The following is a 72,089-nucleotide window of genomic DNA, read 5'->3' on the forward strand; positions in this document are numbered from 1 at the left end:
AATGAAATCATGAAAGGGAATCATTTTTTTCATCCGAATAAGAAAAGAGGAATCGATGTTCGGTCGAGCTAAGTGAATCAAACCTTTCACAGCTACTGCTATATTTATTTCGGTAAGTATTCTCTTAAATTTTTAAGTCCAGTGTCTTGGAACTTTCCGCCGCATGTGAATTATTGAGGCAACTTGTAGGGTGGAACACGGACGCAGATGCGTATAGTATTCAATACAATTCGTATGCTATTCAAAGCATTACCCACATTATTTGCTAGATATGAACCCTACTTGCTGAACAATGTTAATAAATTTCAAAGGATAAATGATATAGAATTGAGATGAACCACTTTAGGACATGAATCCGGTAGTTCAGTAAGCCAACACATTGATCTGATGCCTTTATTACCGAACGTCGTACGGTTAACGGCCGCACACATATTTTATCTCTAATAGTTAAGATTATGTGAAATGCTAGAGTTTAATAAACATTATCATGCCGCAGTGAATGAATTCATTGTTACCCATGCAAACATAAATCTATTTGAAGGTTTTATATTGTGTCACAGTATTCAACAGATTTGAGAATAGTATGCGCGTACCTAGGCACCTCTTTCCTGCAAATCTCACTTGTAGCAAAGAGTCTCTAAGAAACTAATCATCTCGCTGTGGTCTAAAAGAGAATATGGATAAAAGCATCTATTTATTATGACCATGTGTGGTCGGCTTCCACTTCAGAGGGAAGTTGAGAAAAAAATCTCTAGGATGGGATTCCAGCTCTACCAACCGCAAGCCTCCACGGCAATCCGTATCCTCAATCATGGAGAGAGTCGTATTAACGTGGGCTTTATGGCTTTGGACACTTGCTCCTGCCATTGGGGGTGGGTGGGTCCACCCCAAGACGACAAGGGGTTTCCCAAGGGGGAGGAGCGAGGGGTGGCGAATGGGAAGAGAGACACGCAGCTGAGCCCCCTCTTCCAATTCCTCATCCATTTTAACCTCCATTCAACACCCTTCTCTCCTGCACGCATCCAATTTTCCCGCCGTTCTTCCAGTTGCTTCGGCAAACGACACCTTGCATCGCAATCAACCCGTTGGCCCAAGGTTATTAGGAAATTCTTGGGCAGGAAATAAAAAATAGGTTTTGGTCCGAGAAACGATGCATACACATATACCCCATAATACCCCATTAGTTGCCTCAATAGGCGTGTGGCGGGGGTGTTAGGATACCAGCCGAAGTCCCGCTTAGCATTCACCTTTATTTTTCGGGGAAAAACGAATTCCTATATCTATTCCTAAGGAATAATATACTGTGATATCCATGAAAACTTTCATACCTTCTCTTTTAATTGCATTCCATCTACAAACAGCAAGACCTATTTGGATATCCATGTTTAATTTGTTGGAAATTGCGAAAGAATATATACAAATACTTTTAAAGGATTCTGTCGCAGTACCTCTTATAAGCATAGAAAATAGATAAATAAATGATAAAATGTGTGAGCCATTGTGACAAAAGTGAAATTACGATCTTTAAACGAAATGGTTGCTGGCGTAGCGACAAAGCCGGTAACCATTTCGCTTAGTGCCTTAATTAAAGCCGCTATTAACGCCTTCCCCAATGCCCAATATTTTCGTTATTCTATCCTTAATTCATCAGAGAATGGTTTTAGGGAAAATATATTTTTGCTAAAATCTATTTTTGTACCTACCTTCAAAGTTGATTGGCAAGGAGTGAAATTTTCTAAGGATGCAAAGGACGCAATGTGGAGCATTTGGTTGCGATTATTGTGGTAGATCAGAGACAAGAGTGGAAAAGTCGTCGGCCGTAGGCCGTTAAAACCGAAAGACGTGGATATTAAAAATGCATAGAGTGAAGCTTGATTACTTGGATTCTTACGAGGATGCAAATCTTCCGATCGAGCGATCTTTTTTGATGACGTAATAATCGCTTTGGTTTGCGAATTATCAGGCAAAGATATTAAGCCATTCGGCGAAAGGGTTGCACGCACTGGTGGATGCGTTAGGTAAACGGTGCGATGAATGTGTAGCGAGGGTTAATCACAAGATGACCAAGTTATGCGGACTTGTGTATCACAAGCTAGGAATGTGAGGGTAGAGATAAAAGTTGGTGATCACAAACTTGAAGAGGGAAAGCTGTTCAAAAATTTGGGAAGTACTTTGGAGGAAAACGAATGCGTCTAGTACGAAACGAATAAGGAAGGGCATCAGAAAGATAATTCAGTTGGCTAAGGAGGGATTCATGAATTGGAAAGAGCTGATCAGAGGGTCGTTACGTTGGAGTTTAAAAAAAAAGGCATGTGAAGAGTTTGATATTGAGTTTAGAGTTTGAGGAGCGGAATCGTGGGCACTAAGGAAGAAGGATGAGAAAAGAATGGAGGCCTAGGATATTGTTGCACAAATGAATGGAGCGGATGAAATGGACAGAGAAAGAGGCGAGGCACGACGAAGTGCTGAATATAGAGGGTGGGGAGAGCAGCTTCTAGAAGAGATACGGAAGAGGCGGAAGGTAATACTGAGCGGGGAGGGGATGTTGAAAAGTTTCAGAGAGAACAGTGCTAGGTAAGCGAGGGAGAGTAGGAAAGACAACAGGAGTTTAAAATTGACTGTCATGTAATACGCCTGAGGTGTGTGAGGTAAGGAGAGAGGTCCAATGTAAAACCCTCCGCACCATCTCCGGTAGAATACTTTGATAAAAATATTCGCTTAACACTCGTGCTATGGCTTTGAAATTTTTAAGATTGTAATCATATAGGAGGTACAGTAGTTCAAAAACGCAATGCAATATTACCACTGAATTTGTTTTAGCACGACGCATTTCGTGCTTCCCACAACATTCTCATTGTTGTGACAACGAAACGCGCCATATGAAAATAAATGCATTGGAAGTACTGCAATGTCTTATTGAACCAATATTAATGGCGTCATCACATCGAGCCATCTATCATATACTATATTTTATTTGGCCCGTCTAAGATTTTCCCGTATCTCAAATTTGAAAATTTCACCTAATTTTTTTCTCAGACGTAAATTTTCCGTCTTTAAGATGCATGTGAATGTTTACAATAGTCTATTGCATTCACCAAAATACTTAAATATTATGTAGCTTATTTTAATAGAGTTGTCCGTTACCAAAATAGGCCCAGTGGAATGCAATCTGTTAGGGGCAACTTCAGAAGAATGTGTAAAATTAATTCCAGTGGCGCGGACTTAAAATATATCTTTAAGGTGTTACATGATTATACAGATAGCGAAACCTAATTCATCAATAAGTAGGTATTACTCCCATGTGATACAACAATCTCTTTTTCACATTCTTCACATTAATCCTCATAAATCCAAGTAATCCAGGTTTACAGCGAATACTAGAAAAGGTGAGGAGTTTGGGGTAAATTATCGACCGCAGCATACTTCCATCTTCGCATCGCTAAGGTAATTCGATGTGGGAATAAGCGGGGTGGGGGGATGACAGAGGGTTGGGGGAGTTGATCGAGGTGTGCGATGAGCTGTAGAGGGATGATGGATGGTGGTCGCAATCACGTGACGGAGGGGAGGGGCGGAGAGGGGGTAATACAGCCAGATGGGACACGGATAGACACTATGACTTCATGGAGGAAAGCCCATGAAATTAGATGAAAAGCAATTCAAGTCTCACAAATTCTGACATGCCGCATTACATACTGAGATTCAAAGGAAACGATAGAAATAGTAAAATGAAGAGTACCTACTGGTCACATATTTCATATTAATATCACTCATTACCTTAAGATTCACGTATTTGACTTCCAAGAAAATCATTTGAGGAAAGAATGCGTTTGCATCTCACATACTCATATTAAGAAAGCAATCGATGTAAATGATGTAATAATACTTAAATGCATCACATATACAATGTTAGCTAAAGTAATAGATAGGAGTGAATTATGGATTTGTTTATTTCATCTATTTCAATTCATCTCATCTATTTCAATTAAAAAAGTAATATATTTAGTCTCTGAGAAAATATTTTTGATCTCTATTCACCAAAATGGTGATTCATCCTAGCGTGCAACAAGTAAGTTTTAGTTTACGTTTTCGTATTGACCCTGAATTTTCATTCAAAGTCGGTTACGCAAGATATCGCTCAATCAGTAATCGACAGGTGCAGAATAGTTTTAACTATTGAAAAATAAATTGAAGGAAAGGTCTAAAGAATATTAGCATATCGTATGAAATTTTCAATTTAAAATGAATTGATTGGTCTAATTAAGGTAAGTGAATATGAATTTAATGCAATAAAATATTTTTTCCATGATAGAAAATATGTTGAGGCACTAACAATTTCGAATTTTCCAAGTCTCTTACTGCCACTTTTATGTCAAGGTTGAATGTCTATTGGAACCACTCGATCACTCAAACTTTCAATATCTAGAATGAGTAAAATATTTCCTATTCCGAGTCTATCATTTCCAATTTCCTTCGACATCTTTTAGCTTTAATCCGAAAATGCTTTTTTCACGTTAGATCTGCTTTCGAAGCGACGCGAACGGCGAATTTCAAATCGATTTTCCCATCAGAGCCTCGGATCTTTTTAGCGGGGGAAGTGTTGGTTCTTTTATGACGCGAATGAGGGCAGGGGGAGGAATGAGTGTGGGGGGAATGGGGGAATGAGAGGAATGAATGAATGAATGAAGGGAGGAGGAGGAAAAGAGTGGAGCGTGAGAAGTAAGTGAGACGGATGAGACAGAGAAAGAAATGTCGGCGGAGCGCATGGAATGCAAATGCGATGGCTGAGATATGAAACGTCGCAACTCGAAAAAGCTAGGGGAGTTCCAACGGCTTGCGCGCTTATCCGAGCCCCGGACAAGTGTTTAAAAAATTATTGCAACTTTCGGCGTGGTAAGCAAATTTTTGAAATTTCTATGGCCTTTAAAAACTAAACCTAATCCCTAATATCAACAAAATGGTGTGCAAAATTTTATAGACTCGATTAATCTTTCGTTTCATGTCAAAAAACACGTAAAATTATTGCCCGCTGCTTTGTAACTTTTGTATGATGTCCTCTTTTTGAGTGAAGCTGGGACCAGCGGCTATCCTCGAGAATTTTCAGGATTTAGCGTTACGCTAATTGCTATAAATGATGACTTATAGCTATTGTGACCACAATGGGGCACCAACTCATGCAATGCCATTTACGATGCCCAATGAAACCTTCGTGAAATAAATTAATAGACGTCGAGGGTATTCATTGCCTTGATACTCTGAGAATATATGACTCTGAGATTATTATTATTATTATTATTATTATTATTAAATGAGCGTTTTTTTTAAACGGTTTAAAAATGTTTCATCGGCACCTTCTTTTATTCCTCAAAAAATCATTATTTTCTTCATTTTCATTCATTCAGTCATTATTTTTTCGTTTAATGTCTCTTTCACCGCCTTTGCACTCTCCGAGGGGGAGGGCCGCGCACAGGGGAGGTCCGCCGAAGGGGCTGGTTACCGCAACCTTGGACCCCATCCCTCCGCGCATGTGGCCCCCCCTCCGAGTGGTGATATTCCCGTAAGGTTCCGCCCTTATTATTACATTCTTCTTATTTTTTATGGCTCTGAGATACCTGATTAGTCAACACCAGCTAAAAAGTGTCTACAACATCATCAAGATTTACGTAAAAAAGTGATCTCTTCTAGTAGAGAATCCAGGAATTTGGGAGACTAGGAAGCTGTACAACAGGGGATGTACTTAAAAATTTGAAAATGAAATTATTCAATGCTTAAAATCTGTCAACAGATAAATTTTGGAGACATTATGCTAATGAAACTTGCACCGATGCTTACTTCGCTGGTACCCACAAATATAATGACCCAAACTTGATAATAACTTCAACAGCTGTACTTCAGAGAGTAATTTCATCGGCGTTACTTCAGTCGACGATACCTCCTTAGCTATAAGACCAGAATCATGCATAAGATCAACGAAGTATGACAGATACTACCTATAATTTTGTTCAAGTACTTTTTTGTTAAGAAAGGAAACAAATTCGGCTGTGACGTTAAATGATTGTATGAACTTCAAAAAAAAATTGATACATTTGCCGCGATCACATTGCGATGAATACTTTTTTGTTTCGCACGAGATGGACTCAACCCAGAATTTAATATGAATAGGCGAGGGTAGATCTCTCCCCAGAATGAGACAGAGGCTTGTGAAACAATGAATAATACACGTTCAAAGAAGCCAGTTCCTTTCCTAGTGTCGGTGAAGGTTACTCGGGATTTCCACCGGGTTTGGTCCGCCATCACTGCCGACGTTTCGATGAACGAGTCGTCAGTCGTGAAGGAGAACCAGATCCGAGTAACCTTCCACGACAGAACACGCCGGGAAAGCCCGCGGTCTTTCTTCCTTTCCCGGTGGTTCAATACGAGGATATTGTCCCGTGGCATCGCTCAAGATTTGAACCTAGGACCCTCCAATCCTTGATTTTCTAGCCCACCACGATCCACTACTTGTGAGAATATAATGAAGGTGGTGATTTCAATTTAAAATAAGAGATTCAAACACATATTTTATCAATTATTTTGATTAAAGCTTTACTGTATTGATCCCCATTCGATCACAAATAAAGGAAATAAGCACGGGGTGGTGCCATCGAGTTGATTGCATGGCAATAGTCATTGCGGGGATGGCGATAAACCTTGAAACCCAAAGCAAATTTTAAATTTCTTTCCCCTGGATTTCGCCCCGGAAACTTTTTAGGCGCGCGCAAAGGCTTTAAGGTTTAATTTCCGCATTTCGCAGCAGCGGTGGGATCTCCCCCTCCTCCTCAGAGAGATAAAATACGGATTTCGTTTTGTTTTTCATCGGAGCACCCTTAATGGCTCCGCAGGTCGCTGAAGTATTAAAAGGGAACTTTAGCGCGGCGACGTTGAGTCATTGCGCCATCAGTTTTACACTCGCCAAGATTACTTAGCGCAGCGCCGACCGACCCGCGGAGGCAAGGTGAAAACTAGCATCCCCCGTGCGCCACACATTTATATTTATTTATTTATTTTTGCTTTCGGGAGCAAAGGGATTACTTTAGCCGCAATGCGTTCGCCGAGCGCTTAAATCCCAAGAAATGGGTAAGGGAAGCCAACGCAGGAAGTCCAGGTACTGCTTTTCCGTTAAGCCATTAGCCTATCTCATCAATTTTGAAACGTCAAAAAATTTTGAATTTTTTTTCGTTTTGAAATTTTTATTTTTTATTTTTATTTAGGATTGGAATAATTACTACGTAGCAATAATTTAACCATCTCGAGCATATTCTAATCCATGGGGCTAATTTGAGATTCGTTAAAAGATGCTTTTTCTTTTAATCCGTTGTGTGCCAACCGATTTCCGAGGTACTGCGCTAAAAGTGCCGATGCATTTTTGCTGATTTTGCAGTAGGTTAGGGAAAAAATAGGTCTCAAAAACAACTAAAGGCATATATTCAAAAACTTAATGAAATCTTTATTGCATGTGGTTTCACCTTTTCAGTGCATTATTTGACGAATTTTTGGTAATATTAGTTAATTTTTGTAATTTAAAGAAAAAGTAAATGGTAAATTAAAATGAATATTGACTGTTGAATGATTAGTGAACTATATATAAGCATATAAGAGTGACAACGCAAGAGGACCGCGAAAGTGCTCCGGCACTTTAAGGGTTAAATATGCAATTAATTCTATCGATTCAGGCGCAATAAAGTGGGAGTTGAACAAAAACTATAATTGCACATTTCCGCAGTCATTTTCATGCGCACGATTCTTTTCCGCTCGCAGGTCCATCATCAAGACATCACAATAAATGAGGACATGGCATTTGTATATTTGAGGAAGAGGTGGGGGAGGATATGAACATCCTGAAACTCGTTAGATTTGATATCGAAGTGATAATGATATCCCAAAAAAATCAATAAATCGCCTAAAATAAAATAAAAGAATAACGAAATAAAGATGAAATACCAATTAAATGAATAGATGGTGACGATAGATGGTAAAAGATATCCTAATGTAATGCTTAACTTTGTTTTTATTTTTTACGGAAGAAGTTATTGAGCTTCCTTTGGTCAATAAGTTTTACTCACTGTGTGACGTCAACGGAAGAATATTAAAATATATATCTCAAAACCATTGAACACAATAAAATTAGACATCACAATTTAAAATTTGATTCATAGTTGAGAGAATTTGATTCATTTGTTTAAATAGCAAACAATTATCAGGTCCTAATGATGAGTAACATTTGCGCAAAAGTTTGGAAAGAAGAATGATTTTTAGATATGACCTGATTACAACAACTGCAGAGCTATAACATTAAGTAAAATATTTAACTCAGCAGTGGGAGCAAAATTTATAATAAGCTCATCTCTGGGTACTGGCTTCCTACGTGTTCAAGGAGCCAATCAAGCACAAGGTAATTCCCATTTGACGGGCGGAAAACCGCCGCATTAAACTTTGGCTCGTAATCCTAAGGTGAAATCTTCTCGTAAGCTCCTCGGTTACTTGATACTGCTCTTTGGGTGTAGTTAAATATCCGACCCAAACGGCTGATTAATAAATTTTAAGGGCGGCCGAATTGATCCTAACCTAAAAATGCTTTGAACTAATTTCTTTGAGGCTTCACTCAAACAGATCAAACCTTAGATGCTGTGGAAACGATTATATACCTATTGCAGAGTGTAGATTCGCTAGTCATAAACATCCACTCTTTGGTTAACTGCAAATTATAGGCCAAAATCATATAGTGGCTCGTCATCTTAAGGTGAAAATCCTCATTCCTTGACATTCCTTGGTATATGCAGTTAAAAATCAGAGCGGTGGTTGAGAGAGACTTTTGTGCTGCATATTGCCGCAATTAAAATTTACAACTTAAGCTGAAAATAGTAATCAATTGAGACTGATTGCCGTTTTAAGGTATAGAGTGTTCTTATTTATTAATTTTGCATCATTTAATTAAGCTCTTTAAATAAAGACGAATGGCGAAAAAACATTAATCAATGTTTGGAATGTGAGCTGCATGAGAACATATGCAGCTCTTTCGGTAATTTACAACGCTGATACATCTGATGTTCATTCTGAAATATGGATGAGGAGAAAATTAATTTTAATGCACGAAAACTTTAATGAAAGATAATGAACAATGGGTAAAGCGTGAAGAAAATCGAAGAGACCGTGTGATGATATTAAACGGTTGATTTGGTGTGCATAAAGAATAGGAAAATAAGTGACGATACAAGAAAAACAGTAAAAAAGAGAAAAATTAAGAAGCCAGGAATTAAAAGGTAAAAAATGAGACTGGAGAAGTGCGAGTTTTCTAATGGTTCAAGAGGATAATAATTTGGATGACGAACGCTGCCTTTGAACCAAACTTAAGCCATGCGAGAAGGCAGGGAGAGAGAAAAAGTAGGATGCGAAGATGGAGGTTAATATTGGGAGCCAATAGAGAGTAGAATAAAAATGCCCTTTTATGGAAAAAATTTATAGAACAGTATTGCCAACTAATCGCGACACTCAAAATCATGAAAAAAAACGATGTCATGTTTTATTCTCTAATAGGGTAGTTTCCTTCATCAAAGAAAACGAAAGGCATTGCTTGCGACTCGTTACCCACCATTAGTGCATTCATATTATATACAAATTATTTGGTTTTACAAATCCCAATTTAAAGAAATGGCAATGGTCAATTTTAACCTCATTTGAAAAAGGCCGGATTGGTGCCCATACGATTCCACTCCACGTGACGTCACAGGAACCTAGCTTCTATACGAGCAGATAGGAGTTTTACATCGTCTGAGATTACCAATGCATGCATGAGGCATAGAGCTCAGGGAAACTTCTCTTAATAATCACCTATTATTATCGGAAAGTTTCCCTCGTTTAATAGGGTATCAATAATCCTTATTTAAGCCAAGCGCCACCTGCTAGCAAGGTACTCTGCTTCCTGCTAGCAGCCTGCGTCGTAGTGGCGCTCATATCCTCGCCCCAAGGTCACCTCACACGGCGGAATCGGGAGCCAGAATGACGTCACAGGGGATTTTCCCAGCATTCATACTTAGCCGTCGCGTTGTCGCGCACTTGAAAATTTTCACTTTTCATTTGATCGCGAAAAATATATATCGTCATTTAAAAATCTAAAAGCGTGAAATGCGTACTCGAGGAGTAATAATCTTTCTATTTAGGCAATAAAAAAATAATAGGAAACCACCCTATTACAACTAATTTAATATAAAATTGTCTGATTTTTTTCTTGTATGCATACCTACTTCCTATAACGGCCTAAAATGATTTTACAGGGGAAAGATTGGAAGTAATTTATTCACACCACTTCACTCCACCTCAAATACTATGTTGATATTAGTTTTTTGAAGACACCGCGAAGATTTCAAACTAAAACTTTTTATGTTCAGCGAAAAAGTTGGGATTGACATGAGGACTCGATGTTTGGCACTTCCTTGTACTCGTATCTGGTCAAATTCGGTTGTTCAGTCTCTTTGCTCTGAATATTTTCAGAATGCATTTCCCATTTTTATACATATTAACGTGAATATTCGTTTTTTCCCCTCTCCGTTGACGTTAAACGCGTAAAAATCGTGTGCAAATAATAGTTGGCTAATTCTGTAAATCACTAGGCTTGGGTTCCTTTCCAGGCCGAGAGGGAAAACTGTGGGTACGACGAGAGGCAGGAGGCAAGGATGAGAGTGAGAGAAAGACAGGGCGAAGCAGCGGGGGGGGTACAAGATGGAGGGGACCGCATTCCTTCTTTCCTGACGCTCTGTTGTGACGGTGGCATTTGCCCAGCAGTTTTTGAGTTTGGATGCGCGGAGCCGTGATGCCTCGAGCATTTAAGGAAGGAGAAGTTTGTAGCCGGAATCTTTTGGCTCGGTCGAAATCGGAGGGAAATGGGGTGGGGTTCTTAAAGACACGGCTGAGAAGAGACGAATACCCCTCCGTCGGAGATTAACCCCCCCCCCTTTGACTAATCCCACCCACCCCTCCTTATCCCTGAAAACCACAACCCCAAATCTCTCCCTCCTTCCCTCTGCCACAGCCCCCTTCACACTTCCTCCCCTCGTCCACACCCCGTTCGCCCCAACAGCTCCTCAACCGTTTCAACATCACGGCGTCGATTACTCGTGTATCCTTGTGAGGAGGGATACGCGTTCAAATCCTTAAATTGTCAGGGTACAGCTTGGTTCCACGCTCGAAATGTGACCATGCGCAAATTTAAACTTCATTAATGCTGCTCGAGTAAACAGATATAGCGAGAAGCCTTCTCTCGCCACCTCCATTCACGTATTCAACTCTAAAATTGAACTCATTGAAGCACCTATTTAACGCATTGCTTGCTATGGGCATGACATTACGCCACGTGAAGCCCTATTTTCGCTACTGGCGTCGTCTTTTAAAAACTCGTGACTTTAAATTTCTTAAACAAAGTTTCGAACCTCTTAATCTAACCTCGCCAGCACCAGAGTAGAGATCTACAGTACTAAAGTCAGCACGGTAAATATTAAATTCTATCTGATATTACCGCCTTTCGGTGAAAGTAGATACAAAGTTTAACTGCCACGGCAAAGATAACCTATATGGCTAACGATAGAGGATAATTACTTTGGCAAAGTACAAACAAAAGAACTAAAATAAAAAAGTAATTCTTGATAATCACATCATGCCCATGACCAACAATTATCCTTATAAATGCTTTAGCTAGCGATTTCAGAATTTATAGCGTTCTGAAAGCGTTTTGCGAAAAATAATTATAACTATAAACATAATTAAAATTTCTGGGGTATTTCCAGGTATCTAATGATGCGAACACATCTTAGAAATGTATGATTGAATTTTTCTGTGTCTTAATATTTAAAAGCTGCCTCATATATTCTTGGAAAAAGTCATCAATAAAAGTTTTAACTTATGCAATTCGGTAGGAATGGCAAATTCATATTTTGATATATTCAAGACAAATTCAGTTAATCTCTGGCGTTTTCAATCTTTAAAACCGTTAGCAAATAAAATTAACGGTTTGAGGCGTAACTTTGTGAAAGCAATTCATTATGAAAATGAAGAAACTTTCTGCTTTCACAGGAAATAAAAGATTGTGATTAAAGTAAAGATTGTGTGAGAACTAATTTTTTAAAAGTAATGAAATTCAGAATCAAAATGCTCTTCTCTATTACGCTTGAAATTGTAGGAAAATAAAGTATTTGCTAGGTGAAGGAGACTCAATAACCCCTCAGATGGGAATGGCTTTAATAAATTATTTGCCAAGGTCTCACACTCCTTCGGAGTATTAAAAGTGCTCACGAGTATGTGACCTCTAGCAGTAATGTACGAATAATGCTCCTAAATAATTATAAAAAATAAGCATATGAAACAAATAAAAAATATCTCTTCCAGGCCTAACGCTAAATAAAGATACCTGTCATTACGTTACACACCCATCCTCTGAGCATTCCTAGAATTAGTCACTGCCTCAACTTCATCATGTTTTGCGTGTTAGCTCATTTACAGCACTCAATAAAATACGAAATATCTTTCAGCTCATGCAACTACTCTCCTAGATTCCTCGGAAGCGGCTTTTTGGAATAGGTAAACACAATGCAGCCCATTTCCAGTTAAAAATGCTCGTGAAGAGTTATTCGAATTGAACGCAGCGTGTTCCGGGAAGAAATACGGCCAACTCGAAAGGCATGTTTCTCTGAATCCGTCTCATAGAGGCTCAAGAAGGAATCTCTGGCATTGTTAGTTACTGGAATGGGGTTTTCTTTGAATTTCAAACATCACTGGCGGTGGAAACTTTCTTAATCTAAAACCTCAATTGAAAATGGGCGAAATAAGCTCTGGAGTGGTATGGGGAAAATTGGGGATATATTTGAGGAAAAACAGAATGACAAATAATTTCCGTTGAATTATTCTCGGCATTGTGGCAAAGAAGCTCTAGAAAGCTAATAAGCATCGTAGCTAGCTAAAAAAATTTAAACTTTATAAATTACACTAAACTTAAGTAACATCAAGTAAACCGCAATGACATTCAACTCACACGTGTCATCCTCAAAGGAATTAAGATTAATTAAGTATGTTTATATTATTTATTTATTAAACTAAAAACTATGCGTAAATGGAAGAGAATGTAGCACTTTAAATACTGCTGATTATACCACACACGTTGAATGTCACTGAGCTACTAATACCCGAGTCGGTCATTATTTAATTAAGTGTGGAGCTTTATAGTGCATTTCTTTTCGGGGATAAATGATTTCCACAAATTATCACCTGAGGGGATTTCTTACATAATTGAAGTCCACATGAAAGGGAAGAACATCCAAGAAAAGCCAAGGATGGGAGGCGTGGAGCAGGTAATGAAGGGCGCAGAGCGGAGGAATTATTGTGCAAGTGTTCAAAGAGATGGGGAATCGATTGAGTGAAAAAGTACGCCAAACCAACCTTAGTATTCCTGTCTCATGATGAAATAAAATATTATTTAAAAATTGATGATCTATAACTGTTTGAGTTTACATGAATAAAAGTCTTTTTATTGAGATTGACATTAAATTTGACAAATTGTCGCGGCTTACCAATCAATGCATTTAATTATTTAACATAATGAATGCATCGATTTTTTTTTCAGCCCCAAGTCAGTCAATGAGAGAAAAAGATAACTCTGAGTGGCGAATCACCTTCACTTCCACTCAAGCCAATACCTTTCTAGATTCGGAAACTTTTCTAATGTCGGCAGTAATCCTTGCGCTTCGACCCTTGACCATTACTTCCCGGCATTCGCTTTGGCATTAGCCCCCCACAATCCACACGGCTAGCTCAAATCCGACGGCGAAACTTCCTAGGCCCCTCCAGCGTCATCCGATGCGAGACAACCTCCGCCACCTCTATCCCTGTCACATCTCTTCTTCTCCACGAAATGTCACCACGAGGTTGGAGCGGCGGAAGGAGGTAGAAGACGATAACAGATTAACCAGCACGTCGAGGGAAGGACTGGTTGATAGTAGTCACAAACACTAGTTCTGTGTACTTCTATTGATAGTGCGGAATACGTCGTTAATTTTAAAATACTAATCGCCATTCACCATTTTGCTTCGACGAAGTTTCGGAACGAACTAGCTAAATTCTGAGTTTAACAGTACCTATATGAAAGTGCAAAGGCACTAAAAAATTTTCCACCGCCTAAGGCCACGGTTCTTATTATATTTAAAACAATTAATTTGCAAATTCAATCTTATTCTCTTCTCCACAACAGTTATCAGCATAAAAACAGAAGCATTGAATATTTATTTAAATTATACAATTAGCATTATCATTAACTAGAATTTTATGGTGGTCATTCGGTGACAATGGGTAATTTTTTCACTAAGAACTAAAGAATGGTTTTTAATAAGAAAGCACGATTCTCAGCACAAAAATTAAGAGGAATACTTGTACTTAATTTTTTGCAAGAAACATTAAAATTATGTTACCATAAAAATCCAATTGATGTGAATTTCTTTTTCATTTCCAGGTAAGTGCATCAGCTCGACCAAGGGTAGGAACTAGTTGCATGAAAATAGCGTAAGTAAAAGTACCACTTCCGCAGTGTGCAATACTTATGGGAGCTCATAAGAAATTTCCCACCAAGTTGAGGAAAAAGAACAATGGATGCCATCCCTTTCATCAGGTGATCTCTACTTTTCATGACGGGATATTTGAAAAGTTTCGGCCACTATTGCCTCCCATAACTCCCTTTTTGATTGAATATTTATGATCCATATATGGATTTTACGACTCTGGAATCTTCTCATTCCGATTGTAACTTTTAATGGAAGCGGCCTTTCTTCTCATCGCATCTGAAGCGATTGCGAACTTCGGAGAAAAACGGGAGCTCCATTGAAAATTGTTCGCGAACATTAGGGGCGTCTTTTAAATGTGCGTCGGGGAAACTTTGTCCGGGATCGCAGTGAACGTCGTAAGCGCGGCCGTTATCTGAAATGAGGAAATTCCTCGATAGCCAGCGAAAGGGTCGAGGTGCTCTCCGCTCACCCGTGAATTCCAAGCGTCAATTCTGCGACTCATCAACGAATTGCCATTGAGAGAGGCTCGACCACCCACTTAATTCACTCGAGCCCTCCACCGCTGCTGCGTACACATTTCGAAACCCACCCATTGGTGGACTTCATATTGACCCCTCCCCTTCCCTTAGGCATTCTTTCGTCACGGAGGATAAGACGGAATCAAAGGAAATGAATGGTATCACTTCAAGGACAGGCGGTGCCTATTCCTTACACACGTGCACGCCATCTTAAAATATCTGCCTTTATCCTCCTTCCACTAGTATACACGTATATATCCAATTTCATGTAGCGCACAGTAGTAGTGGGATCTTGTACTTAAACCATAATATGCCAATTCCACATGCGTGAAGCTTAGCTGAGCTTAAATTTTTCAATGAAATCAATAAAAATCATGATTAGCTGACCGCGCTTGATTTTCATCACATATGACTTTTTACGGCACGCCATAGATCAGATTTTTCATTTAAAAGGCATTTTTTGTGTACACTAAACACTACAATTCCTCCACACACAGTCAATATTCACAATTGGTGCCTCTAAAAAACAAGTATGTGCAGGTAACAGTTCCGGGTGGAGGACTTTCAGCCACCTGCCAATTTGCAGCTGAGCGGGAATGCTGTACCTGTCCTGAATCCTCCTTCGTCTTTTGTAACACATACTTCTACTGAGTTATCATCATGTTCATCCCCTTGCATTCCCATTCCATCCTCTTCACCTCCTGCCCTGACTTCCGATAGATAACACCCAGGATGGCGAATCACGGCAACCCAGTGGTGGATGGAGTATTTGGCCACTGGCAGAGGGGTCGCCGGCGAATGCTTCGGTACACAACAATGCGCTCCTCGAAGTGGATGGTAGCCCAACGAAAGAAACCAGCCACCTATCCTTGAAGCGTGTGGCTCACAACGAATGGCTTACTTTCCCCCTAACTCTACCCTCGCCTATCCAAACCAACCTTGAGGCTGAATCCTGCGTATCTAATGCGAAGTGAAAGGAACTGGTCCTTCAATTTTGAATGCGCGAAACAACGCGAGTGTCTTTCTTCGGGGTGAGCTCTACCCTCACATATTCGAATCAACATTAGGGTAATGTCTCTGGTCTGAGTTTGTGAGCAAAATGCGGAGGGAGAGAAGATGGATCCCCTACACTGAATGAGTGAAATTTACACACACAAGGCTTGCTTCAGGGTGAGCTCAACCTCCCCATATTAAAACTCATCTTGCAGTTGAATCACGTAGTGAGTGATAATGCGGAAGTTAGTCCACGGAAAGGATGTGGGCTCTCTACTCTGAATGTGTGAAACTCACAAGCTAAAGGATTACTTCGAGGTGAGATCTATCCTCGCCTATCCACATCAGACTGGAAATAGCTGGTATAAATGAGGGAGTATAAGAGGTGGACAGGAGACCAAGAAATGATCGAGGCACCCTGAACTGAATGGGAAATTCCCGATGCAGCTGCTTAATTAGGGAAGAGCTCTATCATAATCTATTAAAACCAAAGTGCACTTTTTATGTATGACAAAAGAGATTATGAATGACCGCAGTATAGAGAGAAAGGAATTGAATCATCTACCACCAATGTGCGAAACTGACACGCCAGTGTCTTACTTCGGGTGAGCTCTACCCTCGCCAATTCGAGCCATCTTATACGCTGAGTGAGTGTTTAGGCAGATGGAGATTTCTAAGTCCTGAGCGTTTCAGCGACCACTTTGGTGCACTCTGCAATGAACCGTGCTCCGCAAGGACAAGTCATTGCGAGCATCGAAAACAATCGTCTCGCCAGCTCTAAAGCGGCACTCAAAACGGCAAGAGGGGGACAAGGGTGCCCCTCAGTCCGCCTGCTCCCGTTCCTTATTCTATGTTCCACATTCGTCTTTCGCACACCAATGACCCTCAATGGCAAACGATCTCAAAAATTATCCACCAAATGGAATTCCATCAATTCCCATCGCAAACTGCCTTCGCATCAAATTAGGTCAGAACCAAACTCATGCATTGCCCTTGGCATAAAATATTTCGATCCCACCAAACGAGGGCAATATCGTACTATTCCCCAGTAATTTCCTGATATCGACCATATCTTTCGATTATTCACGTTCCGCTGATAAGTGCATGTTTTGTTGACGTCACCATCACATATTTTTTCTTGTCAGTTATTATTTTCTCTCTTGGCTAAAAGCGCATGGTGATATCATTTCAAATTAAACACCCAGACCAAAAATCTATGCTACTTCAAAAATTTACCAAAGCATTATCCTTTTGAGTAATATTGACTGCAATCGTAACTAAGGCATGTTTGGTGCATAGCAAGGTAAACTAAAGTGAAAATACATTATTTGAATATATCAGTATATCAGACTCAAAATTATAACATTAGTGTTAAATTAACGTGCAGTGTTTGTAGCCTAACGTTTATCTTTAGAGCATAAATTCCCATGTTAGTGTATGAAGTGGTGCATGCAGGTAAATTGCTTCGTAGGTGTATGCTAAGAAGCAATTCGGCAACCCTTAATTCTGGATTCCGCCGTTCATAACAGTCAAAAATTTTAATCTCGCAGTAATCATCAAAATAAAATGACTGAGTGTCATATCTTGATATACAATTTAACAGCGTGACTTTTTTAACAAAAATCTATGCATTCCATAACTAATGTTTCTGTTTCTCCTACATTATACAAATGGTGAAGTACGACTGCAGAAGTACTACACAATTTACACGTTTGTAATTCAATTTTGGCAATTTTAACTAGTTTTTAATTAGTTAAGATTTAATCATGGTGAACATTTAAAGTCAATGAATTATCTGGATTTTGTGTATACCGAGTTTAATTTATAGTACATGGATAACGGAGGTCAATAAAGATGTTCGGTGATTTGCTCTCTACTCAGAATATCACGAGGCATAATTATGTTAAACAATCGGTAGCGGCCAACACATTTGGACCTCAATATATTTCATAATTTACAGTTTAAAAAAATATATAGGTATTAGAAGAACAATATCTGCATTTACATAATTCAGAAATTAGTATTTGCATGCGAGATGAGGTGGAGTTATAGCCTTGATGAACGGTTTTTGTAGCCCCTGCGGGTGCAGGTATTCAGACGTCTCTCTTGAAGGGAGAATTCCACCACGCCGCGATATTCCATTTAGCAGCGGCGGCGGTCCATTGACGAGCATTCCTTCTCGTTCGCCCACGCTGAGCTATTTTTCACGATGCTAACAGCCAGCGGGTCGCTGCTAAATGGCGCCCATCCATTCCCAAACAAACCCTTTCGCTGTCAAAGTCACCGGGCACCCCCCCTCCCACGCACGATACTTCAGCCCAACGAGTAAAGCCCCCCCCCCCCAACCCTTTCTTCCACACTCCCGCTTTGACCAAGTTCCTTCCGCGAAACGAAAAAAAAGGAGTGCTTTCAGCGCACACTTGGAGGCCAGTTCGTGTGTACAAGCGCGTCATCCCTTTGCGAGCTTCGTCGCCGTGTTTTGTTTGCGTGTTTTAGCCGGTAGAGCAACAGGAGGTGTGCTCCACTTCCTCGTCGCAGGCGAGGAAACAGCATCGCTGGAGCAACATCCGGCATTTGATCGGCCCAGTTGCCCAGACTGCGCGGCGCTCTGCGGAACTAGCCGGCCCTTTTCCTGCAGTGGTCAATGTGACCCTCCGTATAGGGCTTGTTAAAGGGAGAGAGGCGAGGACTAATGACCTCTTTGTGCGAACCTTTTTACTTAGTATTGCCTGTTTGCACCACGTACTCGTTTCTCAAAAACACTAGAAGAGAGAAAATTTGTACGAAGAGGAGCATTACACTCGGAGAGCCAGTCGAATTTGTCCTTTTTTGGCAGAGCAATCATTTCTTCAACTACTGTATCATAATACTGTATCATTCCGTTTTTAGGTGAAGGTAGGAGCAAAAAGATGAGTCATTGTAGAATTTAAAGTACTTTACTTATAGAATTTTTTAAATACAACAGTACCTTGTCACTTAAAATTCCCAAGAAGAGTAACTAACTAAGACAAATATTAAAAAATTATGGAGGAATTAAAAACGAAGACATTTATTCAAATAGTGTCTAAATAATCTATCACAAAAACTTCGTAATCGACTTGAAAATTCCAAGACACAGAGAGATCTTGGAGATATATTGGAAATAAGAAAGATTTATCTTGGAGAAAATTTAAATTAATTCTAAATAGAAAGACTTTTATTTGGGAAATGTGGAGATTTAATGTGACCCTCGACTCTGTTGAGAAGGTTTTAATGGAGGAGGATGCGAAGGGCAGAGGCAATTCATTAAAACGATCTCTTTAAGAACAACATGGAGAACATCATATTAGAACCCCAATATTTTTCCAGGTCCGGCAGAAACGTTAAATGAAGAGAGATAATATGCCGGACGAATGGGTACGAGAATTTGTTTTCCACCGAACAGTAAAGGACTTTAATAAATACGGGGCGGAACTCATAGCATTTATTTTTTGGCAATCATTTTATTTAACTTAACGATTTAATTATTAAGCCCTATTTCTCATTTTTTAGGCGTGTGGAGGGGGGTGCCATAACACCCCTCTTCACACGCCAATTGAGCCTGCTTGCTGAGTAGTATGTGGAAGCAGACCGGTTTATCTTTTTTCGAGACTCAACTTTAATTTAAAGCTTACGGGATCAACTTGAAATTTTAGAGTCCACTTACATCTTAGCCAACATTTCCTTATATTTATAACGCAAAGAGTTTAAAATAAATGGAGAAGTATATGCCATATTTGACTTTGCACAGGGTATGTTCTTATTCAGCTTGCATATTGCACGGTGAAAATAGTGACGTAAACATGAAAGAAAGCTTGTTTGTCTGGACGTTGACAGAATTGGAGCCCGTACAGCCCCGCAGAAATATTTTTCAATATAAAGCTCGAACTTCGGGAAAACATATATCTGAAAATAATGGTGGACTATCTTGACCAGGTGTTGTTCCCCTTCCATTATCAGACATTTTGTTGGTTTTTTTAAAACTAAATATTATATTTTCTTCCATTCAAAGAGAAAATTTTCCTACTCAAAATTAATTGCTAGAGTAAACCTTCGAGAAGGAAATGGAGGAACAAATACCATTTATTTATGCAGGTGTAGCCTTATTTACTGCCAACACAACCAAAAAATATTATAAACTAATATATCTACTGAAATGAATGCTACCTTTTTCATGGATTAAAATCACTCAATTGTTTGCATTGTTTGATCAAAAATGAATTCATTCGTACAAAATTATTTACCTCTTAAAACACGTTACAAGTTGGTCGGTGTTCAGTGCCTTTTCTCCGAGCACAATGCAAATATTTCACGCAGGGGATTTTGGTACGCATTTAAACGGATTTAGATCTTTGCTTTATTTATAATTTTTATAGCACCTTTACATATCTCAATATTTTGAGTTTAGATGACAAATAGGTACGATGTCATGTATCAGTTGTATTATTGCTATTCCTTATTCAATTGCAATTTATGAAGTTATCAATCCCTCATGCAGGCCTCAAACGGAGTAGGTATTGATACAACACGATTGTTATCAATAATAATACATAAAATCTGTAAATGAGCGGCATAAATAAATGCTAGGCGGAACTTAGTATGCACATTTTATTTGTGAACAGAAGTAGGCTTGCGGGGTAGTATGTAGATGTAATGCGCAAATGTAAGCAGGGTGTAAGTGGCTAGCCCTCTATGTTCTCCCATTTCGAGAAAGCGTTCATCAGCTCTCGAACTAATGCTTGAAGGCAGCGGAACTGGACAATGGGAAAAAATGGATGAGCTTACGATGTAGTCGGGACTATGCATGACGGGATGTTTAATAGGAACATGGAAATGCTATCTAAAAATGAAAGAAACATTGATTACTGGCAGAATGCGATGGATATCAGGGAGATAACGTGTCTAAAATTGAATAAAAACATTGTCAGCCTTCCAATTTCCTTTCATTAATCAACATTTACGTCATTCCTCATAATCTAGCGACTGAAAAATTGTTTCACTGTTTTATGCACATTTCAGTTTTAATTTCAACTGCCTACCACGAGGAAAACCCTATTTAACTAAACAGTCGTTGAAAGACGTTAACTTCAAGAGGGTATAAGAAACTAGAAAAGGTTTATTTGATGATTCCTCCTTTAAAATTCTGGTTCTTGCATATTTTTTTATAATTTTGCAAGGATCTCTTATAAGTTCTTTATACCCGCCTGAACCTGGGGCCGTATTCTGTATTTCGTCGGTACCGCACCGGTCGGTTTCCCTTCCCAGCCCACCGACAGCACATCATTCCGTACCGACGACGGTTTCCATACCGACGATGGCTAATTCAGCGATTCAGTATGGTCGTCGGTATCAAACCAGTCGGTACGGTTCCCCCTCCTTCTCAAACAGGGAAAATCCGAATGATCCGAATATATCCGAAGTTAGAAGTCATCTAACGTGTCTCCACCAATGAAAGAAGGGTAAAAACAAGTGAAGACTCATTGGCACAGTTTGTTGTCGTCATTCTCAATCTTTTTATTTGCGGAACTTACGACTTATTGCTAGATTAAGATAAACGATATTGCATAAGTTGTTAACAATGCTTATATAATGTGTGGTAGTAATGCTGTACCTACAGAATCGAAGGAAACAGTATTACAACATCACAATAAAGTTTGTATGTGATGGAGATTGTTGTTGCTGGAATGAATTATTGAAATTATCCTTGAGATCGTAGTTTCTTTTTTTAAATATTGGTTCCGTATATTGCTATTTATTCATGATTTGGTAATATAGTTGTCATTAAGTAAGTTCCGTCTAAATGTTATCAACAGAAGGTTATGCCATTGGCACCGTAGCAGACGAAAATAACATACCATGGAACGTGAATGTAGGATTCAAAAGCAAATGTAAATGTCATACTAGAGGAACAAGTAAAATATGGAGCTGGGTGTAATTAAAAGAAGTGTAATGACGAGGAAGTAAATAAATTGTGATTGGGTGAAATACATATGTATAAGTGCGCATTCCAAGTGAGAGAAAATGATAATATTGCGGTAAACCTCATACTTATTAACAAATATCTTCTTTTATCGTCAAGGGAATCAATGGCTGACGATGAAATGAAATATAGTTGCCTGTTACAAATGAAAGAAACTGATACCGTTGTGGCAAACTTCATACTTAAATAAAAAGATCTTATTTCTATGCCGAGAGAAACGCCAAATGATGATTGAGTGAAATAATAGTTGCCTATTCAGAGTGAGATAAAGTGATAACATTGCGGAAAAACTCATATTTAATCAAAATTATCTTTTTTATGTCAAAGGAGCAAATAAATGATGATAGAGTGAAAGAAATCCTATTACAAGCGAGTGAAAGTGGCGAATTTAAGAATACCGGGACTAGCCACGGTGATAACTTTTACGGGAGTCACTCGCAATGCACAATTGTGCGAAAAATCCACAGAGAAAAAAATCATTCGCCTTGACCGGGATTCGAACCCGGATCCCTCGATTTCCCGCCGAGTGCTTTAGCCAGTTAAGCTACCGAGGCGTCATTCATCTCTGTGGAAAGTGGTTTTCGGAGATCGGTTTGGAGTTACAGAATACGGCCCCTGGTTATCGTGAAGCATTGGTTGCATTTACCGCTAACGTCATAAAATATACTGCCTGAAATCACTCTATACTCATTGAAAGGTAACCGCGACGCAATATTATTTCTTCTGGGTAGCTTAATTTCACTGTTTATTTATGCATTTTATTCTAATTGTTTTTGCATAGAAATAAATATATTTACTAACATTATTTAGCAATACAATGCTCTTATACAACAGTGCGGAATTAAAGGTTTCTACCACATTATCTGCTTCTTAAATATTAGAGTCAATGTTAAAATGAGAGAATAAATCTTCCGCAGAACACATTGACTCCGGCATATTGTGACAAAGTATTGGTAAGATATAATATTTTTTTCGAAAACACTGCACCCCTACCAGATGGATTTCTAATAATTTCGTCTCCTTGCCAAAGCGTAAAGTAATTCCACAATATGTTATTTTACGGATAGAAAAATTGTTTAATGCTTAAGGGTAAATAAAAAAAAATATTGGCCGTAAGAAGTCAAAGCCAGACATGAAGATGAGTTTTCTTCATGACCTTTCATTACATTTTTAAAATTTAACTCGGAGAAAGTGTCCCATTCTTTTTAATAAAAAAATGACGCCAACATTCCAGATCCTCATGCTCCATTAAGTATGAATATATGATATAACTAAGTGATATGGAAATCTAATAATGGTTTTTAATCATGTCTCAAAATATTTAGACGTCCAAAAATGATTAAAAACCTATTTACTTATATTTAACAAGTTAGGAAGCTTAACACGTTATTTAACACGGAAGAAGTTATAATGTTAATACATGCCTTTCATCAAATGAGTTTTTGGTGGTTATTAAGCTATATGGACAAATATCATTTTTATAACCATGCATTTAAAACCAAGCCTACAGAATTTATAAATACATTTACGGAATGCTGGGTCGGCCTCACATATTCTTTATTAATAAAATAAAATATGCCTCGAGACATATTTTTAGAGGAGTGACAACAAAAAGCATAGGATAAAAGGCATGGAGATTCAATAAACAAATTAGTATTACGCAAAAGTAGGGTAGGTGAGTATATGCTGCCTTGGGCAAAATACAGTCACAATCAGTGGGCGTCCTGATGGAAACTCTAAGGGTGGTTATATTTATATTTACATGCATATGCATGGAAGGCACAGAGGGTGGGAGGGTAAGAGTGGGAGAAGCTTTTTCAAACGAGAGGCACCTATTTTGTCCGGTGCTCTGCATCGATGATTTACATGGTAATCATCCTCTCTTCGGGCTATTCCGCTGTTTCACGGGTGAGGACGCGGTGGAGCTTATTCTGTCTTCCCTTTTCAGCTGTAGATCTCAATTTCGTGGGCGCAGAGAACACGGGCGAATGAGGAGAAATGGACTCATCTCATTCGTTCTCCGTTCCACCTCTCGCTTTACATTCCTCGCCCTCGCCATCAAATGCATATGCAAATGCATGCGTATTTGTGTGTTATTATTGTTATTGCTATTTTATTTTTCGGTGAAGTCCACAAAGCACTCAGTTTCAAATACATTCTTGCAAATTAATAAATAAATGCATCGCTCTACACTCATCGCTGCACGACGAAAATGTTTGAAAACCGATGAAAACGCTGACAACATTCCGAAGTCTAGCTTCTACCCGGCGGTCTGTGGATATCTCTTCACTTTGGAGTCGAGCTCAAAATAAATGTGAAATATTAAGATAAGTTGAGTTGTGGACCAACTAAACTAAACTGTGTAACTAAGTAAAAGTAGAAGTCAACTTTGAAATCTTCTTTTTCATAATTATTAAGGAAAGCAGAAAAAGTCATCAAATGCGATGCTTGTAAGATTTTTTTTTGATAATTCTCGTTATTCTTGACCATTGAATTAAATAGGAATAATATTTCCAATCGAATCAAAAAACTTGTGAACAAAAGATATCTTCTAGACCCAGCCATTAAAACATGCTCACTTCGTGAGAATATAAACCAAGCTTTTACGGGATGAGCTGGGCCGTCCTCTTACGCTCTCCCCTTGAGAGAACGTGTGTTTTAGGAAAATGCGGGCCTTATGGGAGAGCCCCCTTCCTCCCCATTTGAACCCAAATATATCCCTCCCTCTCCCCTCCACCAACTCACCTTTCGATGCCTTTCCACCCCTCCTCACCCCCTCTCCACTGCGCTAAGCCCCGTGACAGCCATACATAATCCCCTGCCGTACACTCGCAGTCGACTCGGAGAACCAACTTTGGCGTGGAACACGAGAGAGAGAGAGTCCAATTGAATGCAATTTCATCCCCCTCACTCCATCCCACGCTCTCCGCTGGCTAGCTTGTTTGGCGAGTCCGTTTGCCAAAATATGGTCACCCACACACCTCACCCACCCCTTCAACCTCCTCCCCACAATTCCACCCGACTTCCTTCCCGCTATCCAATCTCTTCTTTCTCCATTACATTGCTCGGCTCATACTCACCGTATCACCTTCGGTTCAACATAGGACATGAGAATAAAAAACTTCCACTTCAATATCGATAGGAAGACACCAGATGTGGATTAGAGGGGCTTATCCAAATCGCAAAGAGGTCTAATTTCTCCAACTAAATAGGTTATATTTCATTTTAAGTGTAACATAATACGCTTTATAACTTAGGGAATCATTTTAAAATGATCATCCCTAACAACTTTTCACTGAACCTCGAATGCAAACTAGTACTATCTAAGAAAATGTAGACGACAAATTTCCAAATTATTTACAAAAAAAGAGGTAAATGTTTATATGCGCCACCTTAAGTTGCCTAAAAGATTTCAAATGGTTAGTTTGAGTTTAAATGGGTATTACGTCACAGTATAAGACTACTTAATCGGGAATGATGTGTTTTCTGAAATTGTCAGGCTTGCACATTCCGTTCACTCGGCCATATGACCTTCACCTACACTCCCTGTACACTCCCTTAAACAACTTCTGCTCTCCTGTCCTGCATAGAGGGAGGTAACTCTCTCCATTTAGGGGACGCATCAATCCCGTATGATCAAATTTCGTGACACATTCCCCGTTTTAAGATTGAATTATAAACTTATAACTTTCATGGTATGGATAATGTAGCACAGTGTGCAGCTCCCTGTCAACATTTGCCTCTATCCCAAATTTGAAAGTTGCAGCACTGTGCTATGCTTGAGTCATTTTATTCTTTATATTGGAGTAAGCTATGCAAGTTTAGAGTAGAGGTTTCTATACAATTTAAAAATATCAACTAGATTCGTACGTATAAACATCGATTAAGTGAGAGTGATCTTCTTTAGATGCTAGATGTAGTAGTAAATGTTTGAAAAGCAATTGCAGATATCAGTACCGAACATATATGCACGCGACTGCATTCCTTATTTACGAAACTAAGATTTCAACGGAAACAATTCCACCGTAAATACAAATGTTCATCATCACGAAAGCGTTAAATGCAAAACTGCGGGAGGTTGAGCTTCTACGGTCTTTTTTGTGGAACAAGAATCCTTAGTGGAGGTCCCTACGGCCCTCACAAAGGATCTTGTTTTGTTTTTTCGTTGTAAGTTAATGTGTGGTTTGGGCTTTCCGGTTAAGAGGCTGGTGTTTGGTCCCTGCGGGAAATTTCTCCTCCTTCCCGCACACCAACGCAGTGTCAATTTTTACTTGCAAGGTGGACGAGCCGTGGGAGAATTTTATTCGGTCATTTGAGTAGCTTCCTTCTTTCAGGAAAGCGTTTACACCCTACTCACCAAGAAGCCAAAAATAGTCCGAAAACACGCGAAAATGTTCCAATTAATACAACGGCTTCTTATCAATAAATAATAATGAAGAGAGCAGCAATATGAAAATGAACGAGTCGTTAAATTTAGGCCGCTTCACCGCTACTATTAGGCCCCTTTCCATGACTTCAGGCACACCATAGTATTTCGACCATCTGTGCATTTAAACTTTCGACCAGGGGGAAGCACTGGTTCATTAGTCCCTTCGGTTGAGGCAGAGTGAGATGGGTTGCTACAAAGAGATTTTCACTTTTGTTGTGTTTTGTAAATGTGTTTTTTTAAGTAATTTTTATGAAAACATGTGTTCTGATTGAACAATAACACGTTTAAATGATTTTAATTTAAGCTGTGGAACGAAAAAAAAAATTGTTTCGGCGCTGTATTGGAAACAAATGACGCACGATGTACGATGATGAACGAATCTAATGGGAATGTTTTCGTTCAGCTATAAGTCAATAAGACGAAGAGCATTGCTATCAGAGAGCTTCTCTTAATTCTACCCTGTCAGCTACGTAGCTTATGTCTTTTATCGACATAAATCCACTATTTCCGTCTATTCAAATACATTGCTTTTGCTTTTTCGCTCTGGTTTTACAATAACGCTAGGTAGGTACTAAAATTAAGGGTTTCATGCACTCAAATGAGTATAATTTCGACAAAAACCAATGAAGATGTAAAATAAATCCGTGAGATTACTTATGACGATATCCATTCCATTGGATGCGAGTGCCCTAATTCATACGGCAATATAAAGAAGAAAATTCGTGTGCAAGGTTTGCTCACTCTAAACCTGTAAATATGAAAGAAATCAGCAGCCACAGTCAGTAAAGCGAGAAAAATACGTTAAATAGCAGTATATTTAAGAGAAAAGAAACCCCATTCCACACCAAGTTCGTCGTCTAAAGTGGATGTTTATCGGAGTGTAAATGCAGCGATGTAAAGATTCCCCTGCAACGTAATGAATACATTGAAATAATACTTACGAAATCTTCCCGCTTTCCCAATTAATAAATGAAACTAATCGATGTTGAGGCAAGCAACAAGCAAAAACAAAAGCCATCACATTCCGTCCCGTACTTCATTCTAAATCATCCACCTGGGATCTAAGGGCTTCTCTGATTGGCAGGCTTTTGAAAGGCCAAATTATGCAATTCCCAGGTGCGACAATATCGATTATTTCAGTATTTTATTGATGCATTCATTACATTAAGAGAGAAACCAACTCCGCATGACTGTATTTACATTCTGATTGAAATTTTACTGCAGACACCCGTCTTTGGAATGGGATTTTTATTTGCTTTAAGGTACTATTATGCAACGTATTGTTTTCGATTTACCGACTATGATTACTCTTTTCTTTCATATCCTCAGGTATAGCGTGAATAATCCTTGTACACTGATTTTTTCAAATCTTATATTACCATCAGTATCAATGCACTCACTTCCGATGAAATGGATATCATTGTAAGTACTCTCAAGGATTTATCGTACACCTGCATTGGTTTTTGTACTTGTATATTTTTATGACTGTGCTTCATTCTCTGTCCTTAAAAAATTTTAGATTTTGGTAATTTTCTTTACAAATCTGCAACATTCAAAACGCTTGTTTCGCTATAATTTAAAACATATAAACCCCGTTTTGGCAAAAACAAGTACATATAGAGCCTTATGATACATAGGATATGGCATTTATAAAACCGGATCTATGCCATCACAAAACTTGCTGAATCATCAGCCAATCAGTCCCTAAGGTGAAAATAAAATTGTTCGATGGAAATTGATTGGAAGTATATCTTACGGCAAAAGCAACTGCTTACGTCGAAATATCTATGTTGAAATGCCCAATGTTTCCCAATTTTTCTCATTTATTCGCCTTGTTTGCATGAAATAATGCGTAGGGAAAATTATTATCACTTTAGAAAGGAATTTCACGAAAACATAGTTCCACGTACCTTTTTTTAAAACACTAGCCACGGCGCAGAAAAGTTAAATGTCTAGTAAACTTAGGCTTTACGGAATTGGGTGTAGCTACTGATTGGCTAAAATGAAATTTAGAAGTGGACGACTAATAGATGTAAAGTGCAATTGGCTGGAATGAAATTTGGATTTGAGTCACTCTAGCCACGTCCACGTGAAGACACATTCTCCTCCCCGATTATGTCCGTCCAGCCAACTAAAACCCGCTATTGGAGATACTAAATCCTATTTCAATTAGCTCTAGGAAAATATACTCTTGAATTCATGCAACTCATCCTTCTGAAGAGAGCCTCTTGTGCTCCACCTCTACGCCCCGAAATTTAACTCAATGGCTCAGTTAACTTCACTCACATTACCACCACGGCTCTCATTTGCCTAGGCTCATTGAATGGTTCTCAGTGCAAGAGGGGCTGTCCCGATATCAGCCAGTCCGACTACGGGTCGGCGGTTCATGAAATTATGAACCAGTTCTAGTTTCAGTAAGAGTACTAGTAGATTTACTCTAATAATGCACTTGTTGAATGGATATAATAAGTTTAAAATATCACATAACCAGAGTTTTCCACAGAAACGGTAAAATTGTTGGATCTGTGAAATTAAGTTATTTTTCAACAGCAACAACGTTTTTATAAATATAAGGTTTGTATAAAAATTTTTGTAAAAGCGTTTTTTTCATTAGTGAAGAAGATCGACTCCTGTCCTTTAAAAAAATTGAATTACCCGAGTTAAAAGTGTTGTATTTCGGGAACAACTTAATCGGCAGCAATGGAATGAGCTGTCCATGAAATTTATTCATTTCCGAGTTCCCTTAATGTCATAAGTATCCCATCATTACACTACCAATTTTCATCCAAAAAACTATGGTTTTTGACGCTCGGTAAACTAAACTTTCAAATCTAATTTAAAAAAATTTTTTACACATTACATATGAGCCGATGTGATGAAATAACGAAGTTTTAATATTGCATTTCCCAGAGAAGAAAGTTAAAGCAATCGCATGAGCGTCAAATGTTGTTGCTATAGAATACCCTGATATTCTCACTTCAGCAGTGACACAAAATTTTGACAGTACAGTAGGTACCGCATGCATTGACGAGAAAGTGAGATCTCAATTTCTACTCCACTCGCGGCCACTGACTACTCATGCAAGTCGAGCTTAATAGTTACAAATAGCCGACTGCTATGACCACGATTTCTTCACTAAAGGGTTCTCCAGTCAGCTTCTGAAAGCGTTGTCCTCCCCCTCGCATTTAAATAGGTTTATAAAAGTCAAAGCAAGGTCCCCGGAATTATAAGCTATAATATCGGCTGTTTTCTGAAATTCATGTTCACATTGATGCAATCTTATCTTAAAATCAGGTGCTACATAAATTATACTCCTCGTGATTTCAAATACACTATTCATTGAAATTTTTGACAGTAAATTAATCGCTTGGCATTAATTGCTGCGCGGCGAAATTTTTGATAACCAATGAGAAGGCGACCAAAATGCCAGGTGCCTTCTCTATAGTCTCCTACGCTATGCTGGTCAACTTTAACGTGATCACTAAGCTTTATTGACTCTTCTTCCATGAATCGACATCTTCAAATGTGCCACCCCACCCCCCGAAATTGATTTTTTCTCCCCTTCCTTCTTCCGCCCCCCTTCGACGCAATGATTGCCAATATGCGAGCGCCGCTCATTGCAACTTGAAGAAGTTTTTCTGAAGCTAAGAGGAGTCGCACAAGCGCAGCAAGTGACCCGAGAGGATGAAGGTCATTACGCGAGTCTAACAGCGCACGGCCAAGTAAGGTCAATTGACCTTTGTGTGCGCAAGCTGTGAAAGGAATAAAAAAAACAACATCTTCAATTAAGACCAAAGCTAGAAATTAGGTCACGGACGATTTAACTAATTGCTGCTGACCCATGCATTGGATTTATATTTTTTCTGTAGTACCTACCCTGACTGTGATTAGTAAATATTTTATTCCATCACGGACAAGTTCTTCCGTGATACTTTTTTACTTACAGATTTTGTGAAACCAGAGGGAGTAATTTCACTCTAACCAATTACAAACTCAGGTTTTTAATTAACTTTTTTTTGCACACCATAGAAAAGAAATTTTAAACCGTTATTCTTTGAAATGAGAACGTCTTTAAAGAGAAAAATTGCTCAATTTTACCATGTTTAACATAAAAATGAAATATTTAAATCAATACACAAATACGTCAGCATCCAGTGGAGTATTTTGAGCCTGAACGAATGATAAATCCTAGGTACTTTAAATACATTTATGTCAAATTAAGGGCTTTAAGATGATAATGTGTTTCACACACAGACGCATTTCATATTTCTACGGAGACAATTACCTTAGAATACTCGCACATTTATAGTTCACACAGAAGCGTTAAATCAAGAGAGATATTTTTCCAAACGGATAGCTTTAGGAATTCGTTTTTCCACTGACCAATAAAGGACTTCAATTAATTCCAGGCGTGTCTCATTGTTAGTACTGTAGGTGGAGCTCACAAGTCAGTCAGTAGGTGCTTCATCCTTCCTTTTTTAATTGTAAACGACTGGTGTCCCAAAACCCACCGTCAAACGCATATTGAGGCGACGCAGTGTAGAGTGTAGCTGTAGATACGTAACTTTTAATAAAAAGTCTTTACCCAATTCAATTTTCGTAGGTTTCTTTCTGACCCGCTATTAATTTTTAATGTGGCTATTTCCTTCTTTTACTAACATATATAGGTTCTGTTTAAAGGCAATTTTATGTATTGAATAATTTTGTGATAACAGATTGAACGAGAGGCTGTGTTATTTTCACAACGGCATTTAATTCTATTTTACGCTCAGTCATTTGCACAAGTTGACGCCTCACGATGACAGTTCCCATATTCAAGAGATCAAGGAAGAGTTTGTCCAAAAATGGTGCGTTTCACCTAGCGAGGTAAACTCCTCTATACTTGGCGGAGAGAACCTCAAGCCATGAATTACTAAACAGCACAAGTACTTCCATTCAGCAAGGCTTTAATAAAATCCACTATTTCTCTATATAGTTCGGGTTGCGGGGATTCTATGTATCATAAAAGCTGAGAGATGCGTCAAAACAAAAGATTTTTCAGTCTTAAAATAATCACGTTTTTCATCGGGACAGGCTTTTTTCAGTCCCAAAAAACCTAAATTTGGCCTTAAAGTACTGAGGGCCCTCGGAGCTCCTGTTATTTTAAATTTACATGTTTTAGCACGTGGATATGAACTCCAATTTAGTTGTTTTGAGACAAGCAAAACCTAACTTTTCCAAATTTTTAAAAATTTCTGCCGGCCTGCTGTACACCTCCATTCCTCTGCCAAAGCCATCACGAGGTTATTTCCCCAAAAATGGGTGCGTAGCCATATTTTTTATCCGTTAATATTATTAAAATCGAAGCTACAACAATTGTTGCATGATATAAATTAAAATAAAATTAATTCCAAATTTGACTGGACTTGAGTCGTTTTCGAGTTCATAGCTTCATTCGAGGAAATGCAATTACAGCACTAAACGTACAATAGCTCGTACGCATCTACGTATCATCCACTAAACGTGAATTCTCAGAGAAGAGAATCATCTTTTAATGGAGAGGTGTCGGCTTACCTCGACCTCCGAGAGAATGAACTGCGTTTATGAACTTGTTAAAAAAATGCCTAGTTTTATATTATTTTAAAATGCAAGAAACTGTTGTTGATGAGGAGAGTTAATTGGTTAGATGTGACTACTCTTTCATTTTTTAGTATATGAAGGCCGCAATTAGAGCTTAATTTAATCATTTTTACGAGAAAGACGCCAAGTTTGGCTCATGAAACTCCCAAAAGCATTGTAATTCATACAAAGAGTAATGGATCGCCAACACTATGGCTCTTTAAAGTCGGAGTAATGGATTTCCTATAATTTGTAATATTATTGGGTCTTTCAATGTTAGTAGATGTTCATCCTTGAAAACAATGCAGTTTTTAACGTGGTTTGCAGGAATAGATTGCTTTATTATTCATTCCAGATTCCAGAATATCTCTGTAGATACCATTCAGAATTTGACTGTAAATCAGATCTACCCGCCAACATAGTCCCAACTAAGAATACTATTGCGGAAGAGTAATATTCAGTGCGCCCCTAAATAAGTTTTGACTCACCGCGCGTTTCAATTGGTTGAGAAAGGTCGCCACTCGCGTCGCCGACGGACAACTGATTCGAACATCTGGAGGACAAGATCTATTATTAGCTCTGTTAACCAAAATTATATTTGACATCAAGTGATCTTTAAGATTCATATCTGTTCAATAGTATTCCTCACGAGCGTAAATATCATAAAGTAAATACGAGGCTAGTTTTTTTTAAGTAGGTACCGTTTTAAAACATAAAAAAACTGTAATGAATTTAAAATTTTGTTTCTTTCATCGTCATCACGGCGCTGACCTCTTAGATGTTTCTAGAGACAAAAAAAAATAAGTGGTAGTCACTTGGCAATTTTCTACGACGACGGTATTCAATGGCTTGTCGTTCCAAATGAAAAGTGCCTTCATAGTGACGGAAATCATGTGGAAAAGTATTTAAAAGTGTGGGCTTTTATCTTAAAATAAAATTTTGGTAAACGTTTAATTCTGTACGCTTCAAAACGGTACTTAACATAAAATATGCGCCTCGTATTAGGAATAAATGGGTCGCTCTTCACGCTGCACTTTAGGAAACTGCACGGGAAGGGGCAGCGTAAATGAAGCTTGTATGTAGGGAGCGGGCGGGTGCCTCCTCTCATGAAGGCCCAACAGTTCGGATTTCGGGCGACCACCGCTCTCTCCTCTAAATCATGTCTTAATCGCTCCGGCTCCCCACGTAGAAGCGTGCGTTGCTATTGTACTCTACGACGGCTAAACACACTAAACACGCCAGGTCACGACCTACGGCTGTAGTGTATCTAGCCCACATTCCCACAATTCGGGAGAGTATTTGTTTGGCGTTTGACGGCGCAGACGAGGAAGAGCGGCAATGTGGACTGAATGCAAGCGAGTGGGTGCGCGGAAGGAGACGACGCCGCATCCGACCGAGCGAGAATATAACGGCTGCCACGGTCGCTCGCTGTACTCAAGAGACGCCGCGCCGCGGGGTACATCAAGGGTTTCCTTACTTCCGGTCGGCCATTGGAATCTCCTCATAAGGAACATTCATTGCCCAAACCTCAGAAATAAATATACCCTAAATTCTTAAGTGGGACGCGCACGGTATATATTAGCTTTGCAAAATTTTCGGAGGTAATTAGTGATTGTTACTGATAAGGTGAAAGAGTACGCGTTATGCAAAATAATTCAAAGATGAGCACTTCATTGAAAATATTTACCAGAATTCAAATATGAAAGCAGTGATGATATTGTTTACAAATTTCAATTGATGCCGGAATATGAATTTCACTAGCCAATTCCAAAAGTATTGTTTGATACTAAAATTCTATCTTAGAATACCTGTTCTAACGGTAAATAATTCCATATTTCTGTACTATACTAACCATTTAGGATGGGTACCTATGAATTACGGGATGGTATTTATGCAGTGTTATATCTTCTCTGTTTATCGACCGATGCTAGCTCATTTTACCGCATTTAGAGGTAGGTATTAGGAACTACTAATGAAGTTTTTAATCAATAAATGCCTTTCATAGATGGAATTTACAATACACAATATATAAAAATGCGATGATTTCGCATTTCCATAAATATTTCCGTTAAATTTACGTTTAAGATCATTTTTAAATGACATGATGGCTGGGAATTTACCCCTTCTCGCCTGCCCTCGTCTACTCTACCTTCAAATGGAAATGTTTTGGATGTCATTGAGAGCTTAAATCTTTGTATTTCTTTGCCAATTGCACAACTTATCTGTACCGCGGGAGCGTCAATGTGGATGGAGATGAAATTGCACTTTCCTTGGTAGTCAATAATTTGAAATTAATGCCCTCAATGCCACTAAAAGTATATGGACATTCATTTTCTTATTCAAAATGAATTGGTTCTCTTTCTTCCGAAAGAGTGCCTTTCAGTGTTTCACCGAGTGGTATCGCTGCCTAATCACGGAGCGATTATCTCCCCAACCGAGGCTACCATAACACGGAGGATTCGCCGTTTCTATCACCAATAAAGACCATTCTCTCAATCCTTTCCAAAAAAAATATTTGCATTCTCTTCTTGAGAGCGCTTGAGTTAGAAAACGTAGTGACTTGTTGATAGTTAACCTTCAAAGTTTAACATAAAATAGTCTTAATAAATGTATCCTCCTTAGTCCCTGGAAATATCTACAATTATTTTTAGTCTGAATTTCGTGTTTTATGGTTAATTATATTCTAACAAACAACAGCGATTTCTGTGAACGATGCTGTCATCCGTCAGGACGCACTGAACTAGATGCATTAAAAACATTTCACTTTTCCAAGTGGTGAAAAAACTCAAACGTGGATGCATTGTATACAATACGCCAGGGCCGAGGAGGATACACAAATAAATGATACACTCAGTACTACTCACCCTTGCCGTAGCGTGAAGATTTCCTCCGCTCCAAGCGACTCCTGGTCACATCACCTGACCTGTTGACCCACACACACGGATCCTCGCCGCTTCCACTCCTCTTGGTCTATAAACGTGCCAAACCTCCACCGACAAACTACGACGGCCCCCACGGGTACACGCGCGTGTTTTACGAGTCACTTCTCCCTCCACACTGGTCTGCCAGCCACACCCTGTCGTCTCCCTTTCCTCGCGAGGTCCTTCCGTCGTGGAACTCAGCGGCGGACTGCGAAGAGACCGGTTCTGTGGAGAGATGGATGGGGAACTTGAATTTCGTTCAGTGTCAAATGCGTTGCTCTTTCTCCCGCACCAGTTGTTTACTCTTTGGAAAATACAATGGCACTCTTTGGATGGGCATAATTGCGGCCGTGAAAAGTTGACAGAGGACGATAACCAAATAATTAGACTGCGAGCCCAAACCACGAGGACCACATAGGGAATGCCCCAAACAATTCAGTAAAGGCTTTATGCATGCGTCAACATGGATGAGACGAGCTTTGTAGATTTTCGTACCACTTCATATACAGAGTGAAGAAAAATCGTGTCACGAAATGTTAACCCTGGATAGCAGATGCCAGGAGGAAACAAAATTACTGACGACATTTCGGTCGAAAACGCACCATTTTTAAAGAGCAGAAAACTATGAGCGAAGCGCTCCAATCGGTCGCGAGTTTGCCCTGTTGCCAGATGTACCAGTAAGCTCCTGAGTTCAAATACTTTGCGCTCCACGGATTGCGACGCATTCAAGGCTTCTGGCAACAGGGTAAACTCTAGGCCAAAGTTTCTTTTGTTCGAAAATTGGTGAGTTTTTGACCAAAATATCATTCTTAATTTTGATTCCTGCTCCTATCACACTATCCAGGGTTAAAATTGCGAGACACAATTTTTTTCCACCCTGAATATATTTCCCGATCGATATCGAGGACTAAACGTCATCCTCTAGGAGAGCGGGGGAGCCAAATTGGTGGTTTATTTCTGCTAATAAATCCCTAGCTCCCTCATCGGGCCTACATAAAGCGTCCCCGGCACGTCGATCTGTCGATCAGTGCAGAGAGATTAATTTACTTCCAATTTATTAGGGAATTAGGATTTTAACCCGTGGAGCTAGTTCGGAAGTAGAGAATAGGATCAATTATATCATCACGAATACATATTACGGTTAACAATCATATTCACAGCTCTTATCTCCGGGTAATCCGTATCGCTCTGCTCGCCAGCGATACCAGTGTCGCCTTTTGCAAACCTATTTCAATGCGCGGTGGGTGACAGCACATATCGTCGCCCTCCCTCGGAAGAATCCTCTATAACTATTATCACGGCCCGAACATTCCGCAGCGAGCCAATAACTGAAGATCAGTAAGCGCCTCTGCGGAATGGCGGGGAACCACCGCGTAAAATCGTTTCAATTGTTGAGGGAGGTATTGATAAGATTTTTTCACCCGCGGAGCGGTGGCACATCGCACTGGGCTGCGGGATGTGGGGGTCTATCAGATTGAATAGCACACCACACTATAGGAAATAATACACAACATTATGCTATGTAACATAGTTATATTTTAGAAGTACACTGTAAAATTAATATTTTTTTTACAGAAAAACGCAACTCTCTCATTTTGTCACCAGACTGAAAGCTAAATATCATAATAGGCGAAACGAGTGTGCTGGGAGAATCCTGGAGCTTTTTTTCCTTCTCATATTCCCAACAGCTACCCCACTGCTGTCGAGGCAAGTTTAAAAACCCTCACATCTCACCCCGCGACCTCAATGAAGAATGCGAAAAGAGAGGCCTGCAGCAGTCCATTCTCTCTGATTGAGTATAGTGAGCTACCCGATTAAAACGTCTGAAAAAAATTGTGACTTTCCATTTTTATGTGTTTTAACGTGTAGTTATTAATAAACAAATATATAATAGTATTTGAATTTCACATTAATAATGATTATATTTTACTCTAAAGGCCGTTTAACACGGGGCACGTCCCTGCACAATCTGACGTGTGTACGAAGGCGCAATCAAAATTGCGTCGTGTAAAACGGTGAATTGCTAGAGCACATGCTAGAATGGGTGGACGTGAGATGGCAAAATAGCACCTGTTCTAATCTCGTTCATGCATTCGCGCAATTCCACGCCATTTTAGAAATTAATGCAGCTCTAACCTGCGCAATTCCGTGTCCCGTGTAAAACGGCCTTAAGGGCGTGCTTACAAAAACTTAATCATCTTATGTTGCAAAATTTACATAATTACATCAGAGGTTTTTAGCCATTTAGTTAGCAATAATCGTAAAGAAAACTGAAACATTTTTCTGGTCATAATACCTAAGACCTAAAATTCAAAACTTTAGCACACATGGTTGGGGTAGTATTTCAAAATAATATTTCTCACGAATGGTCTTGGTATTTTTTTCTCCTGAATTGAAGCTCGACGTCTTAGGCTCCGTACGTCGATAAACACGTATTACTCTTCTTATTGTTCCGAAACGGTTCTTGGCTTAAACAGTTTTTCATTTCCGACGCCATAACTTTAGAATTGCCTCTCCACCCTCGAGGTATTTCCTGCAAGAGAAATATCCCCATAACAGCTTCCGCAATCACAAGCAATAAGAAAACGTTAAGGAAGCAGCAAACGGTGAACATAAACAGCTAAATTAAATCACCCACCTTGGGCCTGGCAGTTTTCTTCACCGACTGTAATTTCACCGCTCCCGTGAGCATTATGGCGACCAGTTCCTCGGGGGAACTATGTCATAAAATGATATCACCCGCGGAATTTAACAAAGGCGAAAAAGACGTCTTGTCATTCTCTTACTTCCATGCTAACATTTTCCTCCTCATTTGAAATATTTCCACCTCTACCGGGGCGGGCTATAACTTAGATGATCATGAAGAAAATTAGAACTGTCTTGCAGATAAATTACTTTAATAGAATAGAAATACGAAATAGAACCCTTAAAAGTAGGAAGTAAAAAAGGCAATAAATAATTATAGATATGTACAAGGAAATACTAATATGTAATTTATGTGTGGCTTTAAAGGGTAGAATTACAATCCAATTCAAGCCGAAAAATAAGTTTCTTGGGAATCCAGAAAAGACACTAGCAGTGTTCATTATTCAAGACTTTATCCGTGAACTAGCCAGCCTTTACGAAGTCACCTGCATGTGCACTCGCGAGTGAAAATTCCAGAGAGGAAAAACTTGACGGATTCGATCCCGGATCTCCAATATTCGGGAGCTGTGTAATTTTCCCAATTAAAAATTGCAGTGACGTAAAGGATAGTAAAACTATTTACAATATATGGGTAAAATTGAAAACGAAATTTATGCGGATAGGTAAATTTGAAAACAATTGAATAAAACGATGACATCTCTTTTACGGATTTGATGATTTCCTAATATTCTTCGACTTTTATTCATTTCATTTGTAGTCGAAAGATCGCGGTTTTAAGACTCAATCAACTGGATCAAGCAAATGAGTGTTTATCCAAATCTTCCACACACGGTATCGTGAAAAATAACGAAAAATTATTTAAACTACAGAAAATATCCTCAATTTATACATTTAAATGGAATTTGGTTATCGATACTCACCAAATCCTGCTCGTGAATAATTAAGCCACAGATATTCGCCAAAAATGTATTTGTGCCACAACAACCCAATTCTTTTACGTGTTATGGAAAAGAGAGAAAGTCACGAAATACAATGCTCAAATACCTCACATGATAAATCACAACTCGTTAAAAGAATCAAACGCATGCCGAATATTCAGTCGTAATAAAACCGCATTGCATCATAATAGCGGACCGGACGGTGGTTACAAAAAGCGTGGTAAAACATTTTTTGGAGTCTACGTTCACTGAATGGCATCAATTCCATGAATCCAGGTCCTTTGAAGTACTATCAATTACAAATTAAATTATCGATCAGAGTTTTTGACCAAATAAATAAAATGTGTGTTGTACATAAACGGGAATTAAATTTTGAACAGTGAATAGATATCGTATGTGGTTCGTGTTGAATTTGGTCTATGAATGTATCTTTTCTGGTTTAATTCATAGATAACATTAAACTTTATTAGATCAACTAATATAAAAAAACAAAGACCGAATCAATGCAAAGAAGCCGAAAGTTGAATGATATCTCAGTCGCAGAAAATAAATAAATTAATAATGGCAAATGGTGGTGAGAGTATCCAAGATTAATTTTTGATTGAAATACGCAGCAGAAACCACTGAGATTAAAATTAACTACTGCACTCCTCTGACGGCAAGGATGTTTGCTTGGAAGGTGGAATCAAAATCTTCACTCGGAGTTGAACCACGGTTCGTTAGGTCAATAGCTATACGACGTACTCCTGCAATCCAATACGATAGCTACTACGCAAGCCACAATAATGCCCTGCAAGTTTCCTTGGCGAAGACTTTAAGGTTTTCCTTAAGGTTTGTAAGAAAAATGAAGTGCCACAGGTAGACCGCTGAAAGAAATGTGCACAATGCTCATATTGCTTCCTGCATTGCACATGCTACATAAAATAAAACTATCCCCCATTTAATTTTCTCTGACTGAATGTACCAGATTGCAACCACTTACAATAATAACCATCAAAACCATGAAATACAGAGAATAATACTTACTAATGTTTAACATCATGAAAAGTTACACCGATATCGTTATAGAGTGTAATTTCAGAAGAAGCAAGCCTACGGATTTCACATGCAGTGAATAGGTAGAATATTGTATACGTTTCTCATTTAATTTCCGCTTACTTTGAAAGCACTGTTTGAAAATGATCCTGATGCAATCCAGAGCCAAGCAATGAAATAGAAAGAATAGTAATGCATGCGACGCTGTAATGCCATATTATGCAAAAATTATGCCAACACGGTGTGTATTCCACTAGAAGACAGACAATAGTCCTCACTTGCGAAATGGTGGAGTGTCCACTCAAAATAAGCTCCTCGTTACTGCACGTGACTTGCGAAGTTTTCATTTTCAATCGGAAAGGAGGCGTTCGAATGAAATGGGGGGAAGGGTTGATGGCTTGTGAATGGGGAAGGTGAGATGGGGTGGGGGTTGGAAAAATAGGGAATGAGAGTGGAAAGGGGGGTTGTGATGGGGAGGAGGGGAGGGAATCACTTCTTTGAGCAGAAGACCTCAGTGCCTAGAGTGGGGAAAGTGACTTTATTCATGCTTACATGTATTCTCACCCCCTCTGGATTTCTATGTGATAGATAATGGGATGAGGTTCAGATTGTATTTTTACACAGAGAAAGAGTCGAGACCGCTCAAGGTAAGATATCAGTCGAGTGAACGAGACGTATTATTATTGAAGTGTAGAGCACCGTAGCGCAGTGAGGCACTGCGCTAGAGGAGGCAATATCCTAATCGTGGAAATAACTTTAAGATGGGTTGAGCCTCACTAGAACATAATTAAAACAGCGACGATTTACGGAAATACATCTATTTAACTACTTTCATCTTTCAATGTAAGCGTGGAGCAAATTGACAATATACTATTTGGACAGATATGGTGAGTTTTTTCTGGCTTGATGCGATGGAATTCTAACATATTAGTAAAATAAATTTCTAACAGTTTTCCCCAATCGCCTTAATTATCCTTCCACAGCTGGTTTCATAAACGCTGCATTACCTCCAGGTCCAGAAGGCGATGCAAATTATCCAGGTCCTACATAATATTGAAAACGTATTGAAACCGGTCTTGGAAGGAAAATCAGAGTACTTGTGGAAAATTGCCCGTGACTTCATATTTTTTCTACTAATTATTGGCATGTTTGGCGCCCGCCCGGGGTGACAGTAGCCTTGGATTCACCATCGAAGCGAGTTGCGGAGGGGGAGGAGAAGTTATGTACTCCGACGCACGGGGGCATGGAAGGATGGGGGACAGAGGTCCGTCCACCTCCCCATCCCAACAGCCCCTGACCTTTTTTTCCCCGCGAGGGAAAGGAAGAGTGGGGAGAAAGGATTCCCTCGCTCGATATGAGGAGGCAGAGAGAGAGAGGAAAAGGGTTTTGCTGATGGCAAGAGGTGGACGGGCAGAGCAGAGAGAGGATGAAGGAGATGAGTTGACGAGGTGGGGAGGGAGGGCTTTTCATATTACGATGGGTCTCCTCAGTATGCAAAGGGGGGGAGTGGGAGAGGGTGTCTTTGAGTGAAGGGGTTGCGATGAAGGTTGTAAAGGTAAGGAGGCAGATTTTCCAAGGAGGAGCAGGCGAGGGTAATAGGAACCTCATTCAGACAAAAGTTTTGGTGGCCGAAGGAGGGGCGCTTTTCAAAGGAAAAAAAGGAAGAATGATAAAAAGCTTAAAACCCACTTCTCCATTAATTTCGTGGCAGGACACGAAATTTTTTTTCAAGGGTGTATGAGAATGAAAGGTCCTAAATTACGTGCTTTCGACGCAGCTGCTCGTTCAGAAAAATAATCATTTGTTCAAAGTTTAGGGAGTTTACATATGCGAGTTTTTATAGCGAAAATTCCTAGGGAAAAACAGATGAAACACGATCAGAACGAGTAAGAAGAAATAAATCTGAATGCTTTACTCGTTTGCTATCATTTCTACATCAATTTTAATGGGAAAAAGTGATATCCATTGAAAATTCCGTTAACTCCGTCTTTGTTCAGTGTAATTATTTATAAAAACGTGACACATATTTCAACCAACTGAGAGGAAAAATACCCATAAACGCATTTATGAGTAAGAAAGAGTAGAGAATAATCCAATTAAAATATTTTACACTTTTCTTATAAATATCCAATTTAAAATCTCGAATTATAGCGATTTTATTTTTTCCCTATAAAATTTGTTTTGCTCTCACATGGCTGGACATTGAAAATCAGCCCCTCAGGAAAACTTTGCCATGGATTCAATGTGCGGGTCAGTTATGTAAACGTTATCGTCGGTGCAGTTAGAGAGGAATTTATCTGTCCTAAGCTTTGTAACTAAGTATCTAAGCCTTGTAACAATTAACTCCAGTAAATGGTGCAGTAAACCATCAGCACTTTCCAAATTTTTGCATCATTTAAACCAGCTACTTTCCAGATTTCCTTTTGGATGCCAACAAACCAAATGGTTTAGGGCATCATTCAAGATACAGGAAATAAGATGGAATGAGCTGCCGTTCAATTCAGCTTCAGAGCATATACATTTCAAAGTATTGACTCCACGATAAGATAAAAAATATTGCAGAAAATTATAATTGGTAATGATAGTTGCTTAACCTTAAAATAGGGTTATAAGCGAAATGAAGAGAAAATTAAAATTGAATAACATATGGTTCATTTAAAAATGTGGTCAAAATAAATGCAGACGTTTCTGTACATCAAAATCAGAAATACCGTATATCAAATATAGTTGTCTCGTTGGTTAAACCTATAAAGCCCTCAGAGGAGTCGATGGATGGTAGGGAAGCTAGTTAACGAGACTAAAAATAAGATAGTAATTACGTGGTGGTACGGGGCCCAAGTTTTTTTTATTAAACCGCCGATAGCTCTGCAAAAACACCCTACAAGCGACCGGCAAGTACTGCACGGAAAGGACAACTGCGCGTCCTCCGCACCAAACGCTCTATTCATTTCCGACCGTAAGTTGTTACTTTAACCTTAGCGGCAATCTCGTTAACCACAACGCCACAGTTGATTCTCCCGCCAAGTGTGCACTGCGGAGAGACAGCCAGAAAACTCGCGGAATGGCTTCAGCATTGACTTGTCTTGACTTTTATGCCGATTAAAGAGAATTTTAACGTTGATGCAGCTGCTGAGTGTGAAACATTACATCCACCCTCATTATAAACAAAAGAGGAGACATCCTGACCTCTGGAAGTGTTCTGATCCATGACAAGGATCGTCATCTCAGCGCCGATGCAGCCCAACTGCTCCTTGAGCAATTTAAATGGGGCATTTTCGATCACCCGCGGTGCAATGCCAGCCTGGTGCCGCGTGAATTCCATTCTTACGCTGAAAAAAAGATGAGGCTCGGAGGGAAGTGTGTTCTAACGGGCGATGAGCTTCAGGCAACAAAGACAACATTTATTGGAAGTCATTGGCGGCAACATCCTATGAAGAAGGTATGATAAAGCTTATCCACAGGCAAGACCAATTCCTCAATCTCCGAGGCGATTACGTTGAAATGATACCACAAATGCGCTATAAAATCATATTTAATCAATGATTTCGTCCTCTGTTCATAGCCCATCGAAGCTTGAAAAAAAAAACCACTCGCGTATTTATTTTTCGGTTGCTCCTCCGCAGTCGGACTCCATGTGCACTAGGGCGGATCGCAAAAATCGATTTTTTTCAAATCCATCTGGCCCAATGGAAAAAAGTTGTTGGACCGATCAAAAATAAGGCCTGAAAAATTTGAGACCTGTACGTGAACCCCTGACCCTCGCTCAAATGCAATTTAGGGGGGGGGAGGGTCAAAATTCGAAAAAAATTTTATGATCATTCCCTATAGATTTTGCCGAGTTACTGCCCTTACAGGGCAAAAATTTCGTGCATTTTTACATCTGCCACCGTTTAGCCACAAAATGCCTAATTTGAGTCCGCGTCCGCGAAGAAAATATTCCAACGCCTACGCAGCGTCGCGGATACCAGAGCCGCAGGCCGATCCCTTCCCCTCCACGCTCGCTTCTCCCCCTCCCACGCCTCTAACACAGCAAAATTCATCCCGCGCATGCTGCTAGGAGGTCGTTTATCTTTCATAATATAAATCAGAAGATGGTAGACGGTAAAAAACGATGCGTAGTGAAACGACTTGTCCCTTATTTGGCGCCTCGTCGGCGTTAAACAAATCGATGCTACCAACTTTTAGAGAAGTGATGAAATAATTTTAGACCTGCGCACGCAGGAAAGGAGACTACGGTCTATGAAGACGCCTCTCGAGTGGCTATGAAGGTGTGCGAACTATGGTGACGCGCTTCTCTTCCATTATGAATGTGACTAAATAGATTTAGCGGTACCACAGGAAGTACTAAAACTTACGGAAAATCTAATACTACTAATAGGCCAAAAGTAGGGTTTTATTGAAGTATAAGGCTCAAACAATTTTAAAGGTACATTTTAAATTATGCGATATTTTTGCGTGTAAGTGCATGGAGGAGCATAATGTTCCCCCAATGAGAAGTATTTTGAGAGACAATCTGACGAAAAGAAAGATGATGGCTGCTGGATTGAACCCTAAAGAAACTCGACAACTTAGGAAAAAAGGGAATCGTAGGCGAGCGTTGAGTCATCATCGTCAATTCTTGCACGGGAAAATAGTATCAAAAGTTTTCTTCATCAATTCATCCGAAGAAAATCAAAATGGCGAGAAATTAGCCGATTTGTATCTCTACTTTCCTCATGAAATAAACATTAAGGACTATAACCTCAAATTGGAACTTCTTGGGGGAAAATGCGTCTGCCAACTGTGATAGAGGTATATGCAAGAACCAAGCAACAGCAATGATCGTTCCCGCAACTTTAGCTGACGCAAAAGTCATAACTTCGTAAGATATATCAAAGCTAGTGTACCGGAATTACTTACGTAGACAGAAAAAGATGCTAATTACTGTGAATAAGAAAAGAGAGGTGTCATCAAAGGGTCTCATTTTATTGGAATGAAAGACTATACTCTTGTCTGATGAAAAAAGGGAAGAGGACTTATCAATACAAGTTTATAGGGGAATGTGTGGTGTTAGTTGAAGAAACAGGGTCCCACTTTTGGAGGTTTGCCTCCCCCGTCGGAGGATTAGCAAAAGTTATAAAATCTGCGATTATCGATTCCTTTCCGAGTGAAAATTAGATACACAGAATTAAAAAGGATTTGATTATGATGGTACCAAGCGAATACCGCCCAAAAAGGAGGCATCATCCCTTTGCTATAAGCATAATTCCAACATCCCTTGCAGTGTGGGTAGACTCTTCTCGGGATACGTAAAAATGCACGAAATATTTGCCCTAGAAGGGCAGTAACTCGGCAAAATCTATAGGGAATGATCATAAAATATTATATTTTTCGAATTTTGACCCTCCCCCCCTAAATTGCATTTGAGCGAGGGTCAGGGGTTCACGTACAGGTCTCAAATTTTTCAGGCCTTATTTTTGATCGGTCCCACAACTTTTTTTCATTGGGCCAGATGAATTTGAAAAAAATCGATTTTTGCGATCCGCCCTAATGTGCACCCTGCTTCCCTGAAGCCTCCTTGCAGCCGTGAAAAAGCCCATTGACAATTCTAAATCTTCCACCTGTCGCACCAATCGTACATAAGCATGTAACGATGAAGGAGAGGGACCGAAAGCATTGAGATTGATTAGGGTGGAAAAGTATATGTAATCCATATCATATGAATGAAGAGACACATTCCCAACGTATATTAGCACTGAATGTTTCTCGGGCTTTCGATCGGGTTAAAAACATGATCATCGTCAAAATTTGTTGTACACGCCTGTTTTCAAATAGGGTCTTCTTCAAATACCATAATCATCCTGACTGAGTCTTTGCGTTCGAGAAGGACATCGCTATATGGATATGAGACGACGGTACCGGTTCCCTCTCTTGTAGATGACAGTGTCGAGAAAGGATCTACATCTTTCTCAATCTCCATAATGAAGCGTATGTTGGGATGGAGTCAGTTTGTATGCTTCAAAAAAGGTTCTAGACAATACATACCATGTGGCAAAACGACAGAGGCTGCCTTTCACTTATTTTAAAAAAGAACTTGGGCCGGAGTGGAGCTGAGTTAAGGGCACGTTCATAGAACTCCTTGTAAAAATGGTGACGGCCGGTGACAGTGGAGACCCAATGATTTAACGGTTTGAAGAATTTAAAATTTAAAATTAAGTAAGTAGATTCAATTTAAAAGTAAGAAGAGGTCAAGGTGGGCTCCAGTTGAATGAATTGAAGTTTTTTGATGAACTCTGCAGAGGTTTTAACTCGATGAGAACTGAGACCCCCACAAGGTAGCGAGCTAGATCAAAATTCGCGGAACCGATAGTAACAACTATTAGTAGTAGAAGTATTCCCTACAAGAGTATATATGTTTGCTTAAAATTCGAAATCTTCGTACTGATAATGACCTCTATGGTCGAAACATGTCGTGCGGACGAAATAAATCTGTGGAAAGCAACGAAGTCTCCTTTTCATTTTCTTGTATTAATTTCCACAAAGTTGAGCCGAAAGCCATTGAAGTATTCCCTCTTTATGGACTTTTAGGAGATCATATATTCTTGGAGATCCATGTTGATTACGGCCGTAAATTGCTCGATGTCCCCTGAGGAATGTCAGATTTCTTGATGTATAGGATCAATAATTTTCCTTATGGCAGCGCCCTTAAAATCACGAAGCAGGGTTCTGTAGTTCACGTCCGAGAGAAAGGCCCATGATCTTCCGTCGGTATTCCTCGGCGCTTATGATGGCAGTGAGGTTTATCTTATTCACAGGTAGAACAGTAGCGTCTCTGTTCCCACTCAGGGTTCGGATAACAAAAGGTTCATCTCTAGAGAGGCTTGGCATTGGTGGTGCGGTCCTTTTAAGGGTCGAAAAGACTCTTCACTTTCTCGGCTTCTTTCTGCGAAAGTTTCCTCAGCGCCTGCTCAATGTCTTCAGTGAAATCATTTTGAGGAATATATCTCGATTCCGGAGCTAAGTTCAATCCCATCGAGAGAACTGAGTTGGTTGCTTCTCAATGAGCAAGTCGGTAAGATTAATCACCACCCTGCTCCTATTTACGCTGGAACCTCCCACAGGTGTACCTTGCAAGGCGGGGGCTTCGCCCTTGCCGTAGGTGGCGCAGTAAAGTTGCATTGCTAGAAATATAAAGCAGTAAGACGTATTATAAGATATTAAATCTCCTTTAAAATTTCGCAAATGAGCGTCAGTGACCACGCACGTATTTACTTATCATACTTATTTTCGAACACCTGTACGTTTTAGAGCGAGGGTTTCAACAACTTTCCAGGCAATCGGTTCCATTCAATAACTGTTCCGTTGAGGAATGGGAACCTTTGTACATTCTATTTCTGAGACCTTTGTTTTACTTTGCGAATTTGCATACAGCCAGCAGTCAAACATAATGCTATTGGGTAATATTTCGAAGACTGCCCAGTGAGCGGCGCTGAAATATACATGAATTGTCATGAAAAAAATTCCCCTCGACCAGGATTCAAACCACTGACCTTTGGCTTTCCGGAAAGGTCCATTGCTCGATTCCCGGTATAGGAAATTGTCATTGACATAATGCTTATGAACGCTGAAATACCATCTCGTGCAAATGCAGGACAGCGTGAAAGGCTTCGTAAGAAATTTGAACTTAAAATTTGCGCGTCGAAAAATAAGAGTGTCGATGATTCCTCACAATTGTGTTTGAGGCAGTTCCTTCCTCCGCTCCTCCCCATCTTAATGCTTTCGATCTTTCCTCCACAATTTGCCGTGGGTTGGTTCGCAGGATCCGTTCGCCATTTGCGAAGGCCTCCGGGAGCAGGAATGAGCTCCTTTCAATCAAGAAAGGGATCTTCTGCAGGAGACAGGGGCGATAGGAGGGGAGGAGCCGCGGGGCTGAGGGGGAGGGAGGGATGAGAAGTCAGCGAGAGGTAATATCTTTCGAGAAAACGGCGAGATTGAGTTAATTGGCACAGTTGGCCCTCACGCAATCCCATCACTTTGTAGCCCTCGCCTCCGAGTTCTCGCGATATAACTTTGCAGAGTGAGAGTTATGATGATGATATATATGATTGGTCAAAGCCAGCGCCTCAAACTCCGTCTGTTTCTTTGAGGGAAACCCAGGGAGAAGTGTTGCCTCGGGCTATGCCAAGAATTGAAGCGCTGTTTGTCGAGAATATAAAATGATGGGTAAGATGGGATAAGACTTAGGCCTGTTAACAGCAAAATTAAACCGTCTTCATTTGGCGTAACTAAGTAGGTAAAAACTAATGGAGAGTGTATACTTGTTCACAACGACTTAAGGCGGCGTAGTGTGGCTTCGAACGGTGATTATTTGATAAAAGCTTAGATTTCCCTTTCAAGCAGCTAGTAGTTAATTAAAGAGTATTTGTATATACATTCAAATGAACCTTTCTAGATTAACTTAAATCGATTTCATAGCTGATTAAAGATCTGTGCTATGATTGGTGGATATTTCACTCATGATATTAGGTCTAGTTCAGTTTCTGTGGACAGAGCTTAACCCTTAATATGACGCATAATTCTAGCTTAAATAGCCGTATTTTTAATTCATAAGAGACCTAATCTTCATTTGAACTTGTGCAGTCGTACGAAGCTTTCAGTTCATATTTAGTATTTGGCACTCATCTCAAATAGGAATTTTAATTTGACAAATATGCTGAAGTCAATATTTAAAAAAAAAAAAGAATTTAAGAAAACATTGAGACGAATCTACTTCATACACCTTGAAAAATTCATAATAATATAATAATAATAATAATAATAACAATATAATTCATAATAAGCTTATTTTTATGCAATTAAAGACCAGTTACGATGGACGGAAATATCCACTTCAGGGCTGGTCACACAATCTCCTCATTTTGAGGACACATCAATTCATGGACATTGCTATATTTTAGTTTCCAAAAATTATTCTCGATTATCTTTGAAGAAATTTTTTTTCCCATTGAAAGTACCGAATGTGATTATCTTAGGTTTAAGCTATTCTAACTTCTAATTATAAACGTAATCAAAAAATCTTAATCCATAATAGAGTAGTTTCCTTCATCAAAGAAAACGAAAGGCAATGAATGCGATTCATTACCCACCATTAGTGCATTCATAATACACATATTATTTGGTTTTAGAATTCCCAGTTTAGACAAATGGCAATGGTCAATTTTAACTGCATTTGAAAAAGGCCAGATTGGCGCCCATGCGATGCCGCTCCACGTGACGTCACAGGGACCTAGTTTCTATACGAGTAGATAGGAGTATTACAACGTCTGAGATTACCAATGCATGCATGAGGCACACAGCTCAGGTAAACACCTCTTAATGATCACCTATTAAAACTGGCTAAGGTCGGAAAGTTTTCTTCGTTTGATAAGGTATTAATAATCCTTATTTAAGCCAAGAGCTACAAGCTAGCAGGGCACTATGCTACCTGCTAGGATCCAGCGTCGTATCGGCGCTCAAAGCCTCGCCCTAAGGTCACCTCACTTGCGGCAGCGGGATCCAGAACGACGTCACACGGAGTTTTCCCAGCATTCATACTTAGCCGTCGCATTTTCGCGCGCTTGAAAATATTTTGTTTTCATTTAATCGCCAAAAATAGATATCGTCATTTAAAAATCTAAAAGCGCGAAATGCGTTCTACAGGAGTAATAATCTTTCGATTCAGGCAATAAAAAAATAATAGGAAATCACCCTATTGTCACTCGTGTTAGAAGTGCGCTTCACTATCATAATGTTGGGCTGTTTCTTTCGAGTGACGTGTGATAAAACTGTTCCAAGGAAAAACGGCTCTGGGATATATTTAACCTTAATGTTTATTTTAAAGTGCTAATAGGTAAAAGATGATCAATACATGCTTCATTGACTTTTCTAGGTATTAACGCAGTACATCAGTGGAATGTTTCGACGAGAGTGGTATCACCAGCTAAATTACTATAATTCAATGGACGTCTTCTCAACATTCGTAGTTCTGTAAGCAAGTTTTAACACTAAAACGCCTTTCAAATACGTTAGATATCAAGTAATGATTTTTATCTACTCACAGGATCAATTTTAATTTCAGAGAAATTTTTTAAAAAAGGCCGGGACTATAATTTTGTAGTAAAACATTAATTACGAATAAATAAACTCCTGCAAAAGCTTTAGGTAATATCGTTCGACTCCTTCGTATTACAGACCCATGAAAAAGGCATTAAACTGATTGGTGGACTCATGAAAGCATTCGAGAAGACTGGATAGATCTTTTCAGCCAAGAAAAATCGTAAATGTGGTAAAATTTGAGAATCCTCGGAAGAGTCCACCAATAAATATTCGCCCGAAGAGCAATAAATCCTTCATCATTAAACCGCATGTCACTCAACAGTCGAAATGACGTCGATGTCAATATTCTTTCGCATTTTATTGCAATATGCTTCCATTGGAGTTACAAGAAAAAAGTACGGTTCTAAAATTTGAAGAGGGAAGATTTGAGACGAAATTTATGACCAAGTTATTGCTTTTTTAATGAATAATGAAAACCGTTTAAGAGGTAGGATGAGTAAAAAGTTTATTAGTATCTCCTATCTTCATAGCCACTCGCGTCCTTTTACGATATAAGAGCTCACAGAATTCGAGCCCTAAAAATGTTTCATTGGACAGCCGTTCAGGCACACGTAGGTTATGGATTTTTATGGTGCGGAACTAAGCTATTTAACAGATTCATTTTATCACTGCCTCTTTCAAGCTGTCCGTTTCTCTTCTAATGGTATCATTTATCCTTCCATAGAAATAAATACTGCATTAATGGCTTCGATGTACCAATCTCCCAATGTGCTCACTAAGTACCTCATTACCTGTATCGACTGGAGTTTTATTTGAAACTCAACCACTTTACGCAATGACTTTAATCCAAATATATGAGCATCCATAAGCGGATAGAATATTGACAGAAATAAAACATGTACTTCCGTCAGTTGAAATTTATTTTTTTCTTTGAATAGTTTTGTGCCTTTACGTTCAATTTAACTAGTATCTCATCAAAAAAAATCTTTATCACCAATTAGTTAAAGCTAGCTGGTCCGTAATTTTCAAGTAAAATATCGCAAATTCAAATTAGTTATAGCTTGGAATCTATCATCAACGAAAATTCATCGTTAACAATAAAATATACTATTTATAACAGTTAACAATAATATACGATATTTTTTTGAAAATCTAATCAAGTACGCACAATGTTCCTAAATGATCTCTGAATTCGACTAATTCTATTTTAACTCGGTGTCAGTCATACCTTGCTCGACCGCAAATTCGAAGTTCTTCTACATTGAGAATTATTTTTTTAATTTCCTCTTAATCACTCATTGTTAGTTTTACCAGTGGATAAAATGTTTAACATTATGGGCAATTTGAGTACCTCGAAAAAATCCTGTTTTGCACTTCAAGAACTTATCCCACTTTTCAATAGTTCAAATAACGAAAAAGTTTGGTCAAACTTGCAACAAATATTGATAAATTTATGTTTCATATTTTTGTATGAGCCTTGCTTAATTTTACCGATCATTCTTCCAACAAGAGATTTTATTATCCGGCATAAACCCTCAGAGAGACACCTAATGGCGAAATTATTAAAGTAATAATGAAGTGAAGAGCAATAAAAAAGGATTTCCTAACCTCAGACTTGATACCACAAGTTTAGCCTTCACCCCATACTCTGATCAAGCTCAGTTTTTAGGATGCATTAAATGCAGTTAAAGCACTAATCAAATATCCACACCAGCCTTGAAGAAGGCAGTTACCATCTCAGTCTATGCCAACGTGCTAAGAGAACTCCTTCAGGGGCCATTAAACTAACCGCAATTCAAGCACAGTGAATCAATCAGCCACCATGCAAACTATGGGAATTACTGTGTTGAGTAGGTACTCAAGATCTCGCCTCGATGCATAGTGAAGTTGCTTTTAGTGCATTACATTCATGGGACCTTGAGGCAGAGCAAACAATGTGAGCACGATCGCTAGAGAATTAACATGTGTGCTACAGTTGGTAGCATCTCAATACGGCAATCATCCCCTTTCCATAAGATCTCGACGTGTTCAAGTGCTAATCTTTTTGGTAAAAGAGGTTGGAGCTTAGGCTTTATCTTGAACGATAAGTTAGGGAAACTTTCAGCGGGAAATATCACTATCGTTCTAACGATTGAAAAGTGAGGAAATATTCTTATCTAACATTAAAAATACTTCTCGGTCGAAAAAATTCGTTGTTTATGCCTGGTTACAATGTGGATTCTGAAGAGGATGCATTTCTGGTTATCTAACGGTCGTATTTTGGTAATGTATAACTCGTATAAAACATGCTATCACCATGAAATTTTCAGATTGGATAATATTGGATACTGGGTGACCTTGCCCTGAATCTGTAATTAGTAAAATTTTACCTCAATATTTCCTCATATGCTTATGATACGAATGCTGAGAAAATCTACTCTAGGGGATGATAGTTTACATTTTAAATGAGTCAGTCGTAGGTGGACCGATTTAAAAAATAAAAGATATTGTTCATTATAATCGAAGGAATTGAGAAAAGTTTAGTTCTTTCAAAATTACATCAATATCAAATATAAAAACATCTAAAAAATACGGTAAAAATATTTTTTTAAATTGAATGCAGGAAATGATGTCCTGGGTCTAATCCATATGATCTAAAAACTTCAAGATGATAACGGTGAAATTTTAAGCCAGTGATACATCATCGAGGAAGACGGTCAACAGGAAGTTATTTGAGCAGGTGCTTTCACGGTAATTTATAATTATAGATATCGTACTCTTATTTTTTTAAATGACTTAAGAATTTAAAAATTTGAGAATTCTAATAAAGAGCAATGAACCGACTTAAACCGATTACAAGGATAATAGCAAATGATTTAAAAAATTGTGTGACTCAATGAGTGAATATGCGCTTGTACAGGATGATGTGCTTGTAAATTGTAAATGACTGTGAGAGTGGGACATATTTGTATTGGATTCTCGGCTATCCGTTACATAATAAATACATGTTTTTATCAATACTATGACTGGGAATTAAGGTTGCGATTACTAATTGATGCCGACTTTATTATCCCAAAAGGTCTCAAAAATATCCTTGACGTTGATTTAAAGAAATTTAATATTTCCTGCGGTGAGATCATTTATTGCATCAAAAATATGAATAAATTTCATCAATATTTTCATTATATACGTTAACAAATACAATAATAGCGTTAAAAGGAATTGCTTTTTAACATTACTGGGCGTTGAATTGAAATTTATAGCATTCCGTCTCGGTGGTTGCTTTGTTCAAAATATCCTTGTCTTTCTGCATGTACAAAGTTTCCCGTTTGCATCATAATTCCGAGGTACCTTTATTGAATTTATGTAGTGGGTTATCTGTGCACTTGCCAGGAGTAGGGAAAAGTCGTTGAAGAGAGAATGTAATAATGTACGATAGTAAAAATCACAGAGTTAAAAAAATATGACAAATCAATACAAACCTATACAAGTATATTTACACCGACAAACATAATTCTGTATTTTCCTCCGATAAAGAGTAGGTACTCATGCATTATCTTTGGAATAACAATAGGATTTTATATCTAGCGGAATGTGGATATTCATTCGTAATTTTAGCAGTTTTACACTGCACAAATTTAAATTACTATTTTTAAATCAGCTATTGTGAAAGTAAAATTTGTTTGAACCATTACTAGCTTTGCATTATGGAGATGCGGTATCAAAATTCCACAAAATGCTTGCTGTACGTCAGTTTAAAAGATAAAAGGGACGACACATTAACCAAGGTATTGTTCACTCTATTCAGACTCGTGTCCTTTTTGTGTTTCCTCTATTTAATAATGAGGACTCGCGTTATACAGACAAATCTTTACCGGAAATAAAACCTGCGTATTCCTTATTCGGGTAAAATTTCCTCCAGTCGAAAATTCTTCGCGGTTTTTTTTGGGCCCTTCACAAACACTTGTGCGCAAATCAGAGAAATTTTTAATATTATTTTTGATGAATTTGAGATTAAAACGACCGCTTTACTTTCCCAAGTCTTACTATTTTTATTATGCCACGGAGGCAATTGGGTGGCAGCACTTAAATAAATGTGACAGAATGGAGCGAAATTAATTCATTAACGCGCCGCGGCGCGGACGAATTGAAAGCGACGGCAGGAAGTGTTCACCCCGAGCGCGGGAGCGAACACGGTCGCGTAAAAGAGACCACCACCCGTCCACCCCCCCATTGCAGCCTCTGACGCCGCCCCTTTTCATGCATTCAATTTTATTTCGTCCCTTTTCACCAAAAAAATGTTTTTTGCATCAAAAAATGATAAAAAAGATCAAAAAAGACCGACATTCCCTCCTTACATCCACTCTTACCCCTTTTATAAACGGATCATTTCGCTTTTGCGCGCCATTTAATCCTCAAGTGACGTCGTTTATGCTCCTGTACATGTTTCAGCAGGACCAAAAGTCCCTGACCGTGCCCACACAAAAATGATTGCGTCAAAATTCAAACTCTCGTACCATTTTGTTCGTTAAGGCTATTAGTAAAGTTTGTGCGTGAATAGGCCAGCTAAAATGAGCCAATTTCTACACTCTTGTAATTTGTTTCCTCTTCAATACTCCAGATTCTCGTTGCAGCTTAGCTGCAGTTTGCATTAAATCCACCTTAAATAAAACTAGTACATCAATACTAAGATTCTGCAATGAATTTTTAAGATCAGCTCTAGATATATATAGAAATAATAAAGCAATAGCCTATAAGAATATTGTTGTTTAAATAAAGATAATATGATACATTTTGTACTCTAATTACTCGTATCAGTTTTCAGTTTTATTTATTTATTGATTTTCAAGTTGTAAACATAAGTTAGGTGGTTTCCAGTTTGTTATCCAGATATATTTTCTTAATTACATGAATCCAGAGGTTAATTCTATCAATAGTCCACTAACATATAATGTCATTATTTAAGGCCTAATGAGTAAGGGTTCGCACCGTTCAAATAGCGCTGCAAAAAAATGGAGAAAGCGACCTTATTTCGGTCCCTCCAACCACGGCACCAACGCCGTCTCCTTTTCATTCGTTTAATTTTATTTCGCATCTTTGTTCTACATTTTTATATCAAAGATGAATAAAAATGATAAAAAATCCCTATATATTTTCTCCGTACATGTACTGATGTTCCTTTTCAAATGGATGATTTTGCTTTGCTCGCCATTTAATCCTCAAGTGACATCATTTCCGCTTCGTTGCTTGATTGCCGTTGGGCTTAAATTCCTTACTTATCTCTGCGTTAAAAATAACCTAGCCAAAATTCAAATTCTACCTCTTCCTAGCTCTAAGAAGCGGTTTCGAAGGAATCGCCCTCGAATAGATTAACTTTGCGCCAGTTTCTATTAAACCGAGATTATTTCGGCTTCTGTAACCAGTACTATTGCGAAAACATTATCGCGGTTTGTTCAACTAAACTGAATAAAGTACACTCGGTTTGGAGACGTAATTATAAGAAAGAGCAATAAGATTATCGGACTTGATAGCTAAAATTAGCTGAGTAACACATTAAGTACACATCTAAAATGGTAATAGTTTTTCTCTAGCTATAAACTTCAATTAATTGTATGCTGTTATTACCCGTTTATGTTGACTTTATTTAAATGCGTGTAGCCATACTACATACTCATTCTTTCAAAAATACAACTATTTTTTCTAACCCGTCATTGCGGTCACAAAGAAAGAAACGGAGGGACTTCTATTCAGCGCTCTCTGCTGCACTGACGTTGAACACCTTTCATCGTGAATTAAATTTTATTTCGTCTCACTCTTTCACACTTAAAAAATTAAAAATTAGTGAAAAAGTTGATAAGACAGGCCTACAATCCCACCGTACATCCTCCAATGGCCCTTTCGAAAGTTTGCTTCTGCGCGCCAATTAATCCTCAAGTGACATCGTTTTCGCTCTTTTGCTTGATTACCGGTGGCTTTACAACCCCCGGATATCCCTGTGTGAAAAAGTTACTTCAAAATTCAAAGTAAAGTGATTCTCTGCTGATGAAAGATATTCGGGGAATAAAAGACTACCCTTTTTCAGCCTCAGTAAGTACTCGACTTTTATGCGGCAATACGGCCATGGTTCGCTCAAAACTCACTTAAACAGAAAAATTATTTTTCCACGTAGGATTGTTGATTTTTTATAGCTACCTCACGCCGTTTCCTTTATGTTTATTTAGAGTTTTACTTCGAATTTCCACTGCTGCTACGCCATTAAAATTAATAAATAATAGCGTCGAAATTCAAAATAGAGGAATTCATCATGTTTTTAAAGGTGATTCGAAGAAGTCGTGAATGACCCTCCTCTTAAGCGAGATGAAGGAAAAAAGGCACTTTCAACACGAGGTCGAAAGCGTTTGGAAGTATGCGGCCTTTTAAGTTTCTTCATTCCATATTTCATCTTTGGGGCCATAGAGCTCAAATCCTCCCCTTTTGAATATAGAAGATTTTATGCGTCCATTTCTAGAAACGCTTTGCGTCCATTTCTTGCATTCTCTCGGATTGGTTTTTTTATCAGTCATGTCGTTGCTTGCTCAAAATTTACCTTAATAGAAACTAAAATAATCTTTGCGAAATTTTGAGATGATTTTTCTGGAACGAGCCCCATAAATGCCCAAATCACACGAATTACTAGGGGGATAACCCTTTCTAACCTATAGCTGCTTCTGGGAATATAAAATTTCAAGACTTCTTATTTTTTCATGAGAAAATGTTTTACAAAATCAATATTATCGTGGCAGCTTCATATTCGTGATTAAATTTTATAGCACAGAAGAGCATGTAGTGTAAATCTCTCCTGAATAGAGCTTAAAATGCATACATTTTTGATTTTGCTTGGCAGCAACATTTGGTTATAATGGGTTAATTAATTGATTTATATCCTATCAGCATATAAAAAGTTATTTGAGTTTAAAAATGGTATTATGAATAATTATCTCAAATCAAAAAGTAATAACGTCAAGCAAATGTAGCCTTGAATGAAGATATTCGAGGAAGTCGCGCTGGAACTTATATCATGAATGTGCTAATTTCCTTCAATGTGTATTTTTTTCAGTTTCAATATTATTGATCTCAACTGCAGCCAGTACACTCCTTGGACGCCTTACATAGGTAGCCAAATAAATAGCCTGGCAAAAGGAAATGTAATTCAACATTTCATTCATCATTTCATTTCATTATATATATAAGTAAATTATATTCAACAAGCTGTCAACTCCATTCGAATGTACTATTATTATCTACATTTCCTGATAACTGGCATGTGTTTTCCATGTTATTAAGGAATGAATAACCGTTGATGGAGATTGGAGGTAAAATTTATAAATAAATTTTGCCTCCAATTTCCATTTAAATAAAATTATTCCAATGTATCACAATAAAATTCTTTTCTGAAGAGCATTTTATGAGTTAATTCGATAAATAGGGCATCTATTTACTCTTAGATAATTTCTGGTCCACTCGAGTTAAAAAAAGAAAAATTCAAAGTAGAGTGATTAATATTTTTACTTCAAATAGCTATCCATCCAGAATCTATTCTATCGTCAAGAATTAAGAATTATACTTTTCTAATAATGAAAGTATTTTGTACCTGTTATATGAATCCGAAGCCAATGAAGTGTTTACAGAATTTCCTGTAAAAAATGAAAAGAGGACGCGATTAGCACAAGTTTAATAATATTAGCACTAACTCATAGCTTTAAGAAACAATTATAGCAATTAATTTTTATCATACTACCCCTCATAGGGTATATTTCGCGAAGTCAGGTGAATTATTCAGTGATTAAGGCAAAGCCATATTTTAAAAGAACCGTTGACGTACATGCTTTGAAAGCTGTACATAAATAGAAATTGGATTAAGTATGTGAGATCAACCAACCCACGATATATGTGGATTTGACCCAGTGATATTGAGCTTAATTGCTGGTAAAAAGTATTTATTACGTGTATTTGAATAAAATTGCGTTTGAGGCACAATTATATGGGTAATTGGATGAAGCGTAAACCCGCTCATCTCATAATCGGCTTAATAATGAAGTAGGAAGGAAATATAAATTCTAAAACTAATCATATTCTAAACTTAGTGCCCGGTACACCAACAAGAGGGCGATTAAATTACGCTTCTTCCTGTAATTTACAGTTGGACGGTGAAGTCAGGCGCCTTTGTTTTGTTTCCCACGTCATTATGGTCAGAAGAGGATAACCGGCTAATGTAAGAGAGCTCAATATAAGAATCATCATAACATTTGTTTATCTACATTATATATGTGTATGCTACAGTCTCCTACCTACTGCTACAGTCTCCTACCTAACTCTGAGGAAGGTGGTAATACGCCACCGAAAATTTAGTACTTACTGTGAGTGCGAAAGATCCACAGGGAAAAAATCATTCGCTTTGACCGGGATTCGAACCCGGATCCCCCGATTTCCGGTCGAGTGCTTCAGCCAGTTAAGCTACAGAGGCGTCATTCTTCCCTATGGATATTTGCGGACACTACCGGACAAGGTGTTGCTGGACTGCAGGGCATATGATGCCACTAGCAGTCCAAGTCGTGCGCATAGCGCCACAGCCGGAGAGCAGGCCCGGACATAGAACACAAAGAGGTGTTCGCTCTTGACTAGTTTTTAAAGTATACCGGGACTAGCCACGGTGATAACTGATACGGGAGTCGAGAAAAAATCATTCGCCTTTTCTCTGTGGATCTTTCGCACGATTGTGCATTGCGGGGGACTCCCGTATAAGTTATCACCGTGGCTAGTCCCGGTATACTTTAAAAACTTACTGTGAGTGTTTTTTTATCTTTTTTTAGTGTGTTCTGTGATTCTGCCACATTCTGATAAATATGAGTTTTCGTTACAGAAGATATTATATTTTTCCCCACATAAGTAATATCATCAGTGATATATTTTTGACTGGTAAATTAAATCTATGGATCTAACCTCAGTCCCGAAAATTTAGGGTATGGTGCAAATGACCTCAATTGTCGGTCGCGTCCTTCAAATACCATAACATACCATATGTATCATGGAAAAATAGACTTAATGCCTTCTCAAAGCAGTCAACAGGTTTAATATTAGCATAATTGAATTGAAATATAAGATGTAGCATAAAGCCTGGAAAAATAATGCAATATGTACTGACATTTCATTTGTAGATAAATGAGTCCTCAGAGATTCCGCTTCTCGACTTCAGTCACTGCTAATATAAAACCAATTATTTCACCAGAATGTGCCCTGGAATGAAGTCCCAACACTTTTAAAACTGTACTGAGTTTTATTTCCGATTGCCTCGTAAACATGCTTGGGTAAGACAAATAATATTTTCTGTTTTATATCTGTGGGTACACAATAAGTGATAAGAAAAAGATGTAGCAATTTTGCATGCACTGTACCGTTTATAGCGCCATAAAAAGTACGAATCCTGTGCTCAATCTGCATAACGCATTGATTCTCCGCAAGTTACAGTGCGGATGCCTGTAAAGAGTCTAATTTCCCTCGGACGATTGCTAAATTGACGATTCCGAGAACTCTGCGTCCGCGTTCTCCACACACCACTGCCTCCGACCATAAGCAAGTGAGTGCTATTTAAATCCATCTCAAGCGAATCCACGGGGGAGGCATTCGAAATTAGAGCACATACGCTCACGAGCTGGAGCCACCTTTTACACGCTCGAATTGCTGAATAATGACGTCGATTGGTGGGTTCTAATCCACTCCGTTAGCCCGCAGTTGAGAGAACAAGCCGGTGGCCAAGTTAAACGCTGTTGGTCATGCACGATGTCCGTAACACGAAATTGGTTATGCCCGGTCTCCCATACCGGCAATTTGATCTTTATGATAATGCAGTCGAATAATAACATGTCGCTGTCCATACTAGTAATTATCTTCAGATGTCAGGCTTCTTGTTCGCTATAGGAGCTTAAAGTTTACTTCGTGTATGCATTTGCAATTAGAAGACACTATCAGTCCAATGGGCCAAGTTTCGCTACTGGTGTCTTTAATTTACGCCAAATATTATGCAATATAACATGCTAAATGGATGATATTTAATGAATATTCGGAATTTTCGAAAATGTAATCTCAAGCCAAAAAGTAAATTTAGCCACTAATTAGTTCCTGCTCTATTTTTTTCTGTTAAGTATATTAACTACATAGAGTTTCCGATGAAGGATCGATTTTTGGTCCCAGACCTTTAAACACGTCCCAATTGTAATTATTCGGTGATGATTTGTGAAAAAATATTGAGACGAGTTATAATCGGAATGTTTATTTACATAATGTTGTGTACGGATGAGGTAAGCGATATAATTCTTGTGGTGGAAATTGAAACGCGACCTCAATGTGTCGGTTAGAAGACAGAAGGGTAGGAAGGAGCTAGTGCTAAGCGAGGAGGGGAATTAAAATGCAGTGCTGCTGGGTAGAATGTTGATTTAAGGGAGAAAGATAGTGGGAATTTTAGATTGAACGAAAGACTGAAGACCATATTGTGAAATGAAGAAAGAAATCAAAGAAAGTTAGGGAGACTTCCAGAATAGTCATTGAATACCCAAAGCAAACCCACCCTGACTGATAGATTTCCTCAATTTTAAATACGAGCCACTCAATTGTATTCATTATCTAAGTACTATACCTTCACATATATTTTCCGAATTACTATACTTGGCATATTTTATTATTTGGTGTCAAAAACATGAATAAATTGATTAACATAGGTAGTGTTCGATGAACAGCCATTCGGGATTGAATCTTTCAAGTGAATGGTGAACGGAGATTCATATCAATGGAATGACCGACATGGCCCATCAATCCATAGCTATACCTTCAAGTGACTGATCATGATCAATGCATCACTGCATTCACATTAAAACTCTAAGTCATGTTGCCATATTACATTGACATATTTCTGGTAATATGGACTCCATATGTTAATACAGTGTCCTGGAGGGCATAAAACACACCAATATATTTCGCACATGGGTGCTTGCTGACCAATCTTTGTTGCTGTCAACAGTAATTGAGTCTCGGGAATAAAAGGAGACGTGTTCTTTTCGTTTTTCAATTCATAGCTTCCCAATTGAATTATTCGCGACGAAACATCAACGGCCTATGATATTTTGCTGCAGCAGTTTTGTGTCTATTGAACTAAATTTATAAAGAATATAACGGTTTATGGAAAACTATGGTGAAAAACCCACTAGAATTGGAAGCTAATTTAAAAAAAACATTTACCATTAATAAAGAGAAAATGTTTTTGTTACCTTAATTCTTTATTTTTCTAGAAAGGATATCTCTCTCGTAGCAATCACGCGTTATCCGATGAAATTTCCTCATGGAACGATTTGATATCGAACAAATGGAGCGAATAAATTATTTTCATGAACCTCGCTCCTGAAAATCCGGTCAGCAGATTAGATTAGATCAGCGGTGCGTGAAATCCCAGCGGATCACCGAGCAGGTTAACTATGGAAGCAGATAAGGGCGGATGATTTAGGGCCAGCGGCTATAATTAAGCCAAAGGGGTATTATTGCGTCTAAGGTAAATGCGAATATGTTTTTAGGGAAAGATAAGTGTTCTAATAAGAAGACAACGCGGCGTTGGGTTCGTTGGCGCTGCGCTCGCTCTCAGCTATTCGTTGAATTACGAGCCGTGTGCGAGCTATTCATTTGGGCGCACAGCTTGCCTCGACACACGAAATTATAGATGGATCCACTATCGGCTATCGGGCAAGGTTTGAGATTAATGATATCTCCCCTGCCTCTGGCTCCAATTTAAATTAACCTCTTCACCAAATATGGCTTACGCTCAGAAAGACTTAACAATATGCCACGCAATGGCACGAAGAATATTTCACATTTTAAGCTTAATTTTCTTTCATTACAGGATATGTAATTGATTTTTTGGGAGTCGTTTTAAAAAGCAGACAGGGGAGTATTTACTTAAAATTTAAATTCATCGAAGCTCAAGTTGTATTTGAAAATATTTCTCTCTCCCAAAATTAACTAAAAAATAACAAAACAAAATTTTCATAAAAATTCTACGGTGAGAGTTAGATATTCCATCCATATTCTTGCAGAGTAACTGTTGTGTGAAGGTCTGACTTTAGCTATGAAATAATGGTTTCACCAGCAGAAGTTACCGAGAAAAAAGGTTCACTCAACGCCATTCACTAATATCAAGATGCTAGCAAATATAATTAGTATATCAGTTAGACTAGTAAATTTCTTTTAATAATCAAATTATCTCCTTAAAATTCATCAAGGAATGAATGAATGAGCATTTATTTTTCAAGGATAGAAAGGTCATTTGATACGTAACTCACAAGTCATTAACGAAGCACCAATCTTATGCTTAATTCCTGCCCTAGTAATCATTTTAGAAAGAAATCTATGACCTATGTAAAAAGATTTAGAAGGTTTATTTTTTATTTCTGACGCCTCATTTTCCGCATAATTTCCGCAGTGATTACTTAATTGAATTGGCCTTCAAACTCACGTTTTCAGATGAATGAGAGAATACAAGCAAACTCTCCACGTGCAGTTTAACAGAGACTTCACTTCACAGGGACTTGTCCCACAGTCAAGGACCATGAGGATCGTAGAGCAGACGAACTCTGACTCTATAGGGGAAATTCATTTCAAAGCAGAGGGTTTTAGCGATCAGCTGCAAAGAGGCCTGCGAGAGATAGTGACTCACTACAGGCCGAGCCGACATTTCTGAATTTTCCGCTGCGGACACAGCGATGAATAGTGTCGCATTTACTTCTCAGAGGGCGCTGCGGCCATTGGGACGAACTTCAACTGCGCTGGCGAAAGAAAGAGAAAATGATGACCACAGGTCGTACTTGGATAACTTCAAACGCTACGCCTACCGCTGTAGTCACGTAAATGAAGGAAATGCATGTCATAGGTTATACTGTCTTAGTTCAACAAAGGATTCACCCATCACGTTTAGATTTTCCTTTAAATTTGCTCACAGATGAGATAACAAATAAAAATAAGCACGGATTGTCGACTAAAAACTGTTACTACATTCTAATCTTTCGAGTAGGCGACCCGGGATAATCAATTATTAATTACCGTCACCATGAAGAAAAACTATCTGTGAATTTCATGCATATTTCATTTCTTATGCAAAAAACACCATATATATTTCATGCATATTTTAGTTTTTTTATACATAAAAGACCACTTCAACTCAAAACTTAATTTTAAAATGGAATATTGGTTTACGTACCTCGGGTAAGTGTAATTGTGCAATGCATAAGCACGTCATTTACAAAAGCCTGAGGCTGGGTCAAACAAGATCGGAATCAACAAATAATTGTAGTTAAAATCATGAGTTTCAAAGATTTATAAAGCCAACAAAAATCCAAATAGGAAGCAGATGCCTCGAAGGATTAAGTGGCAAAAAAAACCTGACGCGAATTCGGGAGCCTCTGATTCGAATCCGCGCCAAGGCAAATATTTTTTTCTTTAGAATATTCGAAATACTCGTTTGCAGATCAATGCGGGACGTATTAATGCGAAGTTTAGCCGACGTATCGCATTGATTCTAAAACAATATGCTTCACAGAGTCTTTTTAATCCCACAGTTAAGGTCCATAGAGCTCGTACATTAGTCATACATTGACTTGAAATAGGATATGCACACCTGAGTAGGGAAATATGGCGACCAGCTGTAACGAAGACCAGGACAGATGATCATCAAAGGCCGTGGCGACGTTTCTGAGTATCCGCAGCGGACGGCGCGATGAATTGCCTCGCATTGACTTCTCAGAGGGCGGCAGGACGAGTTTCAATGACACACCGGCGAAAGAGAGATAAGGAGATGGAAGATGAGGGGTAGAGAGAGAGAGAGACGCGTCCACGTTAAAGGGACGAACTGCGTTTCCAACGTTTGTTTGCGTTGCGAGGGATCCGGATTTTAACGTCTCTCCCGAATGCAAACGAGATTTCGTCCTCGGGCAAAGGAAGTGGAAAATGTTCCACGTGTAGTCCTGCAGCGGCGAGCGAATTCCCCATCCCCTTCATCACTTCCCTACAGAACGCATTGCCGTGGGAACGTTGAACAATGAGGGAGGGAGACAAAGCCAGGCCGAAAGTCGCGAGCCACTCGTAACTGATGAGTTGGTCGAAAAAAAAAACTCACTTCGTTTTAGTAGCCATAATCTGTCCTAACTCCGGAACAGAACCCGCTCCTAATTTCTCGTATAAATGCACTCAAGTGGCTGCCCTATTGACAATTGAAGCACAGAATTCTTTAAATGTCGAAAAACAAAATTTTAGATTGAAAACGTACATATTTGATCGCATTTTTTTCCATGATAGTAGAAAAACAAATGAATTAATTTTTTCACCGTCCATTGTAAAACTTCTTCCGCAACGGTATCTGACCAAGAATTAAGCACTTGCTGCCATCGTCTGGCAAAATATTTTAGGCCCTCTACGGGATATATTTAACAGTGCCCATTTCAATGGGGGCCCAAACGGAGAATCGCGTTTTTAGCGTTCTCCGAATTTCATGGACGTCAACGTTTTCCCGCAAAGTAGGACTTCAAACGCTTCAGTTATGTCTCTACACTCCTATTTGATACGAAATTCATTCGTCCCTTATAATTTATTCTAAGAAGCACTAGCCGTTTATTAACAAGAAATACTTCCTTCTCAAGTTAAGAACGGCTTTATGGTGTCTTTTCACATTATAACCACTTAATTTTCCATTTACTAACAAGTAACTAAGGCATCAATCACATCAACTACAACTTCAATAAAGTAAATGTGCAGTAATTGAAAGTAGAGAAATAACTGTTAGTTCGGATGTATTTGCAAAAAATACGTTATGGAACTACGTGCTTGTAAATGGAATATGGCTAATTCACTAACGCGGAAATTCTATATCACTTAACCTTCCGTCGGGCGCAATGGATCTGACAGGCTCAGCGCGAGTTTTTCTTTTATTTCTCCGCGCCACTTGGCGGCATTGACCATTTACGCTTATAGTAAGCTTTTTGTTTTGACACTCTATATATGCAGCCTTTCAATTTTCGCATTCACGGTGCCAGATCAGTGGCGGATTATTCAGCATAATCAAGCAAAGTAATGGCACAATACGGCTAAATAAAGGCATCATTACATAATTAATATAACAAAATAAAAAACACTGATCTTATAGAATTCACATGCTAAAATACATTACTTATAATAAAACTTAATAGCTACGTTGAAACGCACCTTGCTGGATCGGTCCGGGGACTCATGACGGCATGTAGGGGTCAATGGTCCACAAAAGGCATCATGTAAGAGTTTGGCTACACTATAGTGGTGTTTTTATTTTTTAAAGTTGTACCACTGGGCCATTCTGAGAGCTATTAATGTTTTTCACATCTGTGCCTGTCAGGCACCTTGCGCCTGAACTCAGCAATTCCAACATTGGGCCTGACGAAAGGTAAACGGGAAAATACCAATTCCTATTCTTTTTTAATACCTTGTAGTTTTCCATACAAATTATTGTAATACGTGTTTTAGTTACAAAGACTTTTGTTTGTTTGTGATTCTATAATTCAATTCACAAAGCGTTTATAAACCTCAATAGTGCTGAAAAAGCTTTTGGTTGAGTACGATATGATTTCCGATTGAGGTGCAAGGGTGTCAGTATAATCACAAAAAAATGAATCCTTTAAATGAATTGAAGTCATGATGAATAAATACGTTGAACCTTATAAGACGTCCGGTTGATTTTTGGCGTTGCATATTTCTTTATGTGCTCTCCGGATATCGAAACAAACAATTCTTTCAATGTATTTACAATTATATCTCAATTAATCTCAATTATCTTTTCAAACTTAGTTACGATAGAAATCGATGCTTTCTTTCGTGCAGATAATTCCAACTAATACGTCAAACCAACGTTTTCATGACAAGAAATGTCAACATTCGAGATCATTCAAACGAATTCGGACGTATTGCTAAGCGTTATGCAATGGCCATATTAAATCAATGCCTCATGCTCCTTATTACCTGAAATATTCATTTATTACCGTAATTTAATTAAGTGAAAGGCATCGGTGACAATAATTCCCCCATTGACACACAATAAACCTTTTCTCATTCATCTGATCCATTATGAATATCCCCCTATATTTGCACTCATTACTCTCCATCTCTGCTCTCCTAACCATTCAAATTATTGCTCGCATCGCCTTTATCAACGTCGGCGTGTCATTTCTTTCTCCCGCAAAATACCGCAACAGAAATAAATGGTCGGTAATCAATCCACAAATGCACAGCGACGTGAGAAATGTTTCACCATATGTGATGGCAGTGCATATTTTCGGCCGATATTTTACCCGTGAAAGAACAGACATAGCTAATAAAATTCACCACCGAAATAAAATCCAAAATAACACATGAGTATGAGTTTCAATTTTTTCATGCTCGCTTTTCTCAGAGTAACAGCTGAGAATGCATTTTAAAATACATCATATGACGAACGACACCAATTCATCTCAAATAAATAGATACCACCTTCCAACGATGTACCGACCTCCCTTCTTGATTAATCAAGATTTGGTATAACTTACAATAAAGGGTTCTTTCGTATGAGTTTCATAAGTACAAGCATAATTCAGTGTTTACTGAAATCATGATGAAATAACTAAATCTAACGTATTCTCGAGCAACTTTTTTGAACAACGGGTGTATTCTCTTCAGGCAAATGAAGGGCTCGGAGTTTAAAACTAAATTATAAATAAAATTTACTCCCAGCCAAAGTTCACGATCACTTGCTGTTACGGGAATCGAGTTATCTCTAAATGATAACAATTATCTTTCCTAAATATCCTCCGTAAAAAATAATATTCACACTTTAAATTATACATTAGGTTATAAAAAACTGATGAGCATACATTTTTACGTAATTTCTTCGGGAATATGGTATTCACTTGTTAAGTTTTCCAAGTGGCATGGGTGGTGTCCTAATGAAACGACTTTAAATACATTGGTACGTGTCGATACATACATTTTTTTACCACTAAACTGTAGGTATGACTTTGAATCGTGCTGGAAGACAGCATTACTTTACATTACTTTCATTACTTTAACTCAGCAGAGGGAATAGGTGAAAGCTAAGGCAGAGCGTTCTTGATTATTTGGAACTAAAATGTAAATTTTTCTAGTATTGTAGTCAGTATTCTTGTTTTGCATAATGCAATTATCTCTGTTTATGAAAATTCACTCGCTGATTCAAGTCACAGTTTACAAATTATTTACCGCTGGCTTCCATCTCTTAGGTTCTATTTTGAGCGCCTTTTTTCTGATTGAAGCCTGGATTAATTGGTCGACAGCACGCATAAATGCAAACACAGGACGAGAGGAAGTAATTACGGCCTAAAGCCATATTAACAAGATTGCGCATCAACACTGGGCTCATGACAAACGAGGTGCATCAATAAACGCGGCTTAAATCGAAATTGAAAAAGTTGATCCACTGAGGGATGAGCCGAAAGTGTTGGTGTGCGTGCGTAATACAAACTGGAGGTGGATAGAGTGTGGGCTGAACGAGTTAGAATCATAGTGGTTAGAGGAGAGGTCGTTGGTGCATACGTTGGTGCATAATGGAGAAGCCACCAGGAGGCCGAAGCAACCACCGTAGTGGTGAACCGCGTTTGTTGCGTTTCCCCTAAGCGTGCATTTTAATAAATAAATCCTCAACTTCGATCTAATCCGAAAATTCCGAAGTATTCAGGAGGCTCACTACAATTATAAACTTTATCAGCATATTGGATAATTCTTATAAATCACAAGGAAAAAAATACATTCTCAATATTACACATCCAACTAACTTTCTTCGCCTGTGTTGAAAAGGGATTGCCATTCTGCCATTAGAGAAAAAAATGAATTTTAGTAGCCATAGTAATTATAAAAGAAAACAGAAAACAGACATTTTGAAAAAATCCTTCCTACATAGAGGAGTAAAGGAGTGGAACGACCTACCTGAAGTTATTTTTAAGATCTCCCTTGCTAATGCGAAAATTTTTAGGAATAAGTGTTAATCGCTTATTGGTTAATTACATAGTGGTTAAATAGGGAGAATGTGAAATTGGGTTAAATGGGTCAATTTTCATTTGTTAGTTGTATTATATTAGAATTAATGCATTTAATGGATTGTTTGGCATTGGTTTATTGGGACAATGTTAAATTCTTAGTAGTATGAGATTAGAATTAATGTATTATTTTTTACCATGGGTGTCTTTTCTGTTTCTAAACTTTGTATTAGATAGGTATATTTGTTATTCACGTGTATACATCTAATGCTGCCACCAGGCAATAGCCTACTTGCAGCAATGAGTAATAATGATAAAAGCACGTGAATTTCTGCTTCACCCAGGACAAAATAATATGGCAAACCCCTGGTTAAATTGGCACATTATAGAGTAGCACAGAGAACAACAAGAGGTCATTTTAGTCATCATTAACTCCTCATTAAATTGACGATCCGACAAAAAGTATAACTTAAGAGAAACTTTTTGCCGAACGGAAATGTTTAAGAATTCGTTTTTCCACGAACATTAAAAGACTTTTTTCAAGGTGGGTCTAAGTATCACCTCTCCTAAGATTTTTTCCTATTTTGTTTTTGGCAACGGTGTGTGTCCTAACATCCCCACGCCAATATCACGAGCCAATTGAGGTGGTCTGCGGCGTAGAATTTAGACGAAAAACAGCCTGATAAAGTGTTTAGGGGATGCAGTGAAAAAAGTCAGTCTTGTACATCCATGATAAAAACACAAACAAAAACACACACACTCTGTTTGATCTAACGCTTAACGGCCGACCATGGTTTCGACACTTTGCGTCATTTTCGAGGCCAGAAAGTGTCGACACAGTGGTCGGTCGTTAAGCGTTAAATGAAACAGAGTGGAAATTACCATTTGTGTTTTTATCATGGATATAGAAAACTTCCACAAAATCAAGCTAGAAACGATTTTATACGTTCAGAATTTTAACACAAATACGTTGTAGTGTGAAAACTACGGTTGGCGAATATCCTATAAGCAGGGAAAAAGATTTGCAAATCGAATAAAAATTTTCAATAGCACTACGCTCGCAATTTCAAAAAACGGCAAATGTAAGGGGTGTTTTCTTAAATTTCTAAAGTTATGTCAATTATTTAGTGTAAAAACTTAATTGCTTGTACTGGTTACTAAAAATATAATGCCTCACTAATTTGACTTATCCTAAAGTAAAAAAAAACTAGAAAACGTATATTTTGGTACTTACTGATGAAAAAAATTATCATATATTTGCACCAATGGTAAAAATATACTACGCCAAAATAATTTGCCTTAACCCAAACCCGGGTCCTCCATATTGCGGGTCAGGTTACGCCATCAAGAGAACCATCTTCCTCCAAGACTAAATTTGGATAGCCCATAAATTCATCCCTGCCAGAGCAAATGATAATGGTTTTCAAAGCAAATTTTTGCCCCCGTGCGCGTGACTGCATACAAAGTCACTTCTTAAACTCAGTGTTTGGAGAATCTATCGGCCCGAGGGTCTTCTTTTGTTTGACCTGGTTCCTCTGGTTGAACTACCATGAACGATATTCCGTTTAGCGCTTTGCGTGTGGTGGTGTGATGAATTGCAAGTAATGGAGAAAGCTAGCTACTTAATATTCCCACCCCTTCCATCTGCTGCACTTGGATCGTCCCGCCCGACAGGAGGGGTGGTGCATTGTGGGAGGGCAGCGAGGGGGTTGGTGGTGTAAAGAGTGGAGACTACAAATACGCAAAAGAGAGCGCAACTGAATGAAATCGAAAACGAGGAATGAGGGGGACAGATAGGACTGCTCTTGATCAAGAACGACATCCTACAACCATTATCTTCAAGACATTGTGTCAAGAGTGCGCGATTGCAAAAATAGATTAAACAAAAGAAGTGGCATATTGCAGGAGACAGTATTTCTTCTCTTTTCTTTGTGAGAAAATAAAACCAATTTTCACTTGACCCTTGACCCATCATAAGCAATGAATTGAAATTAAGGAACCTTTAAATCATATTATTTGTCTGAGTTGTTACATCAACAATGCCCGCTAACAATTCCTACTGTGCTCAAAGTTGAACCGCTTCAACTTCGGAATTAGATTGTATTCGTGCGTTCTTCGAAGTGCTTCGCTGCTGCTATCCACATGTAGGTATCAGTCGAGCCAACAGTCGACTGCGATACCAGTTAAATTCGACCTGTAAATCTAGCCAGAGTAATACATTTCGTGAACTTTCACGTTAATAGCGTTAAAAGGGTATCCGATAGAAAGTTTTGGTGATTGGAGATTCATCAGTCCCTGTAAATATTTACCCTGAGATAAAATATTTGGTAGGGTAAAAAATATCGAGGATATAAAAATAAAATATACCGATAAAAAGTATTCTTGCAAAAAAATGCCACGTTGTATCGTACGATATTTACTGTAGGGACATTATAAAATCACTTTCCAATAAAATGCCATAACTCTTTTCTATCATCATCCTAAAATTATTCATCATAATGGAAAATTATCTATATTAAAAATTATTGTAAATTGATGCGTGAAATTTTAATATGGTCCCGGCCTGCTTTCTCTTTCAGTTCGCATCGCACGCATTCCTCATTCGTCAGGGGGTTCTATTCTATTCTCAAGTCACGGGCGACGCGAATATTTCAACCCGGTCCGGTTTCATTCTGGAGAGAGAGTAGGGGGGGGGGATTTGAGCGAGGTGGAGGGAAGGGGGATGAATGAGAGGGTGGAAATGAAATGAGAGGAAAAGATGAGAATCCGGTGGCAGGTTATTGGGAAGGTATTCGGTATTGATCCAAGAACCTTGCTTCCAACAATATCGCCCATTCATTGATCAAACAACGGCTTCACTATTAATTTATGAATTTCATTCAATATACACTGCTAAAAACTTAACTTATTGTTGCATCTGTACCCCACTTGCTGGTCCTCAATAGTAATACGTCACCTGTGCGAATTCCCCATATCTAACACGCATGGTATACAGGGTACTCGCCACGTTTTGCTTCTTCAAAATGGCAATTAATTTTATAACTTAAATATCCTACACTCCGGGATTTAACAAAGTGAAATAATGTGCTGATAAAATAAGATTGGGGAAAAAGTAACTAACTAAACCATGTCCAAAAGGGGAGATTGAAGTATTAGTTTCGAATGATGAGTTCAAAATCGGGAATTACTAAACAATATAGTTAAAATAATTACATATGAAACATACATTGGCTTTAGTATATAATTTGAGAGATTTCATCATAAATCGTGTAATGAAACCATTAAAGAGTATGAATGAAGATTTTAATGAGATGAATAGTATTTATTCATAGAATAGATTATGAAAATAAAATTTTTATTTCACAAATTTTCAGTTATTACAGCTTTGTTATTATAATTACAGTTTTTTTTAGCTTGGTAGCTTATTTGCTGTCTTAATCAGATTCCTCCCCAATTAAGTGACTTTCCCTGTGGAGGATATCCCCCAACTTCACCCCCTTTAACGCTTTCTCTCATGTACGATTGCTAAAGAAGGTGAGTGAGGAGAAGAGGCTCGGAAAGGGGTTTGTGAGCAAAAGAGATTCTTCCCATTGACAAATGATAGGCGTTCATTACTGCGAACTGGTTTACTTCATGCGTGCATATTCCAATAATTTAAGCTATGCTGACTTTTCAACATCTATTGAAGGATTACTTAAAATTGGTTATCGAAATAGGATATTTTATGCAGAATTCGTTTTTAATCTTAATTAGGCTGAAGTCGTATCTTTTTAACATCGTTTTCGGCTTTGGATTAATGTTCTTAAGGTTTCTTTTCTTATTACTGAAATATTTCCAGCTCTGCTTTCGTTATTGATCCAGCTTGGGTTAATAACGTTGATTTATTACCGTTTGTATTTTATAATTTACTTTTTAAATTTATCTACGCATGCTATATTTAAAAGAAGGAGGAGCGTGGAAGTCTAGTGAGTAGAGCATTTGTCTGCTGATCGAGGGGGCCCGGGCTCAAATCTCTGGTGAATTCTTAGAAAAGCCCCAAATCAAACCTTCGAAATGCGATTTGGCACAGGGTAAGGAACGCCCCCCCCCCCTTACCCTGAATTTGTGACGCTAACCCGCTTATGGCTATCTGAGGTGAGCTCTACCCTCACCTAACCGAACTAACCCTCGGGTTGAATCATTAAGGGAGTGAACTTTCTTTAAAGAAATTTATTCAAATGGGCGCGGCATTGTATTTAGTTTCTCTGACTGTGGATATTTGCACAAAATTAGTTTAAAATTTGTCTCCGACTTCTTGGTTCAGTTTT

This window comes from Ischnura elegans, chromosome 4, assembly GCF_921293095.1.
Source record: "Ischnura elegans chromosome 4, ioIscEleg1.1, whole genome shotgun sequence".
Taxonomy (NCBI): domain Eukaryota; kingdom Metazoa; phylum Arthropoda; class Insecta; order Odonata; family Coenagrionidae; genus Ischnura; species Ischnura elegans.